We start from the raw sequence: 72089 nt of genomic DNA on the forward strand, positions 1-72089 counted from the left end.
CAAATATTACAGAACATACCTCTATTAGCTTAATAGAGAACTCCCAGGACCTATTTACAAACGTAAAGGCGAGAAGAACAATTTCTGCATACGGCAGGACGCGAATCACCCCCATAATTAGCCTGTGCTTAGTAACTCAACGGTCATAACCTTTGGTTTGCGAGATGATCAACGTGTGAATATACATTCGCATTTGCAAGTTTCACGCTTAATTTGTAAATTACTGACAAAGACATCTCACACCTGACAGAGAGAGAGAGAGGGAGACAGAAAGCTACTATAGTACACAACATCAAATATTACAGAACATACATCTATTAGCTTAATAGAGAAGTCCCAGGACCTTTTTACAAACGTAAAGGCGAGAAGAAGAATTTCTGCATACGGCAGGACGCGAATCACCCCCATAATTAGCCTGTGCTTAGTAACTCAACGGTCATAACCTTTGGTTTGCGAGATGGTCAATGTGTGAATATACATTCGCATTTGCAAGTTTCATGCTTAATTTGTAAATTACTGACAAAGACAACTCACACCTGACAGAGAGAGAGAGGGAGACAGAAAGCTACTATAGTACACAACATCAAATATTACAGAACATACCTCAAATAGCTTAATACAGAAGTCCCAGGACCTTTTTACAAACGTAAAGGCGAGAAGAACAATTTCTGCATACGGCAGGACGCGAATCACCCCCATAATTAGCCTGTGCTTAGTAACTCCACGGTCATAACCTTTGGTTTGCGAGATGATCAACGTGTGAATATACATTCGCATTTGCAAGTTTCACGCTTAATTTGTAAATTACTGACAAAGACAACTCACACCTGACAGAGAGAGAGAGGGAGCCAGAGAGCTACTATAGTACACAACATCAAATATTACAGAACATACCTCTATTAGCTTAATAGAGAAGTCCCAGGACCTTTTTACAAACGTAAAGGCGAGAAGAACAATTTCTGCATACAGCAGGACGCGAATCACCCCCATTATTAGCCTGTGCTTAGTAACTCAACGGTCATAACCTTTGGTTTGCGAGATGATCAACGTGTGAATATACATTCGCATTTGCAAGTTTCACGCTTAATTTGTAAATTACTGACAAAGACAACTCACACCTGACAGAGAGAGAGAGGGAGACAGAAAGCTACTATAGTACACAACATCAAATATTACAGAACATACCTCTATTAGCTTAATAGAGAAGTCCCAGAACCTTTTTACAAACGTAAAGGCGAGAAGAACAATTTCTGCATACGGCAGGACGCGAATCACCCCCATAATTAGCCTGTGCTTAGTAACTCAACAGTCATAACTTTTGGTTTGCGAGGTGATCAATGTGTGAATATATATTCGCATTTGCAAGTTTCACGCTTAATTTGTAAATTACTGACAAAGACAACTCACACCTGACAGAGAGAGAGAGGGAGACAGAAAGCTACCATAGTACACAACATCAAATATAACAGAACATACCCCTATTAGTTTAATAGAGAAGTCCCAGGACCTTTTTACAAACGTAAAGGCGAGGAGAACAATTTCTGCATACGGCAGGACGCGAATCACCCCCATAATTAGCCTGTGCTTAGTAACTCAACGGTCATAACCTTTGGTTTGCGAAATGATCAACGTGTGAATATACATTCGCATTTGCAAATTCCACGCTTAATTTGTAAATTACTGACAAAGACAACTCACACCTGACAGAGAGAGAGAGGGAGACAGAAAGCTACTATAGTACACAACATCAAATATTACAGAACTTACCTCTATTAGCCTAATAGGGAAGTCCCAGGACCTTTTTACAAACGTAAAGGCGAGAAGAACAATTTCTGCATACGGCAGGACACGAATCACCCCCATAATTAGCCTGTGCTTAGTAACTCAACAGTCATAAACTTTGGTTTGCGAGATGATGAATGTGTGAATATACATTCGCATTTGCTAGTTTCACGCTTAATTTGTAAATTACCTGACAAAGACAACTCACACCTGACAGAGAGAGAGAGGGAGACAGAAAGCTACTATAGTACACAACATCAAATATTACAGAACATACCTCTATTAGCTTAATAGAGAAGTCCCAGGACCTTTTTACAAACGTAAAGCCGAGAAAAAACAATTTTGCATACAGCAGGACGCGAATCACCCCCATAATTAGCCTGTGCTTAGTAACTCAACGGTCAGAACCTTTGGTTTGCGAGATGATCAACGTGTGAATATACATTCGCATTTGCAAGTTTCACGCTTAATTTGTAAATTACTGACAAAGACAACTCACACCTGACAGAGAGAGAGAGGGAGACAGAAAGCTACTATAGTACACAACATCAAATATTACAGAACATACCTCTATTAGCTTAATAGAGAAGTCCCAGGACCTATTTAGAAACGTAAAGGCGAGAAGAACAATTTCTGCATACGGCAGGACGCGAATCACCCCCATAATTAGCCTGTGCTCAGTAACTCAACGGTCATATCCTTTGGTTTGCGAGATTATCAACGTGTGAATATACATTCGCATTTGCAAGTTTCACGCTTAATTTGTAAATTACTGACAAAGACAACTCACACCTGACAGAGAGAGAGAGGGAGACAGAAAGCTACTATAGTACACAACATCAAATATTACAGAACATACCTCTATTAGCTTAATAGAGAAGTCCCAGGACCTTTTTACAAACGTAAAGGCGAGAAGAACAATTTTGCATACGGCAGGACGCGAATCACCCCCATAATTAGCCTGTGCTTAGTAACTCAACGGTCATAACCTTTGGTTTGCGAGATGGTCAATGTGTGAATATACATTCGCATTTGCAAGTTTCACGCTTTATTTGTAAATTACTGACAAAGACAACTCACACCTGACAGAGAAAGAGAGGGAGACAGAAAGCTACTATAGTACACAACATCAAATATTACAGAACATACCTCTATTAGCTTAATAGAGAAGTCCCAGGGCCTATTTACAAACGTAGAGGCGAGAAGAACAATTTCTGCATACGGCAGGACGCGAATCACCCCCATAATTAGCCTGTGCTTAGTACCTCAACGGTCATAGCCTTTGGTTTGCGAGATGATCAACGTGTGAATATACATTCGCATTTGCAAGTTTCACGCTTAATTTGTAAATTACTGACAAAGACAACTCACACCTGACAGAGAGAGAGAGGGAGACAGAAAGCTACTTTAGTACACAACATCAAATATTACAGAACATACCTCTATTAGCTTAATAGAGAAGTCCCAGGAGCTTTTTACAAACGTAAAGGCGAGAAGAACAATTTCTGCATATGGCAGGACGCGAATCACCCCCATAATTAGCCTGTGCTTAGTAACTCAACGGTCATAACCTTTGGTTTGCGAGATGATCAACGTGAGAATATACATTCGCATTTGCAAGTTTCACGCTTAATTTGTAAATTACTGACAAAGACAACTCACACCTGACAGAAAGAGAGAGGGAGACAGACAGCTACTATAGTACTCAACATCAAATATTACAGAACATACCTCTATTAGCTTTATAGAGAAGTACCAGAACCCTTTTACAAACGTAAAGGCGGGAAGAACAATTTCTGCATACGGCAGGACGCGAATCAACCCCATAATTAGCCTGTGCTTAGTAACTCAACGGTCATAACCTTTGGTTTGCGAGATGATCAACGTGTGAATATACATTCGCATTTGCAAGTTTCACGCTTAATTTGTAAATTACTGACAAAGACAACTCACACCTGACAGAGAGAGAGAGGGAGACAGATAGCTACTATAGTACACAACATCAAATATTACAGAACATACCTCTATTAGCTTAATAGAGAAGTCCCAGGACCTTTTTACAAACGTAAAGGCGAGAAGAAGAATTTATGCATACGGCAGGACGCGAATCACCCCCATAATTAGCCTGTGCTTAGTAACTCAACGGTCATAACCTTTGGTTTGCGAGATGATCAACGTGTGAATATACATTCGCATTTGCAAGTTTCGCGCTTAATTTGTAAATTACTGACAAAGACAACTCACACCTGACTGAGAGAGAGAGGAAGACAGAAAGCTACTATAGTACGCAACATCAAATATTACAGAACATACCTCTATTAGCTTAATAGAAAAGTTCCAGGACCTTTTTACAAACGTAAAGGCGAGAAGAACAATTTCTGCATACGGCAGGACGCGAATCACCCCCATAATTAGCCTGTGCTTAGTAACTCAACGGCCATAACCTTTGGTTTGCGAGATGATCAACGTGTGAATATACATTCGCATTTGCAAGTTTCACGCTTAATTTGTAAATTACTGACAAAGACAACTCACACCTGACAGAGAGAGAGGGAGACAGAAAGCTACTCTAGTACACAACATCAAATATTACAGAACCTACCTCTATTAGCTTAATAGAGAAGTCCCAGGACCTTTTTACAAACGTAAAGGCGAGAAGAACAATTTCTGCATACGGCAGGACGCGAATCACCCCCATAATTAGCCTGTGCTTAGTACCTCAACGGTCATAGCCTTTGGTTTGCGAGATGATCAACGTGTGAATATACATTCGCATTTGCAAGTTTCACGCTTAATTTGTAAATTACTGACAAAGACAACTCACACCTGACAGAGAGAGAGAGGGAGACAGAAAGCTACTATAGTACACAACATCAAATATTACAGAACATACCTCTATTAGCTTTATAGTGAAGTCCCAGAACCTTTTTACAAACGTAAAGGCGGGAAGCAAATTTCTGCATACGGCAGGACGCGAATCACCCCCATAATTAGCCTGTGCTTAGTACCTCAACGGTCATAGCCTTTGGTTTGCGAGATGATCAACGTGTGAATATACATTCGCATTTGCAAGTTTCACGCTTAATTTGTAAATTACTGACAAAGACAACTCACACCTGACAGAGAGAGAGAGGGAGACAGAAAGCTACTTTAGTACACAACATCAAATATTACAGAACATACCTCTATTAGCTTAATAGAGAAGTCCCAGGAGCTTTTTACAAACGTAAAGGCGAGAAGAACAATTTCTGCATATGGCAGGACGCGAATCACCCCCATAATTAGCCTGTGCTTAGTAACTCAACGGTCATAACCTTTGGTTTGCGAGATGATCAACGTGTGAATATACATTCGCATTTGCAAGTTTCACGCTTAATTTGTAAATTACTGACAAAGACAACTCACACCTGACAGAAAGAGAGAGGGAGACAGAAAGCTACTATAGTACTCAACATCAAATATTACAGAACATACCTCTATTAGCTTTATAGAGAAGTACCAGAACCCTTTTACAAACGTAAAGGCGGGAAGAACAATTTCTGCATACGGCAGGACGCGAATCAACCCCATAATTAGCCTGTGCTTAGTAACTCAACGGTCATAACCTTTGGTTTGCGAGATGATCAACGTGTGAATATACATTCGCATTTGCAAGTTTCACGCTTAATTTGTAAATTACTGACAAAGACAACTCACACCTGACAGAGAGAGAGAGGGAGACAGAAAGCTACTATAGTACACAACATCAAATATTACAGAACATACCTCTATTAGCTTAATAGAGAAGTCCCAGGACCTTTTTACAAACGTAAAGGCGAGAAGAAGAATTTCTGCATACGGCAGGACGCGAATCACCCCCATAATTAGCCTGTGCTTAGTAACTCAACGGTCATAACCTTTGGTTTGCGAGATGATCAACGTGTGAATATACATTCGCATTTGCAAGTTTCGCGCTTAATTTGTAAATTACTGACAAAGACAACTCACACCTGACTGAGAGAGAGAGGAAGACAGAAAGCTACTATAGTACACAACATCAAATATTACAGAACATACCTCTATTAGCTTAATAGAAAAGTTCCAGGACCTTTTTACAAACGTAAAGGCGAGAAGAACAATTTCTGCATACGGCAGGACGCGAATCACCCCCATAATTAGCCTGTGCTTAGTAACTCAACGGCCATAACCTTTGGTTTGCGAGATGATCAACGTGTGAATATACATTCGCATTTGCAAGTTTCACGCTTAATTTGTAAATTACTGACAAAGACAACTCACACCTGACAGAGAGAGAGGGAGACAGAAAGCTACTCTAGTACACAACATCAAATATTACAGAACCTACCTCTATTAGCTTAATAGAGAAGTCCCAGGACCTTTTTACAAACGTAAAGGCGAGAAGAACAATTTCTGCATACGGCAGGACGCGAATCACCCCCATAATTAGCCTGTGCTTAGTACCTCAACGGTCATAGCCTTTGGTTTGCGAGATGATCAACGTGTGAATATACATTCGCATTTGCAAGTTTCACGCTTAATTTGTAAATTACTGACAAAGACAACTCACACCTGACAGAGAGAGAGAGGGAGACAGAAAGCTACTATAGTACACAACATCAAATATTACAGAACATACATCTATTAGCTTAATAGAGAAGTCCCAGGACCTTTTTACAAACGTAAAGGCGAGAAGAACAATTTCTGCATACGGCAGGACGCGAATCACCCCCATAATTAGCCTGTGCTTAGTAACTCAACGGTCATAACCTTTGGTTTGCGAGATGATCAACGTGTGAATATACATTCGCATTTGCAAGTTTCACGCTTAATTTGTAAATTACTGACAAAGACAACTCACACCTGACAGAGAGAGAGAGGGAGACAGAAAGCTACTATAGTACACAACATCAAATATTACAGAACATACCTCTATTAGCTTTATAGTGAAGTCCCAGAACCTTTTTACAAACGTAAAGGCGGGAAGCAAATTTCTGCATACGGCAGGACGCGAATCACCCCCATAATTAGCCTGTGCTTAGTAACTCAACGGTCATAACCTTTGGTTTGCGAGATGATCTACGTGTGAATATACATTCGCATTTGCAAGTTTCACGCTTAATTTGTAAATTACTGACAAAGACAACTCACACCTGACAGAGAGAGAGAGGGAGACAGAAAGCTACTATAGTACACAACATCAAATATTACAGAACATACCTCTATTAGCTTAATAGAGAAGTCCCAGGACCTTTTTACAACCGTAAAGGCGAGAAGAACAATTTCTGCATACGGCAGGACGCGAATCACCCCCATAATTAGCCTGTGCTTAGTAACTCAACAGTCATAACCTTTGGTTTGCGAGATGATCAATGTGTGAATATACATTCGCATTTGCAAGTTTCACGCTTAATTTGTAAATTACTGACAAAGACAACTCACACCTGACAGAGAGAGAGAGAGGGAGACAGAAAGCTACTATAGTACACAACATCAAATATTACAGAACATACCTCTATTAGCTTAATAGAGAAGTCCCAGGACCTATTTACAAACGTACAGGCGAGAAGAACAATATCTTCATACGGTAGGACGCGAATCACCCCCATAATTAGCCTGTGCTTAGTAACTCAACAGTCATAACCTTTGGTTTGCGAGATGATCAATGTGTGAATATACATTCGCATTTGCAAGTTTCACGCTACATTTGCAAATTACTGACAAAGACAACTCACACCTGACAGAGAGAGAGAGGGAGACAGAAAGGTGCTATAGTACACAACATCAAATATTACAGAACATACCTCTATTAGCTTAATAGAGAAGTCCCAGGACCTTTTTACAAACGTAAAGGCGAGAATAACAATTTCTGCATACGGCAGGACGCGAATCACCCCCTTAATTAGCCTGTGCTTAGTAACTCAACGGTCATAACCTTTGGTTTGCGAGATGATCAATGTGTGAATATACATTCGCATTTGCAAGTTTCACGCTTAATTTGTAAATTACTGACAAAGACAACTCACACCTGACAGAGAGAGAGAGGGAGACAGAAAGCTACTATAGTACACAACATCAAATATTACAGAACATACCTCTATTAGCTTAATAGAGAAGTCCCAGGACCTTTTTACAAACGTAAAGGCGAGAAGAACTATTTCTGCATACGGCAGGACGCGAATCACCCCCATTATTAGCCTGTGCTCAGTAACTCAACGGTCATAACCTTTGGTTTGCGAGATGATCAACGTGTGAATATACATTCGCATTTGCAAGTTTCACGCTTAATTTGTAAATTACTGACAAAGACAACTCACACCTGACAGAGAGAGAGAGGGAGACAGAAAGCTACTATAGTACACAACATCAAATACTACAGAACATACCTCTATTAGCTTAATAGAGAAGTCCAAGGACCTTTTTACAAACGTAAAGGCGAGAAGAACAATTTCTGCATACGGCAGGACGCGAATCACCCCCATAATTAGCCTGTGCTCAGTAACTCAACGGTCATAACCTTTGGTTTGCGAGATGGTCAATGTGTGAATATACATTCGCATTTGCAAGTTTCACGCTTAATTTGTAAATTACTGACAAAGACAACTCACACCTGACAGAGAGAGAGAGGGAGACAGAAAGCTACTATAGTACACAACATCAAATATTACAGAACATACCTCTATTAGCTTAATAGAGAAGTCCCAGGACCTTTTTACAAACGTAAAGGCGAGAAAGACAATTTCTGCATACGGCAGGACACGAATCACCCCCATACTTAGCCTGTGCTTAGTAACTCAACGGTCATAACCTTTGGTTTGCGAGATGATCAAGGTGTGAATATACATTCGCATTTGCAGGTTTCATGCTTAATTTGTAAATTACTGACAAAGACAACTCAAACCTGACAGAGAGAGAGAGGGAGGCAGAAAGCTACTATAGTACACAACATCAAATATTACAGAACATACCTCTATTAGCTTAATAGAGAAGTCCCAGGACCTTTTTACAAACGTAAAGGCGAGAAGAACGATTTCTGCATACGGCAGGACGCGAATCACCCCCATAATTAGCCTGTGCTCAGTAACTCAAGGGTCATAACCTTTGGTTTGCGAGATGGTCAACGTGTGAATATACATTCGCATTTGCAAGTTTCACGCTTAATTTGTAAATTACTGACAAAGACAACTCACACCTGACAGAGAGAGAGAGAGGGAGACAGAAAGCTACTATAGTACACAACATCAAATATTACAGAACATACCTCTATTAGCTTAATAGAGAAGTCCCAGGACCTTTTTACAAACGTAAAGGCGAGAAGAACAATATCTGCATACGGCAGGACGCGAATCACCCCCATAAATAGCCCGTGCTTAGTAACTCAAGGGTCATAACCTTTGGTTTGCGAGATGGTCAACGTGTGAATATACATTCGCATTTGCAAGTTTCACGCTTAATTTGTAAATTACTGACAAAGACAACTCACACCAGACAGAGAGAGAGAGGGAGACAGAAAGCTACTATAGTACACAACATCAAATATTACAGAACATACCTCTATTAGCTTAATAGAGAAGTCCCAGGACCTCTTTTCAAACGTAAAGGCGAGAAGAACAATTTCTGCATACGGCAGGACGCGAATCACCCCCATAATTAGCCTGTGCTTAGTAACTCAACAGTCATAACCTTTGGTTTGCTAGAAGATCAATGTGTGAATATACATTCGCATTTGCAAGTTTCACGCTTAATTTGTAAATTACTGACAAAGACAACTCACACCTGACAGAGAGAGAGAGGGAGACAGAAAGCTACCATAGTACACAACATCAAATATTACAGAACATACCTCTATTAGCTTAATAGAGAAGTCCCAGGACCTTTTTACAAACGTAAAGGCGAGAAGAACAATTTCTGCATACGGCTGGAAGCGAATCACCCCCATAATTAGCCTGTGCTTAGTACCTCAACGGTCATAGCCTTCGGTTTGCGAGATGATGAACGTGTGAATATACATTCGCATTTGCAAGTTTCACGCTTAATTTGTAAATTACTGACAAAGACAACTCACACCTGACAGAGAGAGAGAGGGAGACAGAAAGCTACTATAGTACACAACATCAAATATTACAGAACATACCTCTATTAGCTTAATAGAGAAGTCCCAGGACCTTTTTACAAACGTAAAGGCGAGAAGAACAATTTCTGCATACGGCAGGCCGCGAATCACCCCCATAATTAGCCTGTGCTTAGTAACTCAACGGTCATAACCTTTGGTTTGCGAGATGATCAACGTGTGAATATACATTCGCATTTGCAAGTTTCACGCTTAATTTGTAAATTACTGACAAAGATAACTCACACCTGACAGAGAGAGAGAGGGAGACAGAAAGCTACTATGGTACACAACATCAAATATTACAGAACATACCTCTATTAGCTTTATAGAGAAGTCCCAGAACCTTTTTACAAACGTAAAGGCGGGAAGAACAATTTCTGCATACGGCAGGACGCGAATCACCCCCATAATTAGCCTGTGCTTAGTAACTCAACGGTCATAACCTTTGGTTTGCGAGAGGATCAACGTGTGTATATACACTCGCATTTGCAAGTTTTACGCTTAATTTGTAAATTACTGACAAAGACAACTCACACCTGACAGAGAGAGAGAGGGAGACAGAAAGCTGCTATAGTACACAACATCAAATATTACAGAACATACCTCTATTAGCTTAATAGAGAAGTCCCAGGACCTTTTTACAAACGTAATGGCGAGAAGAACAATTTCTGCTTACGGCAGGACGCGAACCACCCCCATAATTAGCCTGTGCTTAGTAACTCAACGGTCATAACCTTTGGTTTGCGAGATGATCTACGTGTGAATATACATTCGCATTTGCAAGTTTCACGCTTAATTTGTAAATTACTGACAAAGACAACTCACACCTGACAGAGAGAGAGAGGGAGACAGAAAGCTACTATAGTACACAACATCAAATATTACAGAACATACCTCTATTAGCTTAATAGAGAAGTCCCAGGACCTTTTTACAAACGTAAAGGCGAGAAGAACAATTTCTGCATATGGCAGGACGCGAAACACCCCCATAATTAGCCTGTGCTTAGTAACTCAACGGTCATAACCTTTGGTTTGCGAGATGATCAACGTGTGAATATACATTCGCATTTGCAAGTTTCACGCTTAATTTGTAAATTACTGACAAAGACATCTCACACCTGACAGAGAGAGAGAGGGAGACAGAAAGCTACTATAGTACACAACATCAAATATTACAGAACATACCTCTATTAGCTTAATAGAGAAGTCCAAGGACCTTTTTACAAACGTAAAGGCGAGAAGAACAATTTCTGCATACGGCAGGATGCGAATCACCCCCATAATTAGCCTGTGCTTAGTAACTCAACGGTCATAACCTTTGGTTTGCGAGATGGTCAATGTGTGAATATACATTCGCATTTGCAAGTTTCACGCTTAATTTGTAAATTACTGACAAAGACAACTCACACCTGACAGAGAGAGAGAGGGAGACAGAAAGCTACTATAGTACACAACATCAAATATTACAGAACATACCTCTATTAGCTTAATAGAGAAGTCCCAGGACCTTTTTACAAACGTAAAGGCGAGAAGAACAATTTCTGCATACGGCAGGACGCGAATCACCCCCATAATTAGCCTGTGCTTAGTAACTCAACAGTCATAACCTTTGGTTTGCGAGATGATCAATGTGTGAATATACATTCGCATTTGCAAGTTTCACGCTTCATTTGTAAATTACTGACAAAGACAACTCACACCTGACAGAGAGAGAGAGGGAGACAGAAAGCTACTATAGTACACAACATCAAATATTACAGAACATACCTCTATTAGCTTAATAGAGACGTCCCAGGACCTTTTTACAAACGTAAAGGCGAGAAGAACAATTTCTGCATACGGCAGGACGCGAATCACCCCCATAATTAGCCTGTGCTTAGTACCTCAACGGTCATAGACTTTGGTTTGCGAGATGATCAACGTGTGAATATACATTCGCATTTGCAAGTTTCACGCTTAATTTGTAAATTACTGATAAAGACAACTCACTCCTGACAGAGAGAGAGAGGGAGACAGAAAGCTACTATAGTACACAACATCAAATATTACAGAACATACCTCTATTAGCTTAATAGAGAAGTCCCAGGACCTTTTTACAAACGTAAAGGCGAGAAGAACAATTTCTGCATATGGCAGGACGCGAAACACCCCCATAATTAGCCTGTGCTTAGTAACTCAACGGTCATAACCTTTGGTTTGCGAGATGATCAACGTGTGAATATACATTCGCATTTGCAAGTTTCACGCTTAATTTGTAAATTACTGACAAAGACATCTCACACCTGACAGAGAGAGAGAGGGAGACAGAAAGCTACTATAGTACACAACATCAAATATTACAGAACATACCTCTATTAGCTTAATAGAGAAGTCCAAGGACCTTTTTACAAACGTAAAGGCGAGAAGAACAATTTCTGCATACGGCAGGATGCGAATCACCCCCATAATTAGCCTGTGCTTAGTAACTCAACGGTCATAACCTTTGGTTTGCGAGATGGTCAATGTGTGAATATACATTCGCATTTGCAAGTTTCACGCTTAATTTGTAAATTACTGACAAAGACAACTCACACCTGACAGAGAGAGAGAGGGAGACAGAAAGCTACTATAGTACACAACATCAAATATTACAGAACATACCTCTATTAGCTTAATAGAGAAGTCCCAGGACCTTTTTACAAACGTAAAGGCGAGAAGAACAATTTCTGCATACGGCAGGACGCGAATCACCCCCATAATTAGCCTGTGCTTAGTAACTCAACAGTCATAACCTTTGGTTTGCGAGATGATCAATGTGTGAATATACATTCGCATTTGCAAGTTTCACGCTTCATTTGTAAATTACTGACAAAGACAACTCACACCTGACAGAGAGAGAGAGGGAGACAGAAAGCTACTATAGTACACAACATCAAATATTACAGAACATACCTCTATTAGCTTAATAGAGACGTCCCAGGACCTTTTTACAAACGTAAAGGCGAGAAGAACAATTTCTGCATACGGCAGGACGCGAATCACCCCCATAATTAGCCTGTGCTTAGTACCTCAACGGTCATAGACTTTGGTTTGCGAGATGATCAACGTGTGAATATACATTCGCATTTGCAAGTTTCACGCTTAATTTGTAAATTACTGATAAAGACAACTCACTCCTGACAGAGAGAGAGAGGGAGACAGAAAGCTACTATAGTACACAACATCAAATATTACAGAACATACCTCTATTAGCTTAATAGAGAAGTCCCAGGACCTTTTTACAAACGTAAAGGCGAGAAGAACAATTTCTGTATACGGCAGGACGCGAATCACCCCCATAATTAGCCTGTGCTTAGTAACTCAACGGTCGTAACCTTTGGTTAGCGAGATGATCAACGTGTGAAAATACATTGGCATTTGCAAGTTTCACGCTTAATTTGTAAATTACTGTCAAAGACAACTCACACCTGACAGAGAGAGAGAGGGAGACAGAAAGCTACTATAGTACACAACATCAAATATTACAGAACATACCTCTATTAGCTTAATAGAGAAGTCCCAGGACCTTTTTACAAACGTAAAGGCGAGAAGAACAATTTCTGCATACGGCAGGACACGAATCACCCCCATATTTAGCCTGTGCTTAGTAACTCAATGGTCATAACCTTTGGTTTGCGAGATGATCAAGGTGTGAATATACATTCGCATTTGCAGGTTTCACGCTTAATTTGTAAATTACTGACAAAGACAACTCACACCTGACAGAGAGAGAGAGGGAGACAGAAAGCTACTATAGTACACAACATCAAATATTACAGAACATACCTCTATTAGCTTAATAGAGAAGTCCCAGGACCTTTTTACAAACGTAAAGGCGTGAAGAACGATTTCTGCATACGGCAGGACGCGAATCACCCCCATAATTAGCCTGTGCTCAGTAACTCAACGGTCATAACCTTTGGTTTGCGAGATGATCAACGTGTGAATATACATTCGCATTTGCAAGTTTCACGCTTCATTTGTAAATTACTGACAAAGACAACTCACACCTGACAGAGAGAGAGAGGGAGACAGAAAGCTACTATAGTACACAACATCAAATATTACAGAACATACCTCTATTAGCTTAATAGAGAAGTCCCAGGACCTTTTTACAAACGTAAAGGCGAGGAGAACAATTTCTGCATACGGCAGGACGCGAATCACCCCCATAAATAGCCCGTGCTTAGTAACTCAACGGTCATAACCTTTGGTTTGCGAGATGGTCAACGTGTGAATATACATTCGCATTTGCAAGTTTCACGCTTAATTTGTAAATTACTGACAAAGACAACTCACACCTGACAGAGAGAGAGAGGGAGACAGAAAGCTACTATAGTACACAACATCAAATATTACAGAACATACCTCTATTAGCATAATAGAGAAGTCCCAGGACCTTTTTTCAAACGTAAGGGCGAGAAGAACAATTTCTGCATACGGCAGGACGCGAATCACCCCCATAATTAGCCTGTGCTTAGTAACTCAACAGTCATAACCTTTGGTTTGCGAGAAGATCAGTGTGTGAATATACATTCGCATTTGCAAGTTTCACGCTTAATTTGTAAATTACTGACGAAGACAACTCACACCTGACAGAAAGAGAGAGGGAGACAGAAAGCTACTATAGTACACAACATCAAATATTACAGAACATACCTCTATTAGCTTAATAGAGAAGTCCCAGGACCTTTTTACAAACGTAAAGGCGAGAAGAACAATTTCTGCATACGGCAGGACGCGAATCACCCCCATAATTAGCCTGTGCTTAGTACCTCAACGGTCATAGCCTTTGGTTTGCGAGATGATCAACGTGTGAATATACATTCGCATTTGCAAGTTTCACGCTTAATTTGTAAATTACTGACAAAGACAACTCACACCTGACAGAGAGAGAGAGAGGGAGACAGAAAGCTACTATAGTACACAACATCAAATATTACAGAACATACCTCTATTAGCTTAATAGAGAAGTCCCAGGACCTTTTTACAAACGTAAAGGCGAGAAGAACAATTTCTGCATACGGCAGGACGCGAATCACCCCCATAATTAGCCTGTGCTTAGTAACTCAACGGTCATAACCTTTAGTTTGCGAGATGATCAACGTGTGAATATACATTCGCATTTGCAAGTTTCACGCTTAATTTGTAAATTACTGACAAAGATAACTCACACCTGACAGAGAGAGAGAGGGAGACAGAAAGCTACTATAGTACACAACATCAAATATTACAGAACATACCTCTATTAGCTTTATAGAGAAGACCCAGAACGTTTTTACAAACGTAAAGGCGGGAAGAACAATTTCTGCATACGGTAGGACGCGAATCACCCCCATACTTAGCCTGTGCTTAGTAACTCAACGGTCATAACCTTTGGTTTGCGAGATGATCAACGTGTGAATATACATTCGCATTTGCAAGTTTCACGCTTAATTTGTAAATTACTGACGAAGACAACTCACACCTGACAGAGAGAGAGAGGGAGACAGAAAGCTACTATAGTACACAACATCAAATATTACAGAACATACCTCTATTAGCTTAATAGAGAAGTCCCAGGACCTTTTTACAAACGTAAAGGCGAGAAGAACAATTTCTGCATACGGCAGGACGCGAATCACCCCCATAATTAGCCTGTGCTTAGTACCTCAACGGTCATAGCCTTTGGTTTGCGAGATGATCAACGTGTGAATATACATTCGCATTTGCAAGTTTCACGCTTAATTTGTAAATTACTGACAAAGACAACTCACACCTGACAGAGAGAGAGAGAGGGAGACAGAAAGCTACTATAGTACACAACATCAAATATTACAGAACATACCTCTATTAGCTTTATAGAGAAGACCCAGAACATTTTTACAAACGTAAAGGCGGGAAGAACAATTTCTGCATACGGCAGGACGCGAATCACCCCCATAATTAGCCTGTGCTTAGTAACTCAACGGTCATAACCTTTAGTTTGCGAGATGATCAACGTGTGAATATACATTCGCATTTGCAAGTTTTACGCTTAATTTGTAAATTACTGACAAAGACAACTCACACCTGACAGAGAGAGAGAGGGAGACAGAAAGCTACTATAGTACACAACATCAAATATTACAGAACATACCTCTATTAGCTTAATAGAGAAGTCCCAGGACCTTTTTACAAACGTAATGGCGAGAAGAACAATTTCTGCTTACGGCAGGACGCGAACCACCCCCATAATTAGCCTGTGCTTAGTAACTCAACGGTCATAACCTTTGGTTTGCGAGATGATCAACGTGTGAATATACATTCGCATTTGCAAGTTTCACGCTTAATTTGTAAATTACTGACAAAGACAACTCACACCTGACAGAGAGAGAGAGGGAGACAGAAAGCTACTATAGTACACAACATCAAATATTACAGAACATACCTCTATTAGCTTAATAGAGAAGTCCCAGGACCTTTATACAAACGTAAAGGCGAGAAGAACAATTTCTGCATACGGCAGGACGCGAAACACCCCCATAATTAGCCTGTGCTTAGTAACTCAACGGTCATAACCTTTTGTTTGCGAGATGATCAACGTGTGAATATACATTCGCATTTGCAAGTTTCACGCTTAATTTGTAAATTACTGACAAAGACAACTCACACCTGACAGAGAGAGAGAGGGAGACAGAAAGCTACTATAGTACACAACATCAAATATTACAGAACATACCTCTATTAGCTTAATAGAGAAGTCCAAGGACCTTTTTACAAACGTAAAGGCGAGAAGAACAATTTCTGCATACGGCAGGATGCGAATCACCCCCATAATTAGCCTGTGCTTAGTAACTCAACGGTCATAACCTTTGGTTTGGGAGATGGTCAATGTGTGAATATACATTCGCATTTGCAAGTTTCACGCTTAATTTGTAAATTACTGACAAAGACAACTCACACCTGACAGAGAGAGAGAGGGAGACAGAAAGCTACTATAGTACACAACATCAAATATTACAGAACATACCTCTATTAGCTTAATAGAGAAGTCCCAGGACCTTTTTACAAACGTAAAGGCGAGAAGAACAATTTCTGCATACGGCAGGACGCGAATCACCCCCATAATTAGCCTGTGCTTAGTAACTCAACAGTCATAACCTTTGGTTTGCGAGATGATCAATGTGTGAATATACATTCGCATTTGCAAGTTTCACGCTTCATTTGTAAATTACTGACAAAGACAACTCACACCTGACAGAGAGAGAGAGGGAGACAGAAAGCTACTATAGTACACAACATCAAATATTACAGAACATACCTCTATTAGCTTAATAGAGACGTCCCAGGACCTTTTTACAAACGTAAAGGCGAGAAGAACAATTTCTGCATACGGCAGGACGCGAATCACCCCCATAATTAGCCTGTGCTTAGTACCTCAACGGTCATAGCCTTTGGTTTGCGAAATGATCAACGTGTGAATATACATTCGCATTTGCAAGTTTCACGCTTAATTTGTAAATTACTGACAAAGACAACTCACACCTGACAGAGAGAGAGAGGGAGACAGAAAGCTACCATAGTACACAACATCAAATATAACAGAACATACCCCTATTAGTTTAATAGAGAAGTCCCAGGACCTTTTTACAAACGTAAAGGCGAGGAGAACAATTTCTGCATACGGCAGGACGCGAATCACCCCCATAATTAGCCTGTGCTTAGTAACTCAACGGTCATAACCTTTGGTTTGCGAAATGATCAACGTGTGAATATACATTCGCTTTTGCAAATTCCACGCTTAATTTGTAAATTACTGACAAAGACAACTCACACCTGACAGAGAGAGAGAGGGAGACAGAAAGCTACTATAGTACACAACATCAAATATTACAGAACATACCTCTATTAGCCTAATAGGGAAGTCCCAGGACCTTTTTACAAACGTAAAGGCGAGAAGAACAATTTCTGCATACGGCAGGACACGAATCACCCCCATAATTAGCCTGTGCTTAGTAACTCAACAGTCATAAACTTTGGTTTGCGAGATGATGAATGTGTGAATATACATTCGCATTTGCTAGTTTCACGCTTAATTTGTAAATTACCTGACAAAGACAACTCACACCTGACAGAGAGAGAGAGGGAGACAGAAAGCTACTATAGTACACAACATCAAATATTACAGAACATACCTCTATTAGCTTAATAGAGAAGTCCCAGGACCTTTTTACAAACGTAAAGCCGAGAAAAAACAATTTTGCATACAGCAGGACGCGAATCACCCCCATAATTAGCCTGTGCTTAGTAACTCAACGGTCAGAACCTTTGGTTTGCGAGATGATCGACGTGTGAATATACATTCGCATTTGCAAGTTTCACGCTTAATTTGTAAATTACTGACAAAGACAACTCACACCTGACAGAGAGAGAGAGGGAGACAGAAAGCTACTATAGTACACAACATCAAATATTACAGAACATACCTCTATTAGCTTAATAGAGAAGTCCCAGGACCTATTTAGAAACGTAAAGGCGAGAAGAACAATTTCTGCATACGGCAGGACGCGAATCACCCCCATAATTAGCCTGTGCTCAGTAACTCAACGGTCATATCCTTTGGTTTGCGAGATTATCAACGTGTGAATATACATTCGCATTTGCAAGTTTCACGCTTAATTTGTAAATTACTGACAAAGACAACTCACACCTGACAGAGAGAGAGAGGGAGACAGAAAGCTACTATAGTACACAACATCAAATATTACAGAACATACCTCTATTAGCTTAATAGAGAAGTCCCAGGACCTTTTTACAAACGTAAAGGCGAGAAGAACAATTTTGCATACGGCAGGACGCGAATCACCCCCATAATTAGCCTGTGCTTAGTAACTCAACGGTCATAACCTTTGGTTTGCGAGATGGTCAATGTGTGAATATACATTCGCATTTGCAAGTTTCACGCTTAATTTGTAAATTACTGACAAAGACAACTCACACCTGACAGAGAGAGAGAGGGAGACAGAAAGCTACTATAGTATACAACATCAAATATTACAGAACATACCTCTATTAGCTTAATAGAGAAGTCCCAGGACCTATTTACAAACGTAGAGGCGAGAAGAACAATTCCTGCACACCGCAGGATGCGAATCACCCCCATAATTAGCCTGTGCTTAGTACCTCAACGGTCATAGCCTTTGGTTTGCGAGATGATCAACGTGTGAATATACATTCGCATTTGCAAGTTTCACGCTTAATTTGTAAATTACTGACAAAGACAACTCACACCTGACAGAGAGAGAGAGGGAGACAGAAAGCTACTTTAGTACACAACATCAAATATTACAGAACATACCTCTATTAGCTTAATAGAGAAGTCCCAGGACCTTTTTACAAACGTAAAGGCGAGAAGAACAATTTCTGCATATGGCAGGACGTGAATCACCCCCATAATTAGCCTGTGCTTAGTAACTCAACGGTCATAACCTTTGGTTTGCGAGATGATCAACGTGTGAATATACATTCGCATTTGCAAGTTTCACGCTTAATTTGTAAATTACTGACAAAGACAACTCACACCTGACAGAAAGAGAGAGGGAGACAGAAAGCTACTATAGTACTCAACATCAAATATTACAGAACATACCTCTATTAGCTTTATAGAGAAGTACCAGAACCCTTTTACAAACGTAAAGGCGGGAAGAACAATTTCTGCATACGGCAGGACGCGAATCAACCCCATAATTAGCCTGTGCTTAGTAACTCAACGGTCATAACCTTTGGTTTGCGAGATGATCAACGTGTGAATATACATTCGCATTTGCAAGTTTCACGCTTAATTTGTAAATTACTGACAAAGACAACTCACACCTGACAGAGAGAGAGAGGGAGACAGAAAGCTACTATAGTACACAACATCAAATATTACAGAACATACCTCTATTAGCTTAATAGAGAAGTCCCAGGACCTTTTTACAAACGTAAAGGCGAGAAGAAGAATTTCTGCATACGGCAGGACGCGAATCACCCCCATAATTAGCCTGTGCTTAGTAACTCAACGGTCATAACCTTTGGTTTGCGAGATGATCAACGTGTGAATATACATTCGCATTTTCAAGTTTCGCGCTTAATTTGTAAATTACTGACAAAGACAACTCACACCTGACTGAGAGAGAGAGGAAGACAGAAAGCTACTATAGTACACAACATCAAATATTACAGAACATACCTCTATTAGCTTAATAGAAAAGTTCCAGGACCTTTTTACAAACGTAAAGGCGAGAAGAACAATTTCTGCATACGGCAGGACGCGAATCACACCCATAATTAGCCTGTGCTTAGTAACTCAACGGCCATAACCTTTGGTTTGCGAGATGATCAACGTGTGAATATACATTCGCATTTGCAAGTTTCACGCTTAATTTGTAAATTACTGACAAAGACAACTCACACCTGACAGAGAGAGAGGGAGACAGAAAGCTACTCTAGTACAGAACATCAAATATTACAGAACATACCTCTATTAGCTTAATAGAGAAGTCCCAGGACCTTTTTACAAACGTAAAGGCGAGAAGAACAATTTCTGCATACGGCAGGACGCGAATCACCCCCATAATTAGCCTGTGCTTAGTACCTCAACGGTCATAGCCTTTGGTTTGCGAGATGCTCAACGTGTGAATATACATTCGCATTTGCAAGTTTCACGCTTAATTTGTAAATTACTGACAAAGACAACTCACACCTGACAGAGAGAGAGAGGGAGACAGAAAGCTACTATAGTACACAACATCAAATATTACAGAACATACATCTATTAGCTTAATAGAGAAGTCCCAGGACCTTTTTACAAACGTAAAGGCGAGAAGAACAATTTCTGCATACGGCAGGACGCGAATCACCCCCATAATTAGCCTGTGCTTAGTAACTCAACGGTCATAACCTTTGGTTTGCGAGATGATCAACGTGTGAATATACATTCGCATTTGCAAGATTCACGCTTAATTTGTAAATTACTGACAAAGACAACTCACACCTGACAGAGAGAGAGAGGGAGACAGAAAGCTACTATAGTACACAACATCAAATATTACAGAACATACCTCTATTAGCTTTATAGTGAAGTCCCAGAACCTTTTTACAAACGTAAAGGCGGGAAGCAAATTTCTGCATACGGCAGGACGCGAATCACCCCCATAATTAGCCTGTGCTTAGTAACTCAACGGTCATAACCTTTGGTTTGCGAGATGATCTACGTGTGAATATACATTCGCATTTGCAAGTTTCACGCTTAATTTGTAAATTACTGACAAAGACAACTCACACCTGACAGAGAGAGAGAGGGAGACAGAAAGCTACTATAGTACACAACATCAAATATTACAGAACATACCTCTATTAGCTTAATAGAGAAGTCCCAGGACCTTTTTACAACCGTAAAGGCGAGAAGAACAATTTCTGCATACGGCAGGACGCGAATCACCCCCATAATTAGCCTGTGCTTAGTAACTCAACAGTCATAACCTTTGGTTTGCGAGATGATCAATGTGTGAATATACATTCGCATTTGCAAGTTTCACGCTTAATTTGTAAATTACTGACAAAGACAACTCACACCTGACAGAGAGAGAGAGAGGGAGACAGAAAGCTACTATAGTACACAACATCAAATATTACAGAACATACCTCTATTAGCTTAATAGAGAAGTCCCAGGACCTATTTACAAACGTACAGGCGAGAAGAACAATATCTTCATACGGTAGGACGCGAATCACCCCCATAATTAGCCTGTGCTTAGTAACTCAACAGTCATAACCTTTGGTTTGCGAGATGATCAATGTGTGAATATACATTCGCATTTGCAAGTTTCACGCTACATTTGCAAATTACTGACAAAGACAACTCACACCTGACAGAGAGAGAGAGGGAGACAGAAAGGTGCTATAGTACACAACATCAAATATTACAGAACATACCTCTATTAGCTTAATAGAGAAGTCCCAGGACCTTTTTACAAACGTAAAGGCGAGAATAACAATTTCTGCATACGGCAGGACGCGAATCACCCCCTTAATTAGCCTGTGCTTAGTAACTCAACGGTCATAACCTTTGGTTTGCGAGATGATCAATGTGTGAATATACATTCGCATTTGCAAGTTTCACGCTTAATTTGTAAATTACTGACAAAGACAACTCACACCTGACAGAGAGAGAGAGGGAGACAGAAAGCTACTATAGTACACAACATCAAATATTACAGAACATACCTCTATTAGCTTAATAGAGAAGTCCCAGGACCTTTTTACAAACGTAAAGGCGAGAAGAACAATTTCTGCATACGGCAGGACGCGAATCACCCCCATTATTAGCCTGTGCTCAGTAACTCAACGGTCATAACCTTTGGTTTGCGAGATGATCAACGTGTGAATATACATTCGCATTTGCAAGTTTCACGCTTAATTTGTAAATTACTGACAAAGACAACTCACACCTGACAGAGAGAGAGAGGGAGACAGAAAGCTACTATAGTACACAACATCAAATACTACAGAACATACCTCTATTAGCTTAATAGAGAAGTCCAAGGACCTTTTTACAAACGTAAAGGCGAGAAGAACAATTTCTGCATACGGCAGGACGCGAATCACCCCCATAATTAGTTTGTGCTTAGTAACTCAACGGTCATAACCTTTGGTTTGCGAGATGGTCAATGTGTGAATATACATTCGCATTTGCAAGTTTCACGCTTAATTTGTAAATTACTGACAAAGACAACTCACACCTGACAGAGAGAGAGAGGGAGACAGAAAGCTACTATAGTACACAACATCAAATATTACAGAACATACCTCTATTAGCTTAATAGAGAAGTCCCAGGACCTTTTTACAAACGTAAAGGCGAGAAAGACAATTTCTGCATACGGCAGGACACAAATCACCCCCATACTTAGCCTGTGCTTAGTAACTCAACGGTCATAACCTTTGGTTTGCGAGATGATCAAGGTGTGAATATACATTCGCATTTGCAGGTTTCATGCTTAATTTGTAAATTACTGATAAAGACAACTCAAACCTGACAGAGAGAGAGAGGGAGACAGAAAGCTACTATAGTACACAACATCAAATATTACAGAACATACCTCTATTAGCTTAATAGAGAAGTCCCAGGACCTTTTTACAAACGTAAAGGCGAGAAGAACGATTTCTGCATACGGCAGGACGCGAATCACCCCCATAATTAGCCTGTGCTCAGTAACTCAAGGGTCATAACCTTTGGTTTGCGAGATGATCAACGTGTGAATATACATTCGCATTTGCAAGTTTCACGCTTAATTTGTAAATTACTGACAAAGACAACTCACACCTGACAGAGAGAGAGAGAGGGAGACAGAAAGCTACTATAGTACACAACATCAAATATTACAGAACATACCTCTATTAGCTTAATAGAGAAGTCCCAGGACCTTTTTACAAACGTAAAGGCGAGAAGAACAATATCTGCATACGGCAGGACGCGAATCACCCCCATAAATAGCCCGTGCTTAGTAACTCAAGGGTCATAACCTTTGGTTTGCGAGATGGTCAACGTGTGAATATACATTCGCATTTGCAAGTTTCACGCTTAATTTGTAAATTACTGACAAAGACAACTCACACCAGACAGAGAGAGAGAGGGAGACAGAAAGCTACTATAGTACACAACATCAAATATTACAGAACATACCTCTATTAGCTTAATAGAGAAGTCCCAGGACCTCTTTTCAAACGTAAAGGCGAGAAGAACAATTTCTGTATACGGCAGGACGCGAATCACCCCCATAATTAGCCTGTGCTTAGTAACTCAACAGTCATAACCTTTGGTTTGCTAGAAGATCAATGTGTGAATATACATTCGCATTTGCAAGTTTCACGCTTAATTTGTAAATTACTGACAAAGACAACTCACACCTGACAGAGAGAGAGAGGGAGACAGAGAGCTACCATAGTACACAACATCAAATATTACAGAACATACCTCTATTAGCTTAATAGAGAAGTCCCAGGACCTTTTTACAAACGTAAAGGCGAGAAGAACAATTTCTGCATACGGCTGGAAGCGAATCACCCCCATAATTAGCCTGTGCTTAGTACCTCAACGGTCATAGCCTTCGGTTTGCGAGATGATGAACGTGTGAATATACATTCGCATTTGCAAGTTTCACGCTTAATTTGTAAATTACTGACAAAGACAACTCACACCTGACAGAGAGAGAGAGGGAGACAGAAAGCTACTATAGTACACAACATCAAATATTACAGAACATACCTCTATTAGCTTAATAGAGAAGTCCCAGGACCTTTTTACAAACGTAAAGGCGAGAAGAACAATTTCTGCATACGGCAGGCCGCGAATCACCCCCATAATTAGCCTGTGCTTAGTAACTCAACGGTCATAACCTTTGGTTTGCGAGATGATCAACGTGTGAATATACATTCGCATTTGCAAGTTTCACGCTTAATTTGTAAATTACTGACAAAGATAACTCACACCTGACAGAGAGAGAGAGGGAGACAGAAAGCTACTATAGTACACAACATCAAATATTACAGAACATACCTCTATTAGCTTTATAGAGAAGTCCCAGAACCTTTTTACAAACGTAAAGGCGGGAAGAACAATTTCTGCATACGGCAGGACGCGAATCACCCCCATAATTAGCCTGTGCTTAGTAACTCAACGGTCATAACCTTTGGTTTGCGAGATGATCAACGTGTGTATATACACTCGCATTTGCAAGTTTTACGCTTAATTTGTAAATTACTGACAAAGACAACTCACACCTGACAGAGAAAGAGAGGGAGACAGAAAGCTACTATAGTACACAACATCAAATATTACAGAACATACCTCTATTAGCTTAATAGAGAAGTCCCAGGACCTTTTTACAAACGTAATGGCGAGAAGAACAATTTCTGCTTACGGCAGGACGCGAACCACCCCCATAATTAGCCTGTGCTTAGTAACTCAACGGTCATAACCTTTGGTTTGCGAGATGATCAACGTGTGAATATACATTCGCATTTGCAAGTTTCACGCTTAATTTGTAAATTACTGACAAAGACAACTCACACCTGACAGAGAGAGAGAGGGAGACAGAAAGCTACTATAGTACACAACATCAAATATTACAGAACATACCTCTATTAGCTTAATAGAGAAGTCCCAGGACCTTTTTACAAACGTTAAGGCGAGAAGAACAATTTCTGCATACGGCAGGACGCGAAACACCCCCATAATTAGCCTGTGCTTAGTAACTCAACGGTCATAACCTTTGGTTTGCGAGATGATCAACGTGTGAATATACATTCGCATTTGCAAGTTTCACGCTTAATTTGTAAATTACTGACAAAGACAACTCACACCTGACAGAGAGAGAGAGGGAGACAGAAAGCTACTATAGTACACAACATCAAATATTACAGAACATACCTCTATTAGCTTAATAGAGAAGTCCAAGGACCTTTTTACAAACGTAAAGGCGAGAAGAACAATTTCTGCATACGGCAGGATGCGAATCACCCCCATAATTAGCCTGTGCTTAGTAACTCAACGGTCATAACCTTTGGTTTGCGAGATGGTCAACGTGTGAATATACATTCGCATTTGCAAGTTTCACGCTTAATTTGTAAATTACTGACAAAGACAACTCACACCTGACAGAGAGAGAGAGGGAGACAGAAAGCTACTATAGTACACAACATCAAATATTACAGAACATACCTCTATTAGCTTAATAGAGAAGTCCCAGGACCTTTTTACAAACGTAAAGGCGAGAAGAACAATTTCTGCATACGGCAGGACGCGAATCACCCCCATAATTAGCCTGTGCTTAGTAACTCAACAGTCATAACCTTTGGTTTGCGAGATGATCAATGTGTGAATATACATTCGCATTTGCAAGTTTCACGCTTCATTTGTAAATTACTGACAAAGACAACTCACACCTGACAGAGAGAGAGAGGGAGACAGAAAGCTACTATAGTACACAACATCAAATATTACAGAACATACCTCTATTAGCTTAATAGAGACGTCCCAGGACCTTTTTACAAACGTAAAGGCGAGAAGAACAATTTCTGCATACGGCAGGACGCGAATCACCCCCATAATTAGCCTGTGCTTAGTACCTCAACGGTCATAGCCTTTGGTTTGCGAGATGATCAACGTGTGAATATACATTCGCATTTGCAAGTTTCACGCTTAATTTGTAAATTACTGACAAAGACAACTCACTCCTGACAGAGAGAGAGAGGGAGACAGAAAGCTACTATAGTACACAACATCAAATATTACAGAACATACCTCTATTAGCTTAATAGAGAAGTCCCAGGACCTTTTTACAACCGTAAAGGCGAGAAGAACAATTTCTGTATACGGCAGGACGCGAATCACCCCCATAATTAGCCTGTGCTTAGTAACTCAACGGTCGTAACCTTTGGTTAGCGAGATGATCAACGTGTGAAAATACATTGGCATTTGCAAGTTTCACGCTTAATTTGTAAATTACTGTCAAAGACAACTCACACCTGACAGAGAGAGAGAGGGAGACAGAAAGCTACTATAGTACACAACATCAAATATTACAGAACATACCTCTATTAGCTTAATAGAGAAGTCCCAGGACCTTTTTACAAACGTAAAGGCGAGAAGAACAATTTCTGCATACGGCAGGACACGAATCACCCCCATATTTAGCCTGTGCTTAGTAACTCAATGGTCATAACCTTTGGTTTGCGAGATGATCAAGGTGTGAATATACATTCGCATTTGCAGGTTTCACGCTTAATTTGTAAATTACTGACAAAGACAACTCACACCTGACAGAGAGAGAGAGGGAGACAGAAAGCTACTATAGTACACAACATCAAATATTACAGAACATACATCTATTAGCTTAATAGAGAAGTCCCAGGACCTTTTTACAAACGTAAAGGCGAGAAGAACGATTTCTGCATACGGCAGGACGCGAATCACCCCCATAATTAGCCTGTGCTCAGTAACTCAACGGTCATAACCTTTGGTTTGCGAGATGATCAACGTGTGAATATACATTCGCATTTGCAAGTTTCACGCTTCATTTGTAAATTACTGACAAAGACAACTCACACCTGACAGAGAGAGAGAGGGAGACAGAAAGCTACTATAGTACACAACATCAAATATTACAGAACATACCTCTATTAGCTTAATAGAGAAGTCCCAGGACCTTTTTACAAACGTAAAGGCGAGGAGAACAATTTCTGCATACGGCAGGACGCGAATCACCCCCATAAATAGCCCGTGCTTAGTAACTCAACGGTCATAACCTTTGGTTTGCGAGATGGTCAACGTGTGAATATACATTCGCATTTGCAAGTTTCACGCTTAATTTGTAAATTACTGACAAAGACAACTCACACCTGACAGAGAGAGAGAGGGAGACAGAAAGCTACTATAGTACACAACATCAAATATTACAGAACATACCTCTATTAGCATAATAGAGAAGTCCCAGGACCTTTTTTCAAACGTAAAGGCGAGAAGAACAATTTCTGCATACGGCAGGACGCGAATCACCCCCATAATTAGCCTGTGCTTAGTAACTCAACAATCATAACCTTTGGTTTGCGAGAAGATCAGTGTGTGAATATACATTCGCATTTGCAAGTTTCACGCTTAATTTGTAAATTACTGACGAAGACAACTCACACCTGACAGAGAGAGAGAGGGAGACAGAAAGCTACTATAGTACACAACATCAAATATTACAGAACATACCTCTATTAGCTTAATAGAGAAGTCCCAGGACCTTTTTACAAACGTAAAGGCGAGAAGAACAATTTCTGCATACGGCAGGACGCGAATCACCCCCATAATTAGCCTGTGCTTAGTACCTCAACGGTCATAGCCTTTGGTTTGCGAGATGATCAACGTGTGAATATACATTCGCATTTGCAAGTTTCACGCTTAATTTGTAAATTACTGACAAAGAAAACTCACACCTGACAGAGAGAGAGAGAGGGAGACAGAAAGCTACTATAGTACACAACATCAAATATTACAGAACATACCTCTATTAGCTTAATAGAGAAGTCCCAGGACCTTTTTACAAACGTAAAGGCGAGAAGAACAATTTCTGCATACGGCAGGACGCGAATCACCCCCATAATTAGCCTGTGCTTAGTAACTCAACGGTCATAACCTTTAGTTTGCGAGATGATCAACGTGTGAATATACATTCGCATTTGCAAGTTTCACGCTTAATTTGTAAATTACTGACAAAGATAACTCACACCTGACAGAGAGAGAGAGGGAGACAGAAAGCTACTATAGTACACAACATCAAATATTACAGAACATACCTCTATTAGCTTTATAGAGAAGACCCAGAACATTTTTACAAACGTAAAGGCGGGAAGAACAATTTCTGCATACGGCAGGACGCGAATCACCCCCATACTTAGCCTGTGCTTAGTAACTCAACGGTCATAACCTTTGGTTTGCGAGATGATCAACGTGTGAATATACATTCGCATTTGCAAGTTTTACGCTTAATTTGTAAATTACTGACAAAGACAACTCACACCTGACAGAGAGAGAGAGGGAGACAGAAAGCTACTATAGTACACAACATCAAATATTACAGAACATACCTCTATTAGCTTAATAGAGAAGTCCCAGGACCTTTTTACAAACGTAATGGCGAGAAGAACAATTTCTGCTTACGGCAGGACGCGAACCACCCCCATAATTAACCTGTGCTTAGTAACTCAACGGTCATAACCTTTGGTTTGCGAGATGATCAACGTGTGAATATACATTCGCATTTGCAAGTTTCACGCTTAATTTGTAAATTACTGACAAAGACAACTCACACCTGACAGAGAGAGAGAGGGAGACAGAAAGCTACTATAGTACACAACATCAAATATTACAGAACATACCTCTATTAGCTTAATAGAGAAGTCCCAGGACCTTTATACAAACGTAAAGGCGAGAAGAACAATTTCTGCATACGGCAGGACGCGAAACACCCCCATAATTAGCCTGTGCTTAGTAACTCAACGGTCATAACCTTTGGTTTGCGAGATGATCAACGTGTGAATATACATTCGCATTTGCAAGTTTCACGCTTAATTTGTAAATTACTGACAAAGACAACTCACACCTGACAGAGAGAGAGAGGGAGACAGAAAGCTACTATAGTACACAACATCAAATATTACAGAACATACCTCTATTAGCTTAATAGAGAAGTCCAAGGACCTCTTTACAAACGTAAAGGCGAGAAGAACAATTTCTGCATACGGCAGGATGCGAATCACCCCCATAATTAGCCTGAGCTTAGTAACTCAACGGTCATAACCTTTGGTTTGGGAGATGGTCAATGTGTGAATATACATTCGCATTTGCAAGTTTCACGCTTAATTTGTAAATTACTGACAAAGACAACTCACACCTGACAGAGAGAGAGAGGGAGACAGAAAGCTACTATAGTACACAACATCAAATATTACAGAACATACCTCTATTAGCTTAATAGAGAAGTCCCAGGACCTTTTTACAAACGTAAAGGCGAGAAGAACAATTTCTGCATACGGCAGGACGCGAATCACCCCCATAATTAGCCTGTGCTTAGTAACTCAACAGTCATAACCTTTGGTTTGCGAGATGATCAATGTGTGAATATACATTCGCATTTGCAAGTTTCACGCTTCATTTGTAAATTACTGACAAAGACAACTCACACCTGACAGAGAGAGAGAGGGAGACAGAAAGCTACTATAGTACACAACATCAAATATTACAGAACATACCTCTATTAGCTTAATAGAGACGTCCCAGGACCTTTTTACAAACGTAAAGGCGAGAAGAACAATTTCTGCATACGGCAGGACGCGAATCACCCCCATAATTAGCCTGTGCTTAGTACCTCAACGGTCATAGCCTTTGGTTTGCGAAATGATCAACGTGTGAATATACATTCGCATTTGCAAGTTTCACGCTTAATTTGTAAATTACTGACAAAGACAACTCACTCCTGACAGAGAGAGAGAGGGAGACAGAAAGCTACTATAGTACACAACATCAAATATTACAGAACATACCTCTATTAGCTTAATAGAGAAGTCCCAGGACCTTTTTACAAACGTAAAGGCGAGAAGAACAATTTCTGTATACGGCAGGACGCGAATCACCCCCATAATTAGCCTGTGCTTAGTAACTCAACGGTCATAACCTTTGGTTTGCGAGATGATCAACGTGTGAAAATACATTGGCATTTGCAAGTTTCACGCTTAATTTGTAAATTACTGTCAAAGACAACTCACACCTGACAGAGAGAGAGAGGGAGACAGAAAGCTACTATAGTACACAACATCAAATATTACAGAACATACCTCTATTAGCTTAATAGAGAAGTCCCAGGACCTTTTTACAAACGTAAAGGCGAGAAGAACAATTTCTGCATACGGCAGGACACGAATCACCCCCATATTTAGCCTGTGCTTAGTAACTCAACGGTCATAACCTTTGGTTTGCGAGATGATCAAGGTGTGAATATACATTCGCATTTGCAGGTTTCACGCTTAATTTGTAAATTACTGACAAAGACAACTCACACCTGACAGAGAGAGAGAGGGAGACAGAAAGCTACTATAGTACACAACATCAAATATTACAGAACATACCTCTATTAGCTTAATAGAGAAGTCCCAGGACCTTTTTACAAACGTAAAGGCGAGAAGAACGATTTCTGCATACGGCAGGACGCGAATCACCCCCATAATTAGCCTGTGCTCAGTAACTCAACGGTCATAACCTTTGGTTTGCGAGATGATCAACGTGTGAAAATACATTGGCATTTGCAAGTTTCACGCTTAATTTGTAAATTACTGTCAAAGACAACTCACACCTGACAGAGAGAGAGAGGGAGACAGAAAGCTACTATAGTACACAACATCAAATATTACAGAACATACCTCTATTAGCTTAATAGAGAAGTCCCAGGACCTTTTTACAAACGTAAAGGCGAGAAGAACAATTTCTGCATACGGCAGGACACGAATCACCCCCATATTTAGCCTGTGCTTAGTAACTCAATGGTCATAACCTTTGGTTTGCGAGATGATCAAGGTGTGAATATACATTCGCATTTGCAGGTTTCACGCTTAATTTGTAAATTACTGACAAAGACAACTCACACCTGACAGAGAGAGAGAGGGAGACAGAAAGCTACTATAGTACACAACATCAAATATTACAGAACATACATCTATTAGCTTAATAGAGAAGTCCCAGGACCTTTTTACAAACGTAAAGGCGAGAAGAACGATTTCTGCATACGGCAGGACGCGAATCACCCCCATAATTAGCCTGTGCTCAGTAACTCAACGGTCATAACCTTTGGTTTGCGAGATGATCAACGTGTGAATATACATTCGCATTTGCAAGTTTCACGCTTCATTTGTAAATTACTGACAAAGACAACTCACACCTGACAGAGAGAGAGAGGGAGACAGAAAGCTACTATAGTACACAACATCAAATATTACAGAACATACCTCTATTAGCTTAATAGAGAAGTCCCAGGACCTTTTTACAAACGTAAAGGCGAGGAGAACAATTTCTGCATACGGCAGGACGCGAATCACCCCCATAAATAGCCCGTGCTTAGTAACTCAACGGTCATAACCTTTGGTTTGCGAGATGGTCAACGTGTGAATATACATTCGCATTTGCAAGTTTCACGCTTAATTTGTAAATTACTGACAAAGACAACTCACACCTGACAGAGAGAGAGAGGGAGACAGAAAGCTACTATAGTACACAACATCAAATATTACAGAACATACCTCTATTAGCATAATAGAGAAGTCCCAGGACCTTTTTTCAAACGTAAAGGCGAGAAGAACAATTTCTGCATACGGCAGGACGCGAATCACCCCCATAATTAGCCTGTGCTTAGTAACTCAACAATCATAACCTTTGGTTTGCGAGAAGATCAGTGTGTGAATATACATTCGCATTTGCAAGTTTCACGCTTAATTTGTAAATTACTGACGAAGACAACTCACACCTGACAGAGAGAGAGAGGGAGACAGAAAGCTACTATAGTACACAACATCAAATATTACAGAACATACCTCTATTAGCTTAATAGAGAAGTCCCAGGACCTTTTTACAAACGTAAAGGCGAGAAGAACAATTTCTGCATACGGCAGGACGCGAATCACCCCCATAATTAGCCTGTGCTTAGTACCTCAACGGTCATAGCCTTTGGTTTGCGAGATGATCAACGTGTGAATATACATTCGCATTTGCAAGTTTCACGCTTAATTTGTAAATTACTGACAAAGAAAACTCACACCTGACAGAGAGAGAGAGAGGGAGACAGAAAGCTACTATAGTACACAACATCAAATATTACAGAACATACCTCTATTAGCTTAATAGAGAAGTCCCAGGACCTTTTTACAAACGTAAAGGCGAGAAGAACAATTTCTGCATACGGCAGGACGCGAATCACCCCCATAATTAGCCTGTGCTTAGTAACTCAACGGTCATAACCTTTAGTTTGCGAGATGATCAACGTGTGAATATACATTCGCATTTGCAAGTTTCACGCTTAATTTGTAAATTACTGACAAAGATAACTCACACCTGACAGAGAGAGAGAGGGAGACAGAAAGCTACTATAGTACACAACATCAAATATTACAGAACATACCTCTATTAGCTTTATAGAGAAGACCCAGAACATTTTTACAAACGTAAAGGCGGGAAGAACAATTTCTGCATACGGCAGGACGCGAATCACCCCCATACTTAGCCTGTGCTTAGTAACTCAACGGTCATAACCTTTGGTTTGCGAGATGATCAACGTGTGAATATACATTCGCATTTGCAAGTTTTACGCTTAATTTGTAAATTACTGACAAAGACAACTCACACCTGACAGAGAGAGAGAGGGAGACAGAAAGCTACTATAGTACACAACATCAAATATTACAGAACATACCTCTATTAGCTTAATAGAGAAGTCCCAGGACCTTTTTACAAACGTAATGGCGAGAAGAACAATTTCTGCTTACGGCAGGACGCGAACCACCCCCATAATTAACCTGTGCTTAGTAACTCAACGGTCATAACCTTTGGTTTGCGAGATGATCAACGTGTGAATATACATTCGCATTTGCAAGTTTCACGCTTAATTTGTAAATTACTGACAAAGACAACTCACACCTGACAGAGAGAGAGAGGGAGACAGAAAGCTACTATAGTACACAACATCAAATATTACAGAACATACCTCTATTAGCTTAATAGAGAAGTCCCAGGACCTTTATACAAACGTAAAGGCGAGAAGAACAATTTCTGCATACGGCAGGACGCGAAACACCCCCATAATTAGCCTGTGCTTAGTAACTCAACGGTCATAACCTTTGGTTTGCGAGATGATCAACGTGTGAATATACATTCGCATTTGCAAGTTTCACGCTTAATTTGTAAATTACTGACAAAGACAACTCACACCTGACAGAGAGAGAGAGGGAGACAGAAAGCTACTATAGTACACAACATCAAATATTACAGAACATACCTCTATTAGCTTAATAGAGAAGTCCAAGGACCTCTTTACAAACGTAAAGGCGAGAAGAACAATTTCTGCATACGGCAGGATGCGAATCACCCCCATAATTAGCCTGAGCTTAGTAACTCAACGGTCATAACCTTTGGTTTGGGAGATGGTCAATGTGTGAATATACATTCGCATTTGCAAGTTTCACGCTTAATTTGTAAATTACTGACAAAGACAACTCACACCTGACAGAGAGAGAGAGGGAGACAGAAAGCTACTATAGTACACAACATCAAATATTACAGAACATACCTCTATTAGCTTAATAGAGAAGTCCCAGGACCTTTTTACAAACGTAAAGGCGAGAAGAACAATTTCTGCATACGGCAGGACGCGAATCACCCCCATAATTAGCCTGTGCTTAGTAACTCAACAGTCATAACCTTTGGTTTGCGAGATGATCAATGTGTGAATATACATTCGCATTTGCAAGTTTCACGCTTCATTTGTAAATTACTGACAAAGACAACTCACACCTGACAGAGAGAGAGAGGGAGACAGAAAGCTACTATAGTACACAACATCAAATATTACAGAACATACCTCTATTAGCTTAATAGAGACGTCCCAGGACCTTTTTACAAACGTAAAGGCGAGAAGAACAATTTCTGCATACGGCAGGACGCGAATCACCCCCATAATTAGCCTGTGCTTAGTACCTCAACGGTCATAGCCTTTGGTTTGCGAAATGATCAACGTGTGAATATACATTCGCATTTGCAAGTTTCACGCTTAATTTGTAAATTACTGACAAAGACAACTCACTCCTGACAGAGAGAGAGAGGGAGACAGAAAGCTACTATAGTACACAACATCAAATATTACAGAACATACCTCTATTAGCTTAATAGAGAAGTCCCAGGACCTTTTTACAAACGTAAAGGCGAGAAGAACAATTTCTGTATACGGCAGGACGCGAATCACCCCCATAATTAGCCTGTGCTTAGTAACTCAACGGTCATAACCTTTGGTTTGCGAGATGATCAACGTGTGAAAATACATTGGCATTTGCAAGTTTCACGCTTAATTTGTAAATTACTGTCAAAGACAACTCACACCTGACAGAGAGAGAGAGGGAGACAGAAAGCTACTATAGTACACAACATCAAATATTACAGAACATACCTCTATTAGCTTAATAGAGAAGTCCCAGGACCTTTTTACAAACGTAAAGGCGAGAAGAACAATTTCTGCATACGGCAGGACACGAATCACCCCCATATTTAGCCTGTGCTTAGTAACTCAACGGTCATAACCTTTGGTTTGCGAGATGATCAAGGTGTGAATATACATTCGCATTTGCAGGTTTCACGCTTAATTTGTAAATTACTGACAAAGACAACTCACACCTGACAGAGAGAGAGAGGGAGACAGAAAGCTACTATAGTACACAACATCAAATATTACAGAACATACCTCTATTAGCTTAATAGAGAAGTCCCAGGACCTTTTTACAAACGTAAAGGCGAGAAGAACGATTTCTGCATACGGCAGGACGCGAATCACCCCCATAATTAGCCTGTGCTCAGTAACTCAACGGTCATAACCTTTGGTTTGCGAGATGATCAACGTGTGAATATACATTCGCATTTGCAAGTTTCACGCTTCATTTGTAAATTACTGACAAAGACAACTCACACCTGACAGAGAGAGAGAGGGAGACAGAAAGCTACTATAGTACACAACATCAAATATTACAGAACATACCTCTATTAGCTTAATAGAGAAGTCCCAGGACCTTTTTACAAACGTAAAGGCGAGGAGAACAATTTCTGCATACGGCAGGACGCGAATCACCCCCATAAATAGCCCGTGCTTAGTAACTCAACGGTCATAACCTTTGGTTTGCGAGATGGTCAACGTGTGAATACACATTCGCATTTGCAAGTTTCACGCTTAATTTGTAAATTACTGACAAAGACAACTCACACCTGACAGAGAGAGAGAGGGAGACAGAAAGCTACTATAGTACACAACATCAAATATTACAGAACATACCTCTATTAGCATAATAGAGAAGTCCCAGGACCTTTTTTCAAACGTAAAGGCGAGAAGAAAAATTTCTGCATACGGCAGGACGCGAATCACCCCCATAATTAGCCTGTGCTTAGTAACTCAACAGTCATAACCTTTGGTTTGCGAGAAGATCAGTGTGTGAATATACATTCGCATTTGCAAGTTTCACGCTTAATTTGTAAATTACTGACGAAGACAACTCACACCTGACAGAGAGAGAGAGGGAGACAGAAAGCTACTATAGTACACAACATCAAATATTACAGAACATACCTCTATTAGCTTAATAGAGAAGTCCCAGGACCTTTTTACAAACGTAAAGGCGAGAAGAACAATTTCTGCATACGGCAGGACGCGAATCACCCCCATAATTAGCCTGTGCTTAGTACCTCAACGGTCATAGCCTTTGGTTTGCGAGATGATCAACGTGTGAATATACATTCGCATTTGCAAGTTTCACGCTTAATTTGTAAATTACTGACAAAGACAACTCATACCTGACAGAGAGAGAGAGGGAGACAGAAAGCTACTATAGTACACAACATCAAATATTACAGAACATACCTCTATTAGCTTAATAGAGAAGTCCCAGGACCTTTTTACAAACGTAAAGGCGAGAAGAACAATTTCTGCATACGGCAGGACGCGAATCACCCCCATAATTAGCCTGTGCTTAGTAACTCAACGGTCATAACCTTTAGTTTGCGAGATGATCAACGTGTGAATATACATTCGCATTTGCAAGTTTCACGCTTAATTTGTAAATTACTGACAAAGATAACTCACACCTGACAGAGAGAGAGAGGGAGACAGAAAGCTACTATAGTACACAACATCAAATATTACAGAACATACCTCTATTAGCTTTATAGAGAAGACCCAGAACATTTTTACAAACGTAAAGGCGGGAAGAACAATTTCTGCATACGGCAGGACGCGAATCACCCCCATACTTAGCCTGTGCTTAGTAACTCAACGGTCATAACCTTTGGTTTGCGAGATGATCAACGTGTGAATATACATTCGCATTTGCAAGTTTTACGCTTAATTTGTAAATTACTGACAAAGACAACTCACACCTGACAGAGAGAGAGAGGGAGACAGAAATCTACTATAGTACACAACATCAAATATTACAGAACATACCTCTATTAGCTTAATAGAGAAGTCCCAGGACCTTTTTACAAACGTAAAGGCGAGAAGAACAATTTCTGCTTATGGCAGGACGCGAATCACCCCCATAATTAGCCTGTGCTTAGTAACTCAACGGTCATAACCTTTGGTTTGCGAGATGATCAACGTGTGAATATACATTCGCATTTGCAAGTTTCACGCTTAATTTGTAAATTACTGACAAAGACAACTCACACCTGACAGAGAGAGAGAGGGAGACAGAAAGCTACTATAGTACACAACATCAAATATTACAGAACATACCTCTATTAGCTTAATAGAGAAGTCCCAGGACGTTTTTACAAACGTAAAGGCGAGAAGAACAATTTCTGCATACGGCAGGACGCGAATCACCCCCATAATTAGCCTGTGCTTAGTAACTCAACGGTCATAACCTTTGGTTTGCGAGATGATCAACGTGTGATTATACATTCGCATTTGCAAGTTTCACGCTTCATTTGTAAATTACTGACAAAGACAACTCACACCTGACAGAGAGAGAGAGGGAGACAGAAAGCTACTATAGTACACAACATCAAATATTACAGAACATACCTCTATTAGCTTAATAGAGAAGTCCCAGGACCTTTTTACAAACGTAAAGGCGAGAAGAACAATTTCTGCATACGGCAGGACGCGAATCACCCCCATAATTAGCCTGTGCTTAGTAACTCAACGGTCATAACCTTTGGTTTGCGAGATGAGCAACGTGTGAATATACATTTGCATTTGCAAGTTTCACGCTTAATTTGTAAATTACTGACAAAGACAACTCACACCTGACAGAGAGAGAGAGGGAGACAGAAAGCTACTATAGTACACAACATCAAATATTACAGAACATACCTCTATTAGCTTAATAGAGACGTCCCAGGACCTTTTTACAAACGTAAAGGCGAGAAGAACAATTTCTGCATACGGCAGGACGCGAATCACCCCCATAATTAGCCTGTGCTTAGTACCTCAACGGTCATAGCCTTTGGTTTGCGAAATGATCAACGTGTGAATATACATTCGCATTTGCAAGTTTCACGCTTAATTTGTAAATTACTGACAAAGACAACTCACTCCTGACAGAGAGAGAGAGGGAGACAGAAAGCTACTATAGTACACAACATCAAATATTACAGAACATACCTCTATTAGCTTAATAGAGAAGTCCCAGGACCTTTTTACAAACGTAAAGGCGAGAAGAACAATTTCTGTATACGGCAGGACGCGAATCACCCCCATAATTAGCCTGTGCTTAGTAACTCAACGGTCATAACCTTTGGTTTGCGAGATGATCAACGTGTGAAAATACATTGGCATTTGCAAGTTTCACGCTTAATTTGTAAATTACTGTCAAAGACAACTCACACCTGACAGAGAGAGAGAGGGAGACAGAAAGCTACTATAGTACACAACATCAAATATTACAGAACATACCTCTATTAGCTTAATAGAGAAGTCCCAGGACCTTTTTACAAACGTAAAGGCGAGAAGAACAATTTCTGCATACGGCAGGACACGAATCACCCCCATATTTAGCCTGTGCTTAGTAACTCAACGGTCATAACCTTTGGTTTGCGAGATGATCAAGGTGTGAATATACATTCGCATTTGCAGGTTTCACGCTTAATTTGTAAATTACTGACAAAGACAACTCACACCTGACAGAGAGAGAGAGGGAGACAGAAAGCTACTATAGTACACAACATCAAATATTACAGAACATACCTCTATTAGCTTAATAGAGAAGTCCCAGGACCTTTTTACAAACGTAAAGGCGAGAAGAACGATTTCTGCATACGGCAGGACGCGAATCACCCCCATAATTAGCCTGTGCTCAGTAACTCAACGGTCATAACCTTTGGTTTGCGAGATGATCAACGTGTGAATATACATTCGCATTTGCAAGTTTCACGCTTCATTTGTAAATTACTGACAAAGACAACTCACACCTGACAGAGAGAGAGAGGGAGACAGAAAGCTACTATAGTACACAACATCAAATATTACAGAACATACCTCTATTAGCTTAATAGAGAAGTCCCAGGACCTTTTTACAAACGTAAAGGCGAGGAGAACAATTTCTGCATACGGCAGGACGCGAATCACCCCCATAAATAGCCCGTGCTTAGTAACTCAACGGTCATAACCTTTGGTTTGCGAGATGGTCAACGTGTGAATACACATTCGCATTTGCAAGTTTCACGCTTAATTTGTAAATTACTGACAAAGACAACTCACACCTGACAGAGAGAGAGAGGGAGACAGAAAGCTACTATAGTACACAACATCAAATATTACAGAACATACCTCTATTAGCATAATAGAGAAGTCCCAGGACCTTTTTTCAAACGTAAAGGCGAGAAGAAAAATTTCTGCATACGGCAGGACGCGAATCACCCCCATAATTAGCCTGTGCTTAGTAACTCAACAGTCATAACCTTTGGTTTGCGAGAAGATCAGTGTGTGAATATACATTCGCATTTGCAAGTTTCACGCTTAATTTGTAAATTACTGACGAAGACAACTCACACCTGACAGAGAGAGAGAGGGAGACAGAAAGCTACTATAGTACACAACATCAAATATTACAGAACATACCTCTATTAGCTTAATAGAGAAGTCCCAGGACCTTTTTACAAACGTAAAGGCGAGAAGAACAATTTCTGCATACGGCAGGACGCGAATCACCCCCATAATTAGCCTGTGCTTAGTACCTCAACGGTCATAGCCTTTGGTTTGCGAGATGATCAACGTGTGAATATACATTCGCATTTGCAAGTTTCACGCTTAATTTGTAAATTACTGACAAAGACAACTCATACCTGACAGAGAGAGAGAGGGAGACAGAAAGCTACTATAGTACACAACATCAAATATTACAGAACATACCTCTATTAGCTTAATAGAGAAGTCCCAGGACCTTTTTACAAACGTAAAGGCGAGAAGAACAATTTCTGCATACGGCAGGACGCGAATCACCCCCATAATTAGCCTGTGCTTAGTAACTCAACGGTCATAACCTTTAGTTTGCGAGATGATCAACGTGTGAATATACATTCGCATTTGCAAGTTTCACGCTTAATTTGTAAATTACTGACAAAGATAACTCACACCTGACAGAGAGAGAGAGGGAGACAGAAAGCTACTATAGTACACAACATCAAATATTACAGAACATACCTCTATTAGCTTTATAGAGAAGACCCAGAACATTTTTACAAACGTAAAGGCGAGAAGAACAATTTCTGCATACGGCAGGACGCGAATCACCCCCATACTTAGCCTGTGCTTAGTAACTCAACGGTCATAACCTTTGGTTTGCGAGATGATCAACGTGTGAATATACATTCGCATTTGCAAGTTTTACGCTTAATTTGTAAATTACTGACAAAGACAACTCACACCTGACAGAGAGAGAGAGGGAGACAGAAATCTACTATAGTACACAACATCAAATATTACAGAACATACCTCTATTAGCTTAATAGAGAAGTCCCAGGACCTTTTTACAAACGTAAAGGCGAGAAGAACAATTTCTGCTTATGGCAGGACGCGAATCACCCCCATAATTAGCCTGTGCTTAGTAACTCAACGGTCATAACCTTTGGTTTGCGAGATGATCAACGTGTGAATATACATTCGCATTTGCAAGTTTCACGCTTAATTTGTAAATTACTGACAAAGACAACTCACACCTGACAGAGAGAGAGAGGGAGACAGAAAGCTACTATAGTACACAACATCAAATATTACAGAACATACCTCTATTAGCTTAATAGAGAAGTCCCAGGACGTTTTTACAAACGTAAAGGCGAGAAGAACAATTTCTGCATACGGCAGGACGCGAATCACCCCCATAATTAGCCTGTGCTTAGTAACTCAACGGTCATAACCTTTGGTTTGCGAGATGATCAACGTGTGATTATACATTCGCATTTGCAAGTTTCACGCTTCATTTGTAAATTACTGACAAAGACAACTCACACCTGACAGAGAGAGAGAGGGAGACAGAAAGCTACTATAGTACACAACATCAAATATTACAGAACATACCTCTATTAGCTTAATAGAGAAGTCCCAGGACCTTTTTACAAACGTAAAGGCGAGAAGAACAATTTCTGCATACGGCAGGACGCGAATCACCCCCATAATTAGCCTGTGCTTAGTAACTCAACGGTCATAACCTTTGGTTTGCGAGATGAGCAACGTGTGAATATACATTTGCATTTGCAAGTTTCACGCTTAATTTGTAAATTACTGACAAAGACAACTCACACCTGACAGAGAGAGAGAGAGGGAGACAGAAAGCTACTATAGTACACAACATCAAATATTACAGAACATACCTCTATTAGCTTAATAGAGAAGTCCCAGGACCTTTTTACAAACGTAAAGGCGAGAAGAACAATTTCTCCATACGGCAGGATGCGAATCACCCCCATACTTAGCCTGTGCTTAGTAACTCAACGGTCATAACCTTTGGTTTGCGAGATGATCAACGTGTGAATATACATTCGCATTTGCAAGTTTTACGCTTAATTTGTAAATTACTGACAAAGACAACTCACACCTGACAGAGAGAGAGAGGGAGACAGAAAGCTACTATAGTACACAACATCAAATATTACAGAACATACCTCTATTAGCTTAATAGAGAAGTCCCAGGACCTTTTTACAAACGTAAAGGCGAGAAGAACAATTTCTGCTTATGGCAGGACGCGAATCACCCCCATAATTAGCCTGTGCTTAGTAACTCAACGGTCATAACCTTTGGTTTGCGAGATGATCAACGTGTGAATATACATTCGCATTTGCAAGTTTCACGCTTAATTTGTAAATTACTGACAAAGACAACTCACACCTGACAGAGAGAGAGAGGGAGACAGAAAGCTACTATAGTACACAACATCAAATATTACAGAACATACCTCTATTAGCTTAATAGAGAAGTCCCAGGACCTTTTTACAAACGTAAAGGCGAGAAGAACAATTTCTGCATACGGCAGGACGCGAATCACCCCCATAATTAGCCAGTGCTTAGTAACTCAACAGTCATAACCTTTGGTTTGCGAGATGATCAATGTGTGAATATACATTCGCATTTGCAAGTTTCACGCTTAATTTGTAAATTACTGACAAAGACAACTCACACCTGACAGAGAGAGAGAGGGAGACAGAAAGCTACTATAGTACACAACATCAAATATTACAGAACATACCTCTATTAGCTTAATAGAGAAGTCCCAGGACGTTTTTACAAACGTAAAGGCGAGAAGAACAATTTCTGCATACGGCAGGACGCGAATCACCCCCATAATTAGCCTGTGCTTAGTAACTCAACGGTCATAACCTTTGGTTTGCGAGATGATCAACGTGTGAATATACATTCGCATTTGCAAGTTTCACGCTTAATTTGTAAATTACTGACAAAGACAACTCACACCTGACAGAGAGAGAGAGGGAGACAGAAAGCTACTATAGTACACAACATCAAATATTACAGAACATACCTCTATTAGCTTAATAGAGAAGTCCCAGGACCTTTTTACAAACGTAAAGGCGAGAAGAACAATTTCTGCATACGGCAGGACGCGAATCACCCCCATAATTAGCCTGTGCTTAGTAACTCAACGGTCATAACCTTTGGTTTGCGAGATGATCAACGTGTGAATATACATTCGCATTTGCAAGTTTCACGCTTAATTTGTAAATTACTGACAAAGACAACTCACACCTGACAGAGAGAGAGAGGGAGACAGAAAGCTACTATAGTACACAACATCAAATATTACAGAACATACCTCTATTAGCTTAATAGTGAAGTCCCAGGACCTTTTTACAAACGTAAAGGCGAGAAGAACAATTTCTGCATACGGCAGGACGCGAATCACCCCCATAATTAGCCTGTGCTCAGTAACTCAACGGTCATAACCTTTGGTTTGCGAGATGATCAACGTGTGAATATACATTCGCATTTGCAAGTTTCACGCTTAATTTGTAAATTACTGACAAAGACAACTCACACCTGACAGAGAGAAAGAGGGAGACAGAAAGCTACTATAGTACACAACATCAAATATTACAGAACATACCTCTATTAGCTTAATAGAGAAGTCCCAGGACCTTTTTACAAACGTAAAGGCGAGAAGAACAATTTCTGCATACAGCAGGACGCGAATCACCCCCATAATTAGCCTGTGCTTAGTAACTCAAAGGTCATAACCTTTGGTTTGCGAGATGGTCAACGTGTGAATATACATTCGCATTTGCAAGTTTCACGCTTAATTTGTAAATTACTGACAAAGACAACTCACACCTGACAGAGAGAGAGAGGGAGACAGAAAGCTACTATAGTACACAACATCAAATATTACAGAACATACCTCTATTAGCTTAATAGAGAAGTCCCAGGACCTTTTTACAAACGTAAAGGCGAGAAGAACAATTTCTGCATACGGCAGGACGCGAATCACCCCCATAATTAGCCTGTGCTTAGTAACTCAACAGTCATAACCTTTGGTTTGCGAGATGATCAATGTGTGAATATACATTCGCATTTGCAAGTTTCACGCTTAATTTGTAAATTACTGACAAAGACAACTCACACCTGACAGAGAGAGAGAGGGAGACAGAAAGCTACTATAGTATGCAACATCAAATATTACAGAACATACCTCTATTAGCTTAATAGAGAAGTCCCAGGACCTTTTTACAAACGTAAAGGCGAGAAGAACAATATCTGCATACGGCAGGACGCGAATCACCCCCATAATTAGCCTGTGCTCAGTAACTCAACGGTCATAACCTTTGGTTTGCGAGATGATCAACGTGTGAATATACATTCGCATTTGCTAGTTTCACGCTTAATTTGTAAATTACTGACAAAGACAACTCACACCTGACAGAGAGAGAGAGGGAGACAGAAAGCTACTATAGTACACAAGATCAAATATTACACAACATACCTCTATTAGCTTAATAGAGAAGTCCCAGGACTTTTTTACAAACGTAAAGGCGAGAAGAACAATTTCTGCATACGGCAGGACGCGAATCACCCCCATAATTAGCCTGTGCTCAGTAACTCAACGGTCATAACCTTTGGTTTGCGAGATGATCAACGTGTGAATATACATTCGCATTTGCAAGTTTCACGCTTAATTTGTAAATTACTGACAAAGACAACTCACACCTGACAGAGAGAGAGAGGGAGACAGAAAGCTACTATAGTACACAACAAAAAATATTACAGAACATACCTCTATTAGCTTAATAGAGAAGTCCCAGGACCTTTTTACAAACGTAAAGGCGAGAGGAACAATTTCTGCATACGGCAGGACGCGAATCACCCCCATAATTAGCCTGTGCTTAGTAACTCAACGGTCATAACCTTTGGTTTGCGGGATGATCAACGTGTGAATATACATTCGCATTTGCAAGTTTCACGCTTAATTTGTAAATTACTGACAAAGACAACTTACACCTGACAGAGAGAGAGATGGAGACAGAAAACTACTATAGTACACAACATCAAATATTACAGAACATATCTCTATTAGCTTAATAGAGAAGTCCCAGGACCTTTTTACAAACGTCAAGGCGAGAAGAACAATTTCTGCATACGGCAGGATGCGATCACCCCCATAATTAGCCTGTGCTTAGTAACTCAACGGTCATAACCTTTGGTTTGCGAGATGATCAACGTGTGAATATACATTCGCATTTGCAAGTTTCACGCTTAATTTGTAAATTACTGACAAAGACAACCCACACCTGACAGAGAGAGAGAGGGAGACAGAAAGCTACTATAGTACACAACATCAAATATTACAGAACATACCTCTATTAGCTTAATAGAGAAGTCCCAGGACCTTTTTACAAACGTAAAGGCGAGAAGAACAATTTCTGCATACGGCAGGACGCGAATCACCCCCATAATTAGCCTGTGCTTAGTAACTCAACGGTCATAACGTTTGGTTTGCGAGATGATCAACGTGTGAATATACATTAGCATTTGCAAGTTTCACGCCTAATTTGTAAATTACTGACAAAGACAACTCACACCTGACAGAGAGAGAGAGGGAGACAGAAAGCTACTATAGTACACAACATCAAATATTACAGAACATACCTCTATTAGCTTAATAGAGAAGTTCCAGGACCTTTTTACAAACGTAAAGGCGAGAAGAGACATTTCTGCATATGGCAGGACGCGAATCACCCCCATAATTAGCCTGTGCTTAGTAACTCAACGGTCATAACCTTTGGTTTGCGAGATGATCAACGTGTGAATATACATTCGCATTTGCAAGTTTCACGCTTAATTTGTAAATTACTGACAAAGACAACTCACACCTGACAGAGAGAGAGAGGGAGACAGAAAGCTACTATAGTACACAACATCAAATATTACAGAACATACCTCTATTAGCTTAATAGTGAAGTCCCAGGACATTTTTACAAACGTAAAGGCGAGAAGAACAATTTCTGCATACGGCAGGACGTGAATCACTCCCATAATTAGCCTGTGCTTAGTAATTCAACGGTGATAACCTTTGATTTGCTAGATGATCAACGTGTGAATATACATTCGCATTTGCAAATTTCACGCTTAATTTGTAAATTACTGACAAAGACAACTTACACCTGACAGAGAGAGAGAGGGAGACAGAAAGCTACTATAGTACACAACATCAAATATTACAGAACATACCTCTATTAGCTTAATAGAGAAGTCCCAGGATCTTTTTACAAACGTAATGGCGAGAAGAACAATTTCTGCTTACGGCAGGACGCGAATCACCCCCATACTTAGCCTGTGCTCAGTAACTCAACGGTCATAACCTTTGGTTTGCGAGATGATCAACGTGTGAATATACATTCGCATTTGCAAGTTTCACGCTTAATTTGTAAATTACTGACAAAGACAACTCACACCTGACAGAGAGAGAGAGGGAGACAGAAAGCTACTATAGTACACAACATCAAATATTACAGAACATACCTCTATTAGCTTAATAGAGAAGTCCCAGGACCTTTTTACAAACGTAAAGGCGAGAAGAACAATTACTGCATATGGCAGGACGCGAATCACCCCCATAATTAGCCTGTGCTTAGTAACGCAACGGTCATAACCTTTGGTTTGCGAGATGATCAACGTGTGAATATACATTCGCATTTGCAAGTTTCACGCGTAATTTGTAAATTACTGACAAAGACAACTCACACCTGACAGAGAGAGGGAGGGAGACAGAAAGCTACTATAGTACACAACATCAAATATTACAGAACATACATCTATTAGCTTAATAGAGAAGTCCTAGGACCTTTTTACAAACGTAAAGGCGAGAAGAACAATTTCTGCATACGGCAGGACGCGAATCACCCCCATAATTAGCCTGTGCTTAGTACCTCAACGGTCATAACCTTTGGTTTGCGAGATGATCAACGTGTGAATATACATTCGCATTTGTAGGTTTCACGCTTAATTTGTAAATTACTGACAAAGACAACTCACACCTGACAGAGAGAGAGAGGGAGACAGAAAGCTACTATAGTACACAACATCAAATATTACAGAACATACCTCTATTAGCTTAATAGAGAAGTCCCAGGACCTTTTTACAAACGTAAAGGCGAGAAGAACAATTTCTGCATACGGCAGGACGTGAATCACTCCCATAATTAGCCTGTGCTTAGTAACTCAACGGTGATAACCTTTGATTTGCTAGATGATCAAAGTGTGAATATACATTCGCATTTGCAAGTTTCACGCTTAATTTGTAAATTACTGACAAAGACAACTCACACCTGACAGAGAGAGAGAGGGAGACAGAAAGCTACTATAGTACACAACATCAAATATTACAGAACATACCTCTATTAGCTTAATAGAGAAGTCCCAGGACCTTTTTACAAACGTAAAGGCGAGAAGAACAATTTCTGGATACGGCAGGATGCGAATCACCCCCATACTTAGCCTGTGCTCAGTAACTCAACGGTCATAACCTTTGGTTTGCGAGAAGATCAACGTGTGAATATATATTCGCATTTGCAAGTTTCACGCTTAATTTGTAAATTACTGCCAAAGACAACTCACACCTGACAGAGAGAGAGAGAGGGAGACAGAAAGCTACTATAGTACACAAAATCAAATATTACAGAACATACCTCTATTAGCTTAATAGAGAAGTCCCAGGACCTTTTTACAAACGTAAAGGCGAGAAGAACAATTTCTGCATACGGCAGGATGCGAATCACCCCCATAATTAGCCTGTGCTTAGTAACTCAACGGTCATAACCTTTGGTTTGCGAGATGATCAACGTGTGAATATACATTCGCATTTGCAAGTTTCACGCTTATTTTGTAAATTACTGACAAAGACAACTCACACCTGACAGAGAGAGAGAGGGAGACAGAAAGCTACTATAGTACACAACATCAAATATTACAGAACATACCTCTATTAGCTTAATAGAGAAGTCCCAGGACCTTTTTACAAACGTAAAGGCGAGAAGAACAATTTCTGCATACGGCAGGACGCGAATCACCCCCATAATTAGCCTGTGCTTAGTAACTCAACGGTCATAACCTTTGGTTTGCGAGATGATCAACGTGTGAATATACATTCGCATTTGCAAGTTTCACGCTTAATTTGTAAATTACTGACAAAGACAACTCACACCTGACAGAGAGAGAGAGGGAGACAGAAAGCTACTATAGTACACAACATGAAATATTACAGAACATACCTCTATTAGCTTAATAGAGAAGTTCCAGGACCTTTTTACAAACGTAAAGGCGAAAAGAGCAATTTCTGCATACGGCAGGACGCGAATCACCCCCATAATTAGCCTGTGCTTAGTAACTCAACGGTCATAACCTTTGGTTTGCGAGATGATCAACGTGTGAATATACATTCGCATTTGCAAGTTTCACGCTTAATTTGTAAATTACTGACAAAGACAACTCACACCTGACAGAGAGAGAGAGGGAGACAGAAAGCTACTATAGTACACAACATGAAATATTACAGAACATACCTCTATTAGCTTAATAGAGAAGTTCCAGGACCTTTTTACAAACGTAAAGGCGAAAAGAGCAATTTCATCATACGGCAGGACGCGAATCACCCCCATAATTAGCCTGTGCTTAGTAACTCAACGGTCATAACCTTTGGTTTGTGAGATGAGCAACGTGTGAATATACATTCGCATTTGCAAGTTTCACGCTTAATTTGTAAATTACTGACAAAGACTACTCACACCTGACAGAGAGAGAGAGGGAGACAGAAAGCTACTATAGTACACAACATCAAATATTACAGAACATACCTCTATTAGCTTAATAGAGATGTCCCAGGACATTTTTACAAACGTAAAGGCGAGAAGAACAATTTCTGCATACGGCAGGACGTGAATCACTCCCATAATTAGCCTGTGCTTAGTAACTCAACGGTGATAACCTTTGATTTGCTAGATGATCAACGTGTGAATATACATTCGCATTTGCAAGTTTCACGCTTAATTTGTAAATTACTGACAAAGACAACTTACACATGACAGAGAGAGAGAGGGAGACAGAAAGCTACTATAGTACACAACATCAAATATTACAGAACATTCCTCTATTAGCTTAATAGAGAAGTCCCAGAACCTTTTTACAAACGTAAAGGCGAGAAGAACAATTTCTGCATACGGCAGGATGCGAATCACTCCCATAATTAGCCTGTGCTTAGTAACTCAACGGTGATAACTTTTGATTTGCTAGATGATCAACGTGTGAATATACATTCGCATTTGCAAGTTTACCGCTTAATTTGTAAATTACTGACAAAGACAACTCACGCCTGACAGAGAGAGAGAGGGAGACAGAAAGCTACTATAGTACACAACATCAAATATTACAGAACATTCCTCTAGTAGCTTAATAGAGAAGTCCCAGAACCTTTTTACAAACGTAAAGGCGAGAAGAACAATTTCTGCATACGGCAGGATGCGAATCACCCCCATACTTAGCCTGTGCTCAGTAACTCAACGGTCATAACCTTTGGTTTGCGAGAAGATCAACGTGTGAATATACATTCGCATTTGCAAGTTTCACGCTTAATTTGTAAATTACTGCCAAAGAAAACTCACACCTGACAGAGAGAGAGAGGGAGACAGAAAGCTACTATAGTACACAAAATCAAATATTACAGAACATACCTCTATTAGCTTAATAGAGAAGTCCCAGGACCTTTTTACAAACGTAAAGGCGAGAAGAACAATTTCTGCATACGGCTGGACGCGAATCACCCCCATAATTAGCCTGTGCTTAGTAACTCAACGGTCATAACCTTTGATTTGCGAGATGATCAACGTGTGAATATACATTCGCATTTGCAAGTTTCACGCTTAATTTGTAAATTACTGACAAAGACAACTCACACCTGACAGAGAGAGAGAGGGAGACAGAAAGCTACTATAGTACACAACATGAAATATTACAGAACATACCTCTATTAGCTTAATAGAGAAGTTCCAGGACCTTTTTACAAACGTAAAGGCGAAAAGAGCAATTTCTGCATACGGCAGGACGCGAATCACCCCCATAATTAGCCTGTGCTTAGTAACTCAACGGTCATAACCTTTGGTTTGCGAGATGATCAACGTGTGAATATACATTCGCATTTGCAAGTTTCACGCTTAATTTGTAAATTACTGACAAAGACAACTCACACCTGACAGAGAGAGAGAGGGAGACAGAAAGCTACTATAGTACACAACATGAAATATTACAGAACATACCTCTATTAGCTTAATAGAGAAGTTCCAGGACCTTTTTACAAACGTAAAGGCGAAAAGAGCAATTTCATCATACGGCAGGACGCGAATCACCCCCATAATTAGCCTGTGCTTAGTAACTCAACGGTCATAACCTTTGGTTTGTGAGATGAGCAACGTGTGAATATACATTCGCATTTGCAAGTTTCACGCTTAATTTGTAAATTACTGAAAAAGACTACTCACACCTGACAGAGAGAGAGAGGGAGACAGAAAGCTACTATAGTACACAACATCAAATATTACAGAACATACCTCTATTAGCTTAATAGAGATGTCCCAGGACATTTTTACAAACGTAAAGGCGAGAAGAACAATTTCTGCATACGGCAGGACGTGAATCACTCCCATAATTAGCCTGTGCTTAGTAACTCAACGGTGATAACCTTTGATTTGCTAGATGATCGACGTGTGAATATACATTCGCATTTGCAAGTTTCACGCTTAATTTGTAAATTACTGACAAAGACAACTTACACATGACAGAGAGAGAGAGGGAGACAGAAAGCTACTATAGTACACAACATCAAATATTACAGAACATTCCTCTATTAGCTTAATAGAGAAGTCCCAGAACCTTTTTACAAACGTAAAGGCGAGAAGAACAATTTCTGCATACGGCAGGATGCGAATCACTCCCATAATTAGCCTGTGCTTAGTAACTCAACGGTGATAACTTTTGATTTGCTAGATGATCAACGTGTGAATATACATTCGCATTTGCAAGTTTACCGCTTAATTTGTAAATTACTGACAAAGACAACTCACGCCTGACAGAGAGAGAGAGGGAGACAGAAAGCTACTATAGTACACAACATCAAATATTACAGAACATTCCTCTAGTAGCTTAATAGAGAAGTCCCAGAACCTTTTTACAAACGTAAAGGCGAGAAGAACAATTTCTGCATACGGCAGGATGCGAATCACCCCCATACTTAGCCTGTGCTCAGTAACTCAACGGTCATAACCTTTGGTTTGCGAGAAGATCAACGTGTGAATATACATTCGCATTTGCAAGTTTCACGCTTAATTTGTAAATTACTGCCAAAGAAAACTCACACCTGACAGAGAGAGAGAGAGGGAGACAGAAAGCTACTATAGTACACAAAATCAAATATTACAGAACATACCTCTATTAGCTTAATAGAGAAGTCCCAGGACCTTTTTACAAACGTAAAGGCGAGAAGAACAATTTCTGCATACGGCTGGACGCGAATCACCCCCATAATTAGCCTGTGCTTAGTAACTCAACGGTCATAACCTTTGATTTGCGAGATGATCAACGTGTGAATATACATTCGCATTTGCAAGTTTCACGCTTAATTTGTAAATTACTGACAAAGACAACTCACACCTGACAGAGAGAGAGAGGGAGACAGAAAGCTACTGTAGTACACAACATCAAATATTACAGAACATACCTCTATTAGCTTAATAGAGAAGTCCCAGAACCTTTTTACAAACGTAAAGGCGAGAAGAACAATTTCTGCATACGGCAGGACGCGAATCACCCCCATAATTAGCCTGTGCTTAGTACCTCAACGGTCATAACCTTTGGTTTGCGAGATGATCAACGTGTGAATATACATTCGCATTTGCAAGTATCACGCTTAATTTGTAAATTACTGACAAAGACAACTCACACCTGACAGAGAGAGAGAGGGAGACAGAAAGCTACTATAGTACACAACATCAAATATTACAGAACATACCTCTATTAGTTTAATAGAGAAGTCCCAGGACCTTTTTACAAACGTAAATGCGAGAAGAACAATTTCTGCATACGGCAGGATGCTAATCACCCCCATAATTAGCCTGTGCTTAGTAACTCAACTGTCATAACCTTTGGTTTGCGAGATGATCAATGTGTGAATATACATTCGCATTTGCCAGTTTCACGCTTAATTTGTAAATTACTGACAAAGACGACTCACACCTGACAGAGAGAGGGAGACAGAAAGCTACTATAGTACACAACATCAAATATTACAGAACATACCTCTATTAGCTTAATAGAGAAGTCCCAGGACCTTTTTACAAACGTAAAGGCGAGAAGAACAATTTCTGCAAACGGCAGGACGCGAATCACCCCCATAATTAGCCTGTGCTTAGTAACTCAACGGTCATAACCTTTGGTTTGCGAGATGATCAACGTGTGAATATACATTCGCATTTGCAAGTTTCACGCTTAATTTGTAAATTACTGACAAAGACAACTCACACCTGACAGAGAGAGAGAGGGAGACAGAAAGCTACTATAGTACACAACATCAAATATTAGAGAACATACCTCTATTAGCTTAATAGAGAAGTCCCAGGACCTTTTTACAAACGTAAAGGCGAGAAGAACAATTTCTGCAAACGGCAGGATGCGAATCACCCCCATAATTAGCCTGTGCTTAGTAACTCAACGGTCGTAACCTTTGGTTTGCGAGATGATCAATGTGTGAATATACATTCGCATTTGCAAGTTTCACGCTTCATTTGTAAATTACTGACAAAGACAACTCACACCTCACAGAGAGAGAGAGGGAGACTGAAAGCTACTATAGTACACAACATCAAATATTACAGAACATACCTCTATTAGCTTAATAGAGAAGTCCCAGGACCTCTTTACAAACGTAAAGGCGAGAAGAACAATTTCTGCATACGGCAGGACGCGAATCACCCCCATAATTAGCCTGTGCTCAGTAACTCAACGGTCATAACCTTTGGTTTGCGAGATGATCAACGTGTGAATATACATTCGCATTTGCAAGTTTCACGCTTAATTTGTAAATTACTGACAAAGACAACTCACACCTGACAGAGAGAGAGAGGGAGACAGAAAGCTACTATAGTACACAACATCAAATATTACAGAACATACCTCTATCAGCTTAATAGAGAAATCCCAGGACCTTTTTACAAACGAAAAGGCGAGAAGAACAATTTCTGCATACGGCAGGATGCGAATCACCCCCATAATTAGCCTGTGCTTAGTAACTCAACGGTCATAACCTTTGGTTTGCGAGATGATCAACGTGTGAATATACATTCGCATTTGCAAGTTTCACGCTTAATTTGTAAATTACTGACAAAGACAACTCACACCTGACAGAGAGAGAGAGGGAGACAGAAAGCTACTATAGTACACAACATCAAATATTACAGAACATACCTCTATTAGCGTAATAGAGAAGTCCCAGGACCTTTTCACAAACGTAAAGGCGAGAAGAACAATTTCTGCATACGGCAGGACACGAATCACCCCCATACTTAGCCTGTGCTCAGTAACTCAACGGTCATAACCTTTGGTTTGCGAGATGATCAACGTGTGAATATACATTCGCATTTGCAAGTTTCACACTTAATTTGTAAATTACTGACAAAGACAACTCACACCTGACAGAGAGAGAGAGGGAGACAGAAAGCTTCTATAGTACACAACATCAAATATTACAGAACATACCTCTATCAGCTTAATAGAGAAGTCCCAGGACCTTTTTACAAACGTAAAGGCGAGAAGAACAATTTCTGCATACGTCAGGACGCGAATCACCCCCATAATTAGCCTGTGCTTAGTAACGCAACGGTCATAACCTTTGGTTTGCGAGATGATCAACGTGTGAATATACATTCGCATTTGCAAGTTTCACACGTAATTTGTAAATTACTGACAAAGACAACTCACACCTGACAGAGAGAGAGAGGGAGACAGAAAGCTACTATAGTACACAACATCAAATATTACAGAACATACCTCTATTAGCTTAATAGAGAAGTCCCAGGACCTTTTTACAAACGTAAAGGCGAGAAGAACAATTTCTGCATACGGCAGGACGCGAATCACCCCCATAATTAGCCTGTGCTTAGTACCTCAACGGTCATAACCTTTGGTTTGCGAGATGATCAACGTGTGAATATACATTCGCATTTGCAAGTTTCACGCTTAATTTGTAAATTACTGACAAAGACAACTCACACCTGACAGAGAGAGAGAGGGAGACAGAAAGCTACTATAGTACACAACATCAAATATTACAGAACAAACCTCTATTAGCTTAATAGAGAAGTCCCAGGACCTTTTTACAAACGTAAAGGCGAGAAGAACAATTTCTGCATACGGCAGGATGCGAATCACCCCCATACTTAGCCTGTGCTCAGTAACTCAACGGTCATAACCTTTGGTTTGCGAGATGATCAACGTGTGAATACACATTCGCATTTGCAAGTTTCACGCTTAATTTGTAAATTACTGACAAAGACAACTCACACCTGACAGAGAGAGAGAGAGGGAGACAGAAAGCTACTATAGTACACAACATCAAATATTACAGAACATACCTCTATTAGCTTCATAGAGAAGTCCCAGGACCTTTTTACAAACGTAAAGGCGAGAAGAACAATTTCTGCATATGGCAGGACGCGAATCACCCCCATAATTAGCCTGTGCTTAGTAACTCAACGGTCATAACCTTTGGTTTGCGAGATGATCAACGTGTGAATATACATTCGCATTTGCAAGTTTCACGCTTAATTTGTAAATTACTGACAAAGACAACTCACACCTGACAGAGAGAGAGAGGGAGACAGAAAGCTACTATAATACACAACATCAAATATTACAGAACACACCTCTTTTTGCTTAATAGAGAAGTTCCAGGACCTTTTTACAAACGTAAAGGCGAGAAGAGCAATTTCTGCATACGGCAGGACGCGAATCACCCCCATAATTAGCCTGTGCTTAGTAACTCAACGGTCATAACCTTTGGTTTGTGAGATGATCAACGTGTGAATGTACATTCGCATTTGCAAGTTTCACGCTTAATTTGTAAATTACAGACAAAGACAACTCACACCTGACAGAGAGAGAGAGGGAGACAGAAAGCTACTACAGTACACAATATCAAATATTACAGAACATACCTCTATTAGCTTAATAGAGAAGTCCCAGGACCTTTTTACAAACGTAAAGGCGAGAAGAACAATTTCTGCATACGGCAGGACGCGAATCACCCCCATAATTAGCCTGTGCTTAGTAACGCAACGGTCATAACCTTTGGTTTGCGAGATGATCAACGTGTGAATATACATTCGCATTTGCAAGTTTCACACTTAATTTGTAAATTACTGACAAAGACAACTCACACCTGACAGAGAGAGAGAGGGAGACAGAAAGCTACTATAGTACACAACATCAAATATTACAGAACATACCTCTATTAGCTTAATAGAGAAGTCCCAGGACCTTTTTACAAACGTAAAGGCGAGAAGAACAATTTCTGCATACGGCAGGACGTGAATCACTCCCATAATTAGCCTGTGCTTAGTAACTCAACGGTGATAACTTTTGATTTGCTAGATCATCAACGTGTGAATATACATTCGCATTTGCAAGTTTCACGCTTAATTTGTAAATTACTGACAAAGACAACGCACACCTGACAGAGAGAGAGAGGGAGACAGAAAGCTACTATAGTACACAACATCAAATATTACAGAACATACCTCTATTAGCTTAATAGAGAAGTCCCAGGACCTTTTTACAAACGTAAAGGCGAGTAGAACAATTTCTGCATACGGCAGGATGCGAATCACCCCCATACTTAGCCTGTGCTCAGTAACCCAACGGTCATAACCTTTGGTTTGCGAGAAGATCAACGTGTGAATATACATTCGCATTTGCAAGTTTCACGCTTAATTTGTAAATTACTGCCAAAGACAACTCACACCTGACAGAGAGAGAGAGAGGGAGACAGAAAGCAACTATAGTACACAACATCAAATATTACAGAACATACCTCTATTAGCTTAATAGAGAAGTCCCAGGACCTTTTTACAAACGTAAAGGCGAGAAGAACAATTTCTGCATACGGCAGGACGCGAATCACCCCCATAATTAGCCTGTGCTTAGTAACGCAACGGTCATAACCTTTGGTTTGCGAGATGATCAACGTGTGAATATACATTCGCATTTGCAAGTTTCACACGTAATTTGTAAATTACTGACAAAGACAACTCACACCTGACAGAGAGAGAGAGGGAGACAGAAAGCTACTATAGTACACAACATCAAATATTACAGAACATACCTCTATTAGCTTAATAGAGAAGTCCCAGGACCTTTTTACAAACGTAAAGGCGAGAAGAACAATTTCTGCATACGGCAGGACGCGAATCACCCCCATAATTAGCCTGTGCTTAGTACCTCAACGGTCATAACCTTTGGTTTGCGAGATGATCAACGTGTGAATATACATTCGCATTTGCAAGTTTCACGCTTAATTTGTAAATTACTGACAAAGACAACTCACACCTGACAGAGAGAGAGAGGGAGACAGAAAGCTACTATAGTACACAACATCAAATATTACAGAACAAACCTCTATTAGCTTAATAGAGAAGTCCCAGGACCTTTTTACAAACGTAAAGGCGAGAAGAACAATTTCTGCATACGGCAGGATGCGAATCACCCCCATACTTAGCCTGTGCTCAGTAACTCAACGGTCATAACCTTTGGTTTGCGAGATGATCAACGTGTGAATACACATTCGCATTTGCAAGTTTCACGCTTAATTTGTAAATTACTGACAAAGACAACTCACACCTGACAGAGAGAGAGAGAGGGAGACAGAAAGCTACTATAGTACACAACATCAAATATTACAGAACATACCTCTATTAGCTTCATAGAGATGTCCCAGGACCTTTTTACAAACGTAAAGGCGAGAAGAACAATTTCTGCATACGGCAGGACGCGAATCACCCCCATAATTAGCCTGTGCTTAGTAACTCAACGGTCATAACCTTTGGTTTGCGAGATGATCAACGTGTGAATATACATTCGCATTTGCAAGTTTCACGCTTAATTTGTAAATTACTGACAAAGACAACTCACACCTGACAGAGAGAGAGAGGGAGACAGAAAGCTACTATAATACACAACATCAAATATTACAGAACACACCTCTTTTTGCTTAATAGAGAAGTTCCAGGACCTTTTTACAAACGTAAAGGCGAGAAGAGCAATTTCTGCATACGGCAGGACGCGAATCACCCCCATAATTAGCCTGTGCTTAGTAACTCAACGGTCATAACCTTTGGTTTGTGAGATGATCAACGTGTGAATGTACATTCGCATTTGCAAGTTTCACGCTTAATTTGTAAATTACAGACAAAGACAACTCACACCTGACAGAGAGAGAGAGGGAGACAGAAAGCTACTACAGTACACAATATCAAATATTACAGAACATACCTCTATTAGCTTAATAGAGAAGTCCCAGGACCTTTTTACAAACGTAAAGGCGAGAAGAACAATTTCTGCATACGGCAGGACGCGAATCACCCCCATAATTAGCCTGTGCTTAGTAACGCAACGGTCATAACCTTTGGTTTGCGAGATGATCAACGTGTGAATATACATTCGCATTTGCAAGTTTCACACTTAATTTGTAAATTACTGACAAAGACAACTCACACCTGACAGAGAGAGAGAGGGAGACAGAAAGCTACTATAGTACACAACATCAAATATTACAGAACATACCTCTATTAGCTTAATAGAGAAGTCCCAGGACCTTTTTACAAACGTAAAGGCGAGAAGAACAATTTCTGCATACGGCAGGACGTGAATCACTCCCATAATTAGCCTGTGCTTAGTAACTCAACGGTGATAACTTTTGATTTGCTAGATCATCAACGTGTGAATATACATTCGCATTTGCAAGTTTCACGCTTAATTTGTAAATTACTGACAAAGACAACGCACACCTGACAGAGAGAGAGAGGGAGACAGAAAGCTACTATAGTACACAACATCAAATATTACAGAACATACCTCTATTAGCTTAATAGAGAAGTCCCAGGACCTTTTTACAAACGTAAAGGCGAGTAGAACAATTTCTGCATACGGCAGGATGCGAATCACCCCCATACTTAGCCTGTGCTCAGTAACTCAACGGTCATAACCTTTGGTTTGCGAGAAGATCAACGTGTGAATATACATTCGCATTTGCAAGTTTCACGCTTAATTTGTAAATTACTGCCAAAGACAACTCACACCTGACAGAGAGAGAGAGAGGGAGACAGAAAGCAACTATAGTACACAACATCAAATATTACAGAACATACCTCTATTAGCTTAATAGAGAAGTCCCAGGACCTTTTTACAAACGTAAAGGCGAGAAGAACAATTTCTGCATACGGCAGGACGCGAATCACCCCCATAATTAGCCTGTGCTTAGTAACTCAACGGTCATAACCTTTGGTTTGCGAGATGATCAATGTGTGAATATACATTCGCATTTGCAAGTTTCACGCTTAATTTTTAAATTACTGACAAAGACAACTCACACCTGACAGAGAGAGAGAGGGAGACAGAAAGCTACTATAGTACACAACATCAAATATTACAGAACATACCTCTATTAGCTTAATAGAGAAGTCCCAGGACCTTTTTACAAACGTAAATGCGAGAAGAACAATTTCTGCATGCGGCAGGACGCGAATCACCCCCATAATTAGCCTGTGCTTAGTAACTCAACGGTCATAACCTTTGGTTTGCGAGATGATCAACATGTGAATATACATTCGCATTTGCAAGTTTCACGCTTAATTTGTAAATTACTGACAAAGACAACTCACACCTGACAGAGAGAGAGAGGGAGACGGAAAGCTACTATAGTACACAACATCAAATATTACAGAACATACCTCTATTAGCTTAATAGAGAAGTCCCAGGACCTTTTTACAAACGTAAAGGCGAGAAGAACAATTTCTGCAAACGGCAGGACGCGAATCACCCCCATAATTAGCCTGTGCTTAGTAACTCAACGGTAATAACCTTTGGTTTGCGAGATGATCAACGTGTGAATATACATTCGCATTTGCAAGTTTCACGCTTCATTTGTAAATTACTGACAAAAACAACTCACACCTCACAGAGAGAGAGAGGGAGACTGAAAGCTACTATAGTACACAACATCAAATATTACAGAACATACCTCTATTAGCTTAATAGAGAAGTCCCAGGACCTTTTTACAAACGTAAAGGCGAGAAGAACAATTTCCTCATACGACAGGACGCGAATCACCCCCATAATTAGCCTGTGCTCAGTAACTCAACGGTCATAACCTTTGGTTTGCAAGATGATCAACGTGTGAATATACATTCGCATTTGCAAGTTTCACGCTTAATTTGTAAATTACTGACAAAGACAACTCACACCTGACAGAGAGAGAGAGGGAGACAGAAAGCTACTATAGTACACAACATCAAATATTACAGAACATACCTCTATTAGCTTAATAGAGAAGTCCCAGGACCTTTTTACAAACGTAAAGGCGAGAAGAACAATTTCTGCAAACGGCAGGATGCGAATCACCCCCATAATTAGCCTGTGCTTAGTAACTCAACGGTCATAACCATTGGTTTGCGAGATGATCAACGTGTGAATATACATTCGCATTTGCAAGTCTCACGCTTAATTTGTAAATTACTGACAAAGACAACTCACACCTGACAGAGAGAGAGAGAGGGAGACAGAAAGCTACTATAGTACACAACATCAAATATTACAGAACATACCTCTATTAGCTTAATAGAGAAGTCCCAGGACCTTTTTACAAACGTAAAGGCGAGAAGAACAATTTCTGCAAACGGCAGGACACGAATCACCCCCATAATTAGCCTGTGCTTAGTAACTCAACGGTCATAAACTTTGGTTTGCGAGATGATCAACGTGTGAATATACATTCGCATTTGCAAGTTTCACGCGTAATTTGTAAATTACTGACAAAGACAACTCACACCTGACAGAGAGAGAGAGGGAGACAGAAAGCTACTATAGTACACAACATCAAATATTACAGAACATACCTCTATTAGCTTAATAGAGAAGTCCCAGGACCTTTTTACAAACGTAAAGGCGAGAAGAACAATTTCTGCAAACGGCAGGATGCGAATCACCCCCATAATTAGCCTGTGCTTAGTAACTCAACGGTCATAACCTTTGGTTTGCGAGATGATCAACGTGTGAATATACATTCGCATTTGCAAGTTTCACGCTTCATTTGTAAATTACTGACAAAGACAACTCACACCTCACAGAGAGAGAGAGGGAGACTGAAAGCTACTATAGTACACAACATCAAATATTACAGAACATACCTCTATTAGCTTAATAGAGAAGTCCCAGGAAATTTTTACAAACGTAAAGGCGAGAAGAACAATTTCTGTATACGGCAGGACGTGAATCACCCCCATAATTAGCCTGTGCTCAGTAACTCAACGGTCATAACCTTTGGTTTGCGAGATGATCAACGTGTGAATATACATTCGCATTTGCAAGTTTCACGTTTAATTTGTAAATTACTGACAAAGACAACTCACACCTGACAGAGAGAGAGAGGGAGACAGAAAGCTACTATAGTACACAACATCAAATATTACAGAACATACCTCTATTAGCTTAATAGAGAAGTCCCAGGACGTTTTTACAAACGTAAAGGCGAGAAGAACAATTTCTGCATACGTCAGGACGCGAATCACCCCCATAATTAGCCTGTGCTTAGTAACTCAATGGTCATAACCTTTGGTTTGCGAGATGATCAACGTGTGAATATACATTCGCATTTGCAAGTTTCACGCTTAATTTGTAAATTACTGACAAAGACAACTCACACCTGACAGAGAGAGAGAGGGAGACAGAAAGCTACTATAGTACACAACATCAAATATTACAGAACATACCTCTATTAGCTTAATAGAGAAGTCCCAGGACCTTTTTACAGACGTAAAGGCGAGAAGAACAATTTCTGCATACGGCAGGACGCGAATCACCCCCATACTTAGCCTGTGCTCAGTAACTCAACGGTCATAACCTTTGGTTTGCGAGATGATCAACGTGTGAATATACATTCGCATTTGCAAGTTTCACACTTAATTTGTAAATTACTGACAAAGACAACTCCCACCTGACAGAGAGAGAGAGGGAGACAGAAAGCAACTATAGTACACAACATCAAATATTACAGAACATACCTCTATTAGCTTAATAGAGAAGTCCCAGGACCTTTTTACAAACGTAAAGGCGAGAAGAACAATTTCTGCATACGGCAGGACGCGAATCACCCCCATAATTAGCCTGTGCTTAGTAACGCAACGGTCATAACCTTTGGTTTGCGAGTTGATCAACGTGTGAATATACATTCGCATTTGCAAGTTTCACGCGTAATTTGTAAATTACTGACAAAGACAACTCACACCTGACAGAGAGAGAGAGGGAGACAGAAAGCTACTATAGTACACAACATCAAATATTACAGAACATACCTCTATTAGCTTAATAGAGAAGTCCCAGGACCTTTTTACAAACGTAAAGGCGAGAAGAACAATTTCTGCATACGTCAGGACGCGAATCACCCCCATAATTAGCCTGTGCTTAGTACCTCAACGGTCATAACCTTTGGTTTGCGAGATGATCAATGTGTGAATATACATTCGCATTTGCAGGTTTCACCCTTAATTTGTAAATTACTGACAAAGACAACTCACACCTGACAGAGAGAGAGAGGGAGACAGAAAGCTACTATAGTTCACAACATCAAATATTTCAGAACATACCTCTATTAGCTTAATAGAGAAGTCCCAGGACCTTTTTACAAACGTAAAGGCGAGAAGAACAATTTCTGTATCTGGCAGGACGTGAATCACTCCCATAATTAGCCTCTGCTTAGTAACTCAACGGTGATAACCTTTGATTTGCTAGATGATCAACGTGTGAATATACATTCGCATTTGCAAGCTTCACGCTTAATTTGTAAATTACTGACAAAGACAACTCACACCTGACAGAGAGAGAGAGGGAGACAGAAAGCTACTATAGTACACAACATCAAATATTACAGAACATACCTCTATTAGCTTAATAGAGAAGTCCCAGGACCTTTTTACAAACGTAAAGGCGAGAACAACAATTTCTGCATACGGCAGGACGCGAATCACCCCCATAATTAGCCTGTGCTTAGTACCTCAACGGTCATAACCTTTGGTTTGCGAGATGATCAACGTGTGAATATACATTCGCATTTGCAGGTTTCACGCTTAATTTGTAAATTACTGACAAAGACAACTCACACCTGACAGAGAGAGAGAGGGAGACAGAAAGCTACTATAGTACACAACATCAAATATTTCAGAACATACCTCTATTAGCTTAATAGAGAAGTCCCAGGACCTTTTTACAAACGTAAAGGCGAGAAGAACAATTTCTGCATACGGCACGACGTGAATCACTCCCATAATTAGCCTCTGCTTAGTAACTCAACGGTGATAACCTTTGATTTGCTAGATGATCAACGTGTGAATATACATTCGCATTTGCAAGTTTCACGCTTAATTTGTAAATTACTGACAAAGACAACTCACACCTGACAGAGAGAGAGAGGGAGACAGAAAGCTACTATAGTACACAACATCAAATATTACAGAACATACCTCTATTAGCTTAATAGAGAACTCCCAGGACCTTTTTACAAACGTAAAGGCGAGAAGAACAATTTCTGCATACGGCAGGATGTTAATCATCCCCATACTTAGCCTGTGCTCAGTAACTCAACGGTCATAACCTTTGGTTTGCGAGATGATCAACGTGTGAATATACATTCGCATTTGCAAGTTTCACGCTTAATTTGTAAATTACTGACAAAGACAACTCACACCTGACAGAGAGAGAGAGGGAGACAGAAAGCTACTATAGTACACAACATCAAATATTACAGAACATACCTCTATTAGCTTAATAGAGAAGTCCCAGGACATTTTTACAAACGTAAAGGCGAGAAGAACAATTTCTGCATGCGGCAGGACGTGAATCACCCCCATAATTAGCCTGTGCTTAGTAACTCAACGGTCATAACCTTTGGTTTGCGAGATGATCAACGTGTGAATATACATTCGGATTTGCAAGTTTCACGCTTAATTTGTAAATTACTGTCAAAGACAACTCACACCTGACAGAGAGAGAGAGGGAGACAGAAAGCTACTATAGTACACAACATCAAATATTACAGAACATACCTCTATTAGCTTAATAGAGAAGTCCCAGGACCTTTTTACAAACGTAAAGGCGAGAAGAACAATTTCTGCATACGGCAGGACGCGAATCACCCCCATAATTAGCCTGTGCTTAGTAACTCAACGGTCATAACCTTTGGTTTGCGAGATGATCAACGTGTGAATATACATTCGCATTTGCAAGTTTCACGCTTAATTTGTAAATTACTGACAAAGACAACTCACACCTGACAGAGAGAGAGAGGGAGACAGAAAGCTACTATAGTACACAACATCAAATATTACAGAACATACCTCTATTAGCTTAATAGAGAAGTCCCAGGACCTTTTTACGAACGTAAAGGCGAGAAGAACAATTTCTGCAAACGGCAGGACGCGAATCACCCCCATAATTAGCCTGTGCTTAGTAACTCAACGGTCACAACCTTTGGTTTGCGAGATGATCAACGTGTGAATATACATTCGCATTTGCAAGTTTCACGCTTAATTTGTAAATTACTGACAAAGACAACTCACACCTGACAGAGAGAGAGAGGGAGACAGAAAGCTACTATAGTACACAACATCAAATATTACAGAACATACCTCTATTAGCTTAATAGAGAAGTCCCAGGACCTTTTTACAAACGTAAAGGCGAGAAGAACAATTTCTGCATACGGCAGGATGCAAATCACCCCCATACTTAGCCTGTGCTCAGTAACTCAACGGTCATAACCTTTGGTTTGCGAGATGATCAACGTGTGAATATACATTCGCATTTGCAAGTTTCACGCTTAATTTGTAAATTACTGACAAAGACTACTCACACCTGACAGAGAGAGGGAGAGAGGGAGACAGAAAGCTACTATAGTACACAACATCAAATATTACAGAACATACCTCTATTAGCTTCATAGAGAAGTCCCAGGACCTTTTTACAAACGTAAAGGCGAGAAGAACAATTTCTGCATACGGCAGGACGCGAATCACCCCCATAATTAGCCTGTGCTTAGTAACTCAACGGTCATAACCTTTGGTTTGCGAGATGATCAACGTGTGAATATACATTCGCATTTGCAAGTTTCACGCTTAATTTGTAAATTACTGACAAAGACAACTCACACCTGACAGAGAGAGAGATGGAGACAGAAAGCTACTATAGTACACAACATCAAATATTACAGAACATACCTCTATTAGCTTAATAGAGAAGTCCCAGAACCTTTTTACAAACGTAAAGGCGAGAAGAACAATTTCTGCATACGGCAGGACGCGAATCACCCTCATAATTAGCCTGTGCTTAGTACCACAACGGTCATAACCTTTGGTTTGGGAGATGATCAACGTGTGAATATACATTCGCATTTGCAAGTTTCACGCTTAATTTGTAAATTACTGACAAAGACAACTCACACCTGACAGAGAGAGAGAGGGAGACAGAAAGCTACTATAGTACACAACATCAAATATTACAGAACATACCTCTATCAGCTTAATAGAGAAGTCCCAGGACCTTTTTACAAACGTAAAGGCGAGAAGAACAATTTCTGCATACGGCAGGACGCGAATCACCCCCATAATTAGCCTGTGCTTAGTAACTCAACGGTCATAACCTTTGGTTTGCGAGATGATCAACGTGTGAATATACATTCGCATTTGCAAGTTTCACACTTAATTTGTAAATTACTGACAAAGACAACTCACACCTGACAGAGAGAGAGAGGGAGACAGAAAGCTACTATAGTACACAACATCAAATATTACAGAACATACCTCTATTAGCTTAATAGAGAAGTCCCAGGACCTTTTTACGAACGTAAAGGCGAGAAGAACAATTTCTGCATACGGCAGGACGCGAATAACCCCCATAATTAGCCTGTGCTTAGTAACTCAACGGTCATAACCTTTGGTTTGCGAGATGATCAACGTGTGAATATACATTCGCATTTGCAAGTTTCACGCTTAATTTGTAAATTACTGACAAAGACAACTCACACCTGACAGAGAGAGAGAGGGAGACAGAAAGCTACTATAGTACACAACATCAAATATTACAGAACATACCTCTATTAGTTTAATAGAGAAGTCCCAGGACCTCTTTACAAACGTAAAGGCGAGAAGAACAATTTCTGCATACGGCAGGACGCGAATCTCCCCCATAATTAGCCTGTGGTCAGTAACTCAACGGTCATAACCTTTGGTTTGCGAGATGATCAACGTGAGAATATACATTCGCATTTGCAAGTTTCATGCTTTATTTGTAAATTACTGACAAAGACAACTCACACCTGACAGAGAGAGAGAGGGAGACAGAAAGCTACTATAGTACACAACATCAAATATTACAGAACATACCTCTATTAGCTTAATAGAGAAGTCCCAGGACCTTTTTACAAACGTAAAGGCGAGAAGAACAATTTCTGCATACGGCAGGATGCAAATCAGCCCCATACTTAGCCTGTGCTCAGTAACTCAACGGTCATAACCTTTGGTTTGGGAGATGATCAACGTGTGAATATACATTCGCATTTGCAAATTTCACGCTTAATTTGTAAATTACTGACAAAGACAACTCACACCTGACAGAGAGAGAGAGAGGGAGACAGAAAGCTACCATAGTACACAACATCAAATATTACAGAACATACCTCTATTAGCTTAATAGAGAAGTCCAGGACCTTTTATCAAACGTAAAGGCGAGAAGAACAATTTCTGCATACGGCAGGACGCGAATCACCCCCATAATTAGCCTGTGCTTAGTAACTCAACGGTCATAACCTTTGGTTTGCGAGATGATCAACGTGTGAATATACATTCGCATTTGCAAGTTTCACGCTTAATTTGTAAATTACTGACAAAGACAACTCACACCTGACAGAGAGAGAGAGGGAGACAGAAAGCTACTATAGTACACAACATCAAATATAACAGAACATACCTCTATTAGCTTAATAGAGAAGTCCCAGGACCTTTTTACAAACGTAAATGCGAGAAGAACAATTTCTGCATACGGCAGGACGCGAATCACCCCCATAATTAGCCTGTGATTAGTAACTCAACGGTCATAACCTTTGGTTTGCGAGATGATCAACGTGTGAATATACATTCGCACTTGCAAGTTTCACGCTTAATTTGTAAATTACTGACAAAGACAACTCACACCTGACAGAGAGAGAGAGGGTGACAGAAAGCTACTATAGTACACAACATCAAATATTACAGAACATACCTCTATTAGCTTAATAGAGAAGTCCCAGGACCTTTTTACGAACGTAATGGCGAGAAGAACAATTTCTGCATACGGCAGGACGCGAATCACCCCCATAATTAGCCTGTGCTTAGTAACTCAACGGTCATAACCTTTGGTTTGTGAGATGATCAACGTGTGAATATACATTCGCATTGCAAGTTTCACGCTTAATTTGTAAATTACTGACAAAGACAACTCACACCTGACAGAGAGAGAGAGGGAGACAGAAAGCTACTATAGTACACAACATCAAATATTACAGAACATACCTCTATTAGCTTAATAGAGAAGTCCCAGGACCTTTTTACAAACGTAAAGGCGAGAAGAACAATTTCTGCATACGGCAGGACGCGAATCACCCCCATAATTAGCCTGTGGTCAGTAACTCAACGGTCATAACCTTTGGTTTGCGAGATGATCAACGTGTGAATATACATTCGCATTTGCAAGTTTCACGCTTAATTTGTAAATTACTGACAAAGACAACTCACACCTGACAGAGAGAGAGAGGGAGACAGAAAGCTACTATAGTACACAACATCAAATATTACAGAACATACCTCTATTAGCTTAATAGAGAAGTCCCAGGACCTTTTTACAAACGTAAAGGCGAGAAGAACAATTTCTGCATACGGCAGGACGCGAATCACCCCCATAATTAGCCTGTGCTTAGTAACTCAATGGTCATAACCTTTGGTTTGCGAGATGATCAACGTGGGAATATACATTCGCATTTGCAAGTTTCACGCTTAATTTGTAAATTACTGACAAAGACAACTCACACCTGACAGAGAGAGAGAGGGAGACAGAAAGCTACTATAGTACACAACATCAAATATTACAGAACATACCTCTATTAGCTTAATAGAGAAGTCCCAGGACCTCTTTACAAACGTAAAGGCGAGAAGAACAATTTCTGCATACGGCAGGACGCGAATCACCCCCATAATTAGCCTGTGGTCAGTAACTCAACGGTCATAACCTTTGGTTTGCGAGATGATCAACGTGAGAATATACATTCGCATTTGCAAGTTTCACGCTTAATTTGTAAATTACTGACAAAGACAACTCACACCTGACAGAGAGAGAGAGGGAGACAGAAAGCTACTATAGTACACAACATCAAATATTACAGAACATACCTCTATTAGCTTAATAGAGAAGTCCCAGGACCTTTTTACAAACGTATAGGCGAGAAGAACAATTTCTGCATACGGCAGGATGCAAATCACCCCCATACTTAGCCTGTGCTCAGTAACTCAACGGTCATAACCTTTGGTTTGGGAGATGATCAACGTGTGAATATACATTCGCATTTGCAAATTTCACGCTTAATTTGTAAATTACTGACAAAGACAACTCACACCTGACAGAGAGAGAGAGAGGGAGACAGAAAGCTACCATAGTACACAACATCAAATATTACAGAACATACCTCTATTAGCTTAATAGAGAAGTCCCAGGACCTTTTATCAAACGTAAAGGCGAGAAGAACAATTTCTGCATACGGCAGGATGCAAATCACCCCCATACTTAGCCTGTGCTCAGTAACTCAACGGTCATAACCTTTGGTTTGGGAGATGATCAACGTGTGAATATACATTCGCATTTGCAAATTTCACGCTTAATTTGTAAATTACTGACAAAGACAACTCACACCTGACAGAGAGAGAGAGAGGGAGACAGAAAGCTACCATAGTACACAACATCAAATATTACAGAACATACCTCTATTAGCTTAATAGAGAAGTCCCAGGACCTTTTATCAAACGTAAAGGCGAGAAGAACAATTTCTGCATACGGCAGGACGCGAATCACCCCCATAATTAGCCTGTGCTTAGTAACTCAACGGTCATAACCTTTGGTTTGCGAGATAATCAACGTGTGAATATACATTCGCATTTGCAAGTTTCACGCTTAATTTGTAAATTACTGACAAAGACAACTCACACCTGACAGAGAGAGAGAGGGAGACAGAAAGCTACTATAGTACACAACATCAAATATTACAGAACATACCTCTATTAGCTTAATAGAGAAGTCCCAGAACCTTTTTACAAACGTAAAGGCGAGAAGAACAATTTCTGCATACGGCAGGACGCGAATCACCCCCATAATTAGCCTGTGCTTAGTACCACAACGGTCATAACCTTTGGTTTGGGAGATGATCAACGTGTGAATATACATTCGCATTTGCAAGTTTCACGCTTAATTTGTAAATTACTGACAAAGACAACTCACACCTGACAGAGAGAGAGAGGGAGACAGAAAGCTACTATAGTACACAACATCAAATATTACAGAACATACCTCTATTAGCTTAATAGAGAAGTCCCAGGACCTTTTTACAAACGTAAAGGCGAGAAGAACAATTTCTGCATGCGGCAGGACGTGAATCACCCCCATAATTAGCCTGTGCTTAGTAACTCAACGGTCATAACCTTTGGTTTGCGTGATGATCAACGTGTGAATATACATTCGCATTTGCAAGTTTCACGCTTAATTTGTAAATTACTGTCAAAGACAACTCACACCTGACAGAGAGAGAGAGGGAGACAGAAAGCTACTATAGTACACAACATCAAATATTACAGAACATACCTCTATTAGCTTAATAGAGAAGTCCCAGGACCTTTTTACAAACGTAAAGGCGAGAAGAACAATTTCTGCATACGGCAGGACGCGAATCACCCCCATAATTAGCCTGTGCTTAGTAACTCAACGGTCATAACCTTTGGTTTGCGAGATGATCAACGTGTGAATATACATTCGCATTTGCAAGTTTCACGCTTAATTTGTAAATTACTGACAAAGACAACTCACACCTGACAGAGAGAGAGAGGGAGACAGAAAGCTACTATAGTACACAACATCAAATATTACAGAACATACCTCTATTAGCTTAATAGAGAAGTCCCAGGACCTTTTTCCAAACGTAAAGGCGAGAAGAACAATTTCTGCATACGGCAGGACGCGAATCACCCCCATAATTAGCCTGTGGTCAGTAACTCAACGGTCATAACCTTTGGTTTGCGAGATGATCAACGTGTGAATATACATTCGCATTTGCAAGTTTCACGCTTAATTTGTAAATTACTGACAAAGACAACTCACACCTGACAGAGAGAGAGAGGGAGACAGAAAGCTACTATAGTACACAACATCAAATATTACAGAACATGCCTCTATTAGCTTAATAGAGAAGTCCCAGGACCTTTTTACAAACGTAAAGGCGAGAAGAACAATTTCTGCATACGTCAGGACGCGAATCACCCCCATAATTAGCCTGTGCTTAGTAACTCAATGGTCATAACCTTTGGTTTGCGAGATGATCAACGTGGGAATATACATTCGCATTTGCAAGTTTCACGCTTAATTTGTAAATTACTGACAAAGACAACTCACACCTGACAGAGAGAGAGAGGGAGACAGAAAGCTACTATAGTACACAACATCAAATATTACAGAACATACCTCTATTAGCTTAATAGAGAAGTCCCAGGACCTTTTTACAAACGTAAAGGCGAGAAGAACAATTTCTGCAAACGGCAGGACGCGAATCACCCCCATAATTAGCCTGTGGTCAGTAACTCAACGGTCATAACCTTTGGTTTGCGAGATGATCAACGTGTGAATATACATTCGCATTTGCAAGTTTCACGCTTAATTTGTAAATTACTGACAAAGACAACTCACACCTGACAGAGAGAGAGAGGGAGACAGAAAGCTACTATAGTACACAACATCAAATATTACAGAACATACCTCTATTAGCTTAATAGAGAAGTCCCAGGACCTTTTTACAAACGTAAAGGCGAGAAGAACAATTTCTGCATACGGCAGGATGCAAATCACCCCCATACTTAGCCTGTGCTCAGTAACACAACGGTCATAACCTTTGGTTTGCGAGATGATCAACGTGTGAATATACATTCGCATTTGCAAATTTCACGCTTAATTTGTAAATTACTGACAAAGACAACTCACACCTGACAGAGAGAGAGAGAGGGAGACAGAAAGCTACCATAGTACACAACATCAAATATTACAGAACATACCTCTATTAGCTTAATAGAGAAGTCCCAGGACCTTTTATCAAACGTAAAGGCGAGAAGAACAATTTCTGCATACGGCAGGATGCGAATCACCCCCATAATTAGCCTGTGCTTAGTAACTCAACGGTCATAACCTTTGGTTTGCGAGATGATCAACGTGTGAATATACATTCGCATTTGCAAGTTTCACGCTGAATTTGTAAATTACTGACAAAGACAACTCACTCCTGACAGAGAGAGAGAGGGAGACAGAAAGCTACTATAGTACACAACATCAAATATTACAGAACATACCTCTATTAGCTTAATAGAGAAGTCCCAGAACCTTTTTACAAACGTAAAGACGAGAAGAACAATTTCTGCATACGGCAGGACGCGAATCACCCCCATAATTAGCCTGTGCTTAGTACCACAACGGTCATAACCTTTGGTTTGGGAGATGATCAACGTGTGAATATACATTCGCAATCGCAAGTTTCACGCTTAATTTGTAAATTACTGACAAAGACAACTTACACATGACAGAGAGAGAGAGGGAGACAGAAAGCTACTATAGTACACAACATCAAATATTACAGAACATACCTCTATTAGCTTAATAGAGAAGTCCCAGGACCTTTTTACAAACGTAAAGGCGAGAAGAACAATTTCTCCATGCGGCAGGACGTGAATCACCCCCATAATTAGCCTGTGCTTAGTAACTCAACGGTCATAACCTTTGGTTTGCGAGATGATCAACGTGTGAATATACATTCGCATTTGCAAGTTTCACGCTTAATTTGTAAATTACTGTCAAAGACAACTCACACCTGACAGAGAGAGAGAGGGAGACAGAAAGCTACTATAGTACACAACATCAAATATTACAGAACATACCTCTATTAGCTTAATAGAGAAGTCCCAGGACCTTTTTACAAACGTAAAGGCGAGAAGAACAATTTCTGCATACGGCAGGACGCGAATCACCCCCATACTTAGCTTGTGCTCAGTAACTCAACGGTCATAACCTTTGGTTTGCGAGATGATCAACGTGTGAATATACATTCGCATTTGCAAGTTTCACGCTTAATTTGTAAATTACTGACAAAGACAACTCACACCTGACATAGAGAGAGAGAGGGAGACAGAAAGCTACTATAGTACACAACATCAAATATTACAGAACATACCTCTATTAGCTTAATAGAGAAGTCCCAGGACCTTTTTACAAACGTAAAGGCGAGAAGAACAATTTCTGCATACGGCAGGATGCGAATCACCCCCATAATTAGCCTGTGCTTAGTAACTCAACGGTCATAAACTTTGGTTTGCGAGATGATCAACGTGTGAATATACATTCGCATTTGCAAGTTTCACGCTTAATTTGTGAATTACTGACAAAGACAACTCACACCTGACAGAGAGAGAGAGGGAGACAGAAAGCTACTATAGTACACAACATCAAATATTACAGAACAAACCTCTATTAGCTTAATAGAGAAGTCCCAGGACCTTTTTACAAACGTAAAGGCGAGAAGAACAATTTCTGCATACGGCAGGACGCGAATCACCCCCATAATTAGCCTGTGCTTAGTAACTCAACGGTCATAACCTTTGGTTTGCGAGATGATCAACGTGTGAATATACATTCGCATTTGCAAGTTTCACGCTTAATTTGTGAATTACTGACAAAGACAACTCACACCTGACAGAGAGAGAGAGGGAGACAGAAAGCTACTATAGTACACAACATCAAATATTACAGAACATACCTCTATTAGCTTAATAGAGAAGTCCCAGAACCTTTTTACAAACGTAGAGGCGAGAAGAACAATTTCTGCATACGGCAGGACGCGAATCACCCCCATAATTAGCCTGTGCTTAGTACCTCAACGGTCATAACCTTTGGTTTGCGAGATGATCAACGTGTGAATATACATTCGCATTTGCAAGTTTCACGCTTAATTGGTAAATTACTGACAAAGACAACTCACACCTGACAGAGAGAGAGAGGGAGACAGAAAGCTACTATAGTACACAACATCAAATATTACAGAACATACCCCTATTAGCTTAATAGAGAAGTCCCAGGACCTTTTTACAAACGTAAAGGCAAGACGATCAATTTCTATATGCGGCAGGACGCGAATCACCCACATAATTAGCCTGTGCTTAGTAACTCAATGGTCATAACCTTTGGTTTGCGAGATGATCAACGTGTGAA

This window comes from Schistocerca cancellata, chromosome 11, assembly GCF_023864275.1.
Source record: "Schistocerca cancellata isolate TAMUIC-IGC-003103 chromosome 11, iqSchCanc2.1, whole genome shotgun sequence".
Lineage (NCBI taxonomy): Eukaryota > Metazoa > Arthropoda > Insecta > Orthoptera > Acrididae > Schistocerca > Schistocerca cancellata.